This window comes from Gopherus flavomarginatus, chromosome 8 (assembly GCF_025201925.1).
Source record: "Gopherus flavomarginatus isolate rGopFla2 chromosome 8, rGopFla2.mat.asm, whole genome shotgun sequence".
In the NCBI taxonomy this organism is placed as follows: domain Eukaryota; kingdom Metazoa; phylum Chordata; order Testudines; family Testudinidae; genus Gopherus; species Gopherus flavomarginatus.
The window spans coordinates 5,554,488-5,626,576 of NC_066624.1; the positions used below are offsets into that span (position 1 = coordinate 5,554,488).

Below are 72,089 nucleotides of genomic sequence, written 5' to 3' on the forward strand. Positions count from 1 at the left end.
TTTTTTCTCTCTTAATGTGCATCCTCCCTACAATGTAACCCCAAATGAAAAGGACTGTTATTTTTTATTAGAGAGACAAGCTGAGTGAGGTAATAATCTTTTATTGAACCAACTTCTGTTGGTCAGAGAAACAAGATTTCAAACTCCACAGAGCTCTTCCAGGTCTGGAAAAGGTACTCAGAAGGCATGTCTACACAGGGATTAAAAACCCCACAGCTACCCCTCAGCTGACTCTGGCTCATGGGACTTGGGCTCCAGGGCTGAAAAAATTGTTGTGTAGACATTTGGGCTTGGGCTGATGCCTGAGCTGTGTGGGACCCTGCCAGGGTTGAAGGTCTCAGATCTTGGGCTCCAGCCTGAACCGGAATATCTATACAGCAATTTTTAGCTCCGCTGCCTGAGCCCAAGTCAGCTGACCTGGCCAGGCCCAGGTATCTCAGCTAGATTCAAGGTGGAACAAATTGTTTCGCATACGTAGTTAACACATATTTCAAGGGAACATTAAATATGAAGTGGCCTGTTAACACCTCTCAAGTCATAGGGGAGAAAGGGAAAAAAAGCTTGGGGGAGGGGTAAATTGGTTATAGATTGGTGTAATAAACCATAAATCTAGTATCTATTCAGTCCATGATTTTAAGTGTCTGGCTGAGTTATGAACAACAAGGAGTTCAGTGGCACCTTAAAGACTAACAGATTTATTTTGGCATAAGCTTTTGCGAGTAATGTAAGCTCCCCTGCTTGTCTTTTGAAGGTGTTGTGCAGATTTCCCTTGAGGATGAGGTGAGGACCAGCAGCTCAAACACTATATGGGGATGGCTGAGTTACTGCAGAGAATTCTTTCCTAGGGTCTGGCTGGCGTGTCTTGTCCCATGCTTAGGGTCTAACTGATTGCCATATTTGGGGTCAGGAAGGAATTTTTCCCCAAGTCAGATTGGCGGAGACTCTGTTGGGGAGGTTTCAACTTCCTCAGCAGCATAGGTCACTTGCAGGTTTAGTGTAAAAATAGTGGATTCTCAGTAACATGAAGTCTTTAAATCATGATTTGAGGACTTCAGTAACTCAGCCAGAGGTTAGGGGTCTATTACAGGAGTGGGTGGGTGAGGCTCTGTGGCCTGTGATGTAGATAATGATGATCCCAGCTGGTCTTAATGGCTATGTCATTTTGTAAAAAGTGTTCACTCACAAGTGACAGCATTTGTCTTATTTCTTCCTCAGTGAGTTCATTCAAGAATGTAGTGATTGTCTCCTTTCAGCCACATAGCTGTTATTAGGGCATTTAGTGTGCTGGATGAGATACAGTAGGATCGCAGAGTTACGAACACCAGAGGTATGAACTGACCATACACCTCTTTTGGAACTGGAGGTATGCAAGCAGGCAGCAGAAGAGACAAAAAAGACAAAAAACCCCAAAACCAAACATGGTACACTACTGTGTTAAACGTGAACTACTAAAAAAAAAAAGTGGAAAGGTTTTTTTTTTAAAAAAAGGTTTGATAAGATAAGGAAACTGTCTGTGCTTGTTTCATTTAAATTAAGACAGGTAAAAGCAGCATTTTTCTTCTGCATAGTGAAGTTTAAAAAGCTGTATTAAGTCAATGTTCAGTTGTAAACTTTTGAAAGAACCACATGTTGAGTTCAGTGTTACAAACCTCCATTTTTGAGGTCTTCATAGCTCTGAGGTTCTGCTGTACACCACATGCTTTGCTAGGCATGTGTAGCACCCATGGATCTTAAAAGGTGTGTTGTGGGGGCTGTTGATCATCGTAGCAGTGGAAGTACGTTGTTCTGAGGTTGCCTCATGGAATGGGCCACCCTTCCCTGTGGGAGTGTCCTTGTTTGGTGAAGGTTGTTCTGAGAGTGTAAAGATGTATAGCCCAATTGGACTAACTCTAAACAGGGGTGACTCCAGGTTTTGCAGCTATTGTTCTGGCAGGGTCTGGTGTTGCTTTGAGTTGGTGTGTCCTGGTTTGTGGGGAGCTTGCTTCTGATGATGAGCTTGGAGGGGTTGGGGAAGAGTGTTTGAAGGTCAGAAGTGGAGGTTCAGGAAAGAACTCTTTCAGGCTGTGGTCCCCATGGAATATGGGTTGTAGTTTGATGATCCTCTGCATCAGTTCCACTGTGGGATGTAGGTGACAACTGAGTTGTGGGTGGTCAGAGAGGGTTTTATTTCTGTACTGAAGCAAGTTCTCTCAGGGTACTTGTAGGTTGCCTCATGGAATGGGCCACCCTTCCCTGTGGGAGTGTCCTTGTTTGGTGAAGGTTGTTCTGAGAGTGTAAAGATGTATAGCCCAGACTATATATAATTACCATTTATTATTTGCATGCCAGTAATAGCCAGGGGCTCCTCTTAGGGATCAAGTGGGGCAGATGCAGTACAAAGAGTAAAATTACAAGCCCCGCTTCAAACAGCTTATAGTTAAAGGCCCAGATCTTGCAGTAAGCGGTTTCTGGGCAGACCCAGGGCCGACGCTTCCATTTAGGCAACCTAGACGGTCGCCTCGGGGCTAGGATTTGGGGGGGGGCAGCATTTTGCCGCCCTCGGGGGCAATTCGGCAGCTGGGGGTCCTTCCGCACTCCGGGTCTTCGGTGGCAATTCTGCGGCAGGTCCTTCACTCGCTCCGGGACCCGCCGCCAAAGTGCCCTGAAGACCGGGAGCTGCGCAAGGACTCTCCCACCGCAGAACTGCTGCCAACGACCAGGAGAGTGGAAGGACCCCCGCCTAGGGCGCCAAAAACCCTGGTGCCGCTCCTAGGCAGACCCCTGCATCTATGCACAGTCTCAGTGAATCAATGGGGATCTGTGCACCCACAGGAGACTGACCACTCAGAGCTTATTGCCGGATCAGGCTCTGCGTATAAGGGGAGTTAGGTACCCAACTCCTGTTGACTCCAGGAGTGCCCAACAGTTGACAGACAGGGATGGGAAGAGGCAGGGATGCCAATATATTTTTATTCCAACTACAAACTACAGCTCCCCTTATTTTCCATTACTACAGTTACCTTCTATGACATCAAAATGAACTTTTCTCTCTTCTATGAAACTCACAGAACTCCTGATTATTATGATGCAAACAACCTTGCTAAAAACTGGGTAAGTGGATTTCCCCCAACCCATTAAATTGTGGATAAGTATCAGGAGATAAGGGCATCTGAAAGAACAATATGAGCTCCCAGGGCAAAGCACAGAGAATTGTTCAGTTAACCAAAGGAACAACATTATGGAGTTTCATAATCATGTTATCCAACAGATTTTTCATGAAGAGACATGGTGGGAGAGATAATATCTTTAATTGGACTAACTCTATACAGGGGTGGCTCCAGGCACCAGCACACCAAGCGCGTGCCTGGGGCGACAAGCCATGGGGGGCGCTCTGCCAGTCGCCACGAGGGCAGCAGGCAGATTGCCTTCAGCGCCATGCCTGTGGAGGGTCCGCTGGTCCCGCGGCTTCGGCAGACCTCCTGCAGCCATGCCACCAAATCCGTGGGACCGGGGCCCTCCCGCAGGCAAGCCGCTGAAGGTAGGCTGCCTGCCATGCTTGGGGCGGCAAAATACCTAGAGCTGCCCCTGACTCTATAGAGCTCTTCTTCAGGTCTGGGAAACTGCTAGCATCAGTACTAAAGGGTAGGTAGAACAGATTGTTTAGCATAAGTAAATATTGTAAAAGACCATTCAAGGTAGAGGGGCCTGTCAACACTTCTGCTGTCATAGGACAAAAAGAGGGGGTTAGTGGATCACAGATTATTGTAATCAGACCAACTCAATATTTCTATTCGGTCCATGATTTGTAGTGGCTGGCAAAGTTATGAATTTAAGCTCCCAGGCTCATCTTTTGACAGTGTTGTGCACGTTTCCTTTGAGGATGAGGACGGACTGACCAAGCTATATCACACTTCTTTGTGAAGAGTGTTCAGAGATTAGAATTAGAGTTGGTCAAAAACTAGAATGAATTTTGACATTGAAAAATGGGTAAATTTTGCAACAAAAACATTGAAACTATGAATTTACAAGCACCTCTAGTTAAAATATTGACCTGAGTTAATGAGAAACTTGTTTCTTTTACAGTTGAATGCCAGATTTCCTGAAGGTGAATATGTTGTGACAAATTATTATGTAAAAACTGCAGGCAGGTAAGAACTTGACTATAGGGTGTTTATTTACTCCACAACCTAACCTAAGGGTTGGGAGAGTTCGTAATCAGGATCCTGACTGACATTTCACAAATGACCTCTCTGTATAATGGGACAAACCAAAACCCCAGATAAATGGAAGTTGGGCACCAAATACCTTTGAGGAGCTAGGTCTGAGTGCTGAAAGTCTGCCACAGGATTTACAGGCACAAAACTCTATTAAAAATAACAGTATTTCTGCATCAAACTCCCACACTGCTCTTTAGAGCCAAACCCATGTACGTTCATATTTAATCTGTAGGCAGGTGAGAGAAGTGGGGTTGTTTAGCATTTGCTAGATTGATGGAAATGTCACTTGTACAGGCTGAGACGTAGTTTTACCATTACGCACATTTTGACTTTCTGCTTTCTCCTCCCGCATCATCACTTGAATGATGGAGGTTGTGGATGGCAACAACAAAACAAAACATTGCACTGTTTACATGAAGCATGTTGTTGTGTATTTGGTTGTCATGGTTTTTGTTCCCATGGCAACTGAGTTAGATTATTAGAGGATAGCCCAGCCAGCTTCAGCTGGTTAGGTGAGCTCTGTGTCTGTAAATAAATGGTAGTTTTGTTAGCTGTCTGCTCTCTGGCCTCAAGCGATTTCTTCCTAAACCGGCTGCCCCCAAAGGATATAACAAGTGGCGACGATGGATGGGATTCTGGTGCTGCTCCAGTAACAGAAGGAAGTAGAAGTCAAGGTAAAGAACAAACAAACAAACAAAAACTGCTTGTTTGCACTGACTGTGAAAGTGAAACTAAAAATCATGGCTACTCTGACCAGGCCACTGGAACCTTTTGATGAGAATATAGAGCAGTGGCATGTGTATATGGAGCGTTTTGAGCTTTTTGTTATTGCAAATGACATTACAGAAGCGAAGAAGGTGCCAATATTCTTAAGTGTTGTAGGGGCTAAAAGTTACGCAGCTTACGACACCATTAAGCCTGAGACTAAATCTTATGGTGACATTGTGGAAATCCTGGGGTCCCATTTTTCCCCAAAACCACTGGTAGTTGCTGAAAGGTATCGGTTCCACAAAAGAGACCAAAAAGAAGATGAAACAGTTGTACGATTTGTAGCAATTTTAAAAAAAGCTAGCAGAACACTGTGAATTTAAAGAGATGTTAAATGATGCCCTGTGTGACAGGTTAGTGTGTGGCCTGTACAGTGAAGCTATACGGAAGCGCCTACTGGCACAGGCTCAGCTTACATTACAGAAGGCTGTTGATATTGCTGTATCCATGGAACTGGCTACAAGGGAGGTGCAATACATCGGTGCATCCCCTAGGGTGCAAAAAGTGTCACAAGAACCTACCCACAAAACTGTGCAGCGTCAGGAATGTTACCGCAGTGGTAAGCCGGGTCATCAGGCATCAGAATGCTGGTGTAAGGACCTGGTGTGTTAACACTGTGGCAAAAAGGGACACATTGAGTGTGCCTGTAAACAAAAGAAAGAGAGGCCTGTGGTCTGGCCAACAAAAAGAGGAACCTGCATACCCTAGAGCAGACCCAGGATGATCAAGGTGACACCTCATCGCAAGAGGAAGTGCCACTGCATGTTTTGTCTTTGGCAGTGGGCTCACACGAATACTGGGTAACCCCATTGTTGGATGGCAAACCTATACGCATGGAACTGGACACCAGTGCAGCCGTCTCGCTGGTCTCCGAGACTGTGTATAAAGAAAAGATACAGCATCTTCTGCTTAAGGCAACAAAAACTGTTCTGAAGATGTATACAGGAGAAGTTGTGCCCATGTTTACAAAGATTACAAAGGATGAATATAGGCAAATAACACAGGAATGCAGAGGCAAGATTAGAAAGGCAAAGGCACAAAATGAGCTCAAACTAGCTATGGGAATAAAGGGAAACAAGAAGACTTTTTATCAATACATTAGAAGCAAGAGGAAGACCAAGGACAGGGTAGGCCCACTGCTCAGTGAGGAGGGGGAAACAGTAACGGGAGACTTGGAAATGGCAGAGATGCTTAATGACTTCTTTGTTTCGGTCTTCACTGAGAAGTCTGAAGGAATGTCTAATATAGTGAATGCTTACGGGAAGAGGGTAGGTTTAGAAGATAAAATAAAAAAGAGCAAGTAAAAAATCACTTAGAAAAGTTAGATGCCTGCAAGTCACCAGGGCCTGATGAAATGCATCCTAGAATACTCAAGGAGTTAATAGAGGAGGTATCTGAGCCTCTAGCTATTATCTTTGGGAAATCATGGGAGACGAGGGAGATTCCAGAAGACTGGAAAAGGGCAAATATAGTGCCCATCTATAAAAAGGGAAATAAAAACAACCCAGGAAACTACAGACCAGTTAGTTTAACTTCTGTGCCAGGGAAGATAATGGAGCAAATAATTAAAGAAATCATCTGCAAACACTTGGAAGGTGGTAAGGTGATAGGGAATAACCAGCATGGATTTGTAAAGAACAAATCGTGTCAAACTAATCTGATAGCATTCTTTGATAGGATAACAAGCCTTGTGGATAAGGGAGAAGCGGTGGATGTGATATACCTAGACTTTAGTAAGGCATTTGATACGGTCTCGCATGATATTCTTATAGATAAACTGGGAAAGTACAATTTAGATGGGGCTACTATAAGGTGGGTGCATAACTGGCTGGATAACCGTACTCAGAGAGTAGTTATTAATGGCTCCCAATCGTGCTGGAAAGGTATAACAAGTGGGGTTCCGCAGAGGTCTGTTTTGGGACTGGCTCTGTTCAATATCTTCATCAACGATTTAGATGTTGGCATAGAAAGTACGCTTATTAAGTTTGCGGACGATACCAAACTGGGAGGGATTGCAACTGCTTTGGAGGACAGGGTCAAAATTCAAAATGATCTGGACAAATTGGAGAAATGGTCTGAGGTAAACCGGATGAAGTTCAGTAAAGATAAATGCAAAGTGCTCCACTTAGGAAGGAACAATCAGTTTCACACATACAGAATGGGAAAAGACTGTCTAGGAAGGAGTATGGCAGAAAGAGATCTAGGGGTCATAGTGGACCACAAGCTTAATATGAGTCAACAGTGTGATACTGTTGCAAAAAAAGCAAACATGATTCTGGGATGCATTAACAGGTGCGTTGTAAACAAGACACGAGAAGTCATTCTTCCGCTTTACTCTGTGCTGGTTAGGCCTCAACTGTAGTATTATGTCCAGTTCTGGGCACTGCGTTTCAAGAAAGATGTGGAGAAATTGGAGAGGGTCCAGAGAAGAGCAACAAGAATGATTAAAGGTCTTGAGAACACGACCTATGAAGGAAGGCTGAAACAATTGGGTTTGTTTAGTTTGGAAAAGAGAAGACTGAGAGGGGACATAATAGCAGTTTTCAGGTATCTAAAAGAGTGTCATCAGGAGGAGGGAGAAAACTTGTTCACCTTAGCCTCCAATGATAGAACAAGAAGCAATGGGCTTAAACTGCAGCAAGGGAGATTTAGGTTGGACATTAGGAAAAAGTTCCTAACTGTCAGGGTAGTTAAACACTGGAATAGATTGCCTAGGGAAGTTGTGGAATCTCCATCTCTGGAGATATTTAAGAGTAGGTTAGATAAATGTCTATCAGGGATGGTCTAGACAGTATTTGGTCCTGCCATGAGGGCAGGGGACTGGACTCGATGACCTCTTGAGGTCCCTTCCAGTCCTAGAGTCTATGAGTCTATGTTGGGCACTATTGATGTTAAGGTGGAGCTCAACGGACAGGCTGCTAAATTGCCACTGTTTGTGGTGAGAGGTAACTACCCAGCCTTAACGGGTAGGTCTTGGCTTGAGAAGATTCAGCTGAACTGGGCAGAAGTGCACCGGATGACTAAAGAAGAAACCAGTCTAACCCCTATACTAAGGAAACATGCTGCTGTTTTTGGAGATGATTTGGGAAATATGAAGGGAATCACTGTGACATTGAACATTAAACCTGACAGTCCACCAAAATATCTGAAAGCCCCAACTGTGCCATATGCCATCAGGCCAAAAGTTGAAGCAGACCTGGAGCGCCTGGTCACCAATGGAGTCCTAATACCAGTTACCCATAGCTCATGGGCCACTCCTATCATCCCAATAGTGAAGAAAGATGGCTCTCTCTGGATTTGCAGTGATTTTAAAGTCACTGTCAACCCAGTGTTGTGTGCAGAGCAATACCCGCTTCCCTGCATCGATGACCTCTTCACAGGCCTGGCTGGGGGACAAAAGTTCAGTAAGATTGATCTGAGTCAAGCATATTTACAGATGCACGTCGATGAAAAGTCCCAAGAGCTGTTGACTATTGTGACTCATAAGGGGCTTTATTGATACTGTCGCCTACCCTTCGGAATAATGTCTGCTCCTGCCCTGTTCCAGAGGGCTATGGACCAGATCTTGTGTGGCTTGTCAGGAGTTCAGTGCTATCTGGATGATATCCTGGTCACTGGAAGGAAAGAAGAGGATCACTTAAAGAATTTAGAGGCTACCCTACAAAGACTGGAAGAGTATGGCCTACGAGTTCGCAAAGACAAGTGTGAATTCTTCAAGCCCTCTGTTGAATATTTGAGACACATCATTGATTCTGCAGGTCTTCATAAGGCCCCTGCAAAGTTAAAGCTATTGTGGAGGCTCCCCCACCTCAAAATGTAAGCCAGCTGTGCTCGTTTCTAGGACTACTGAACTATTATGGAAAGTTCATCTCACAGTTAGCCACATTGCTAAAACCACTTCATGAGCTCCTTGGGCAGAACAAGGCCTGGAAGTGGACTGAAGCCTGTGATGTTGCATTTAACAAAGCTAAGGATACATTGCTAAATTCTGAAGTTCTAATGCACTTTGATCCATCCTTACCCCTACAATTGGCCTGCGATGCCTCCCCTTATGGAGTAGGAGCAGTCGTGTCACACATTATGCCTTCGGGAGAAGAGAGACCTATTGCTTTTGCTTCGCACACTCTAAGCAAAGCAGAAACTAACTACGCCCAAATCGAACGTGAGGCATTAGGAATTGTTTTTGGAATTCAGAAGTTTCATCAGTACCTGTTTGGGCGAAAGTTTACTTTTCTCACAGACCATCGACCTCTGACGTCAATTTTTGGACCCTACACAGGCATTCCCCCATTAGCTGCTAGTCGTATGCAACGTTGGGCATTGTTACTTTCAGCACACACATATGAAATCAAATATCGGAAATCCACTCTGCATGGCAATGCAGATGGCCTCTCAAGGTTGCCTTTTCCAGTCAAACATCAAGATAGTGCCCAAAAGGAAATCTTCTACTTTGAACAGGTAGAGAATACACCCATCACTGCTACTCAGATAAAGAAGGTAACTCGCGTTGACCCAGTATTGTCCCAAGTTATGGACCTGGTGATGCATGGAAAATCTCGACAAACCTCTCCGGTCTCACCCGACCTTGTTACCTACATGTTCAGGAGGATGGAGTTATCGGTCCAATCTGGTTGTTTGTTGTGGAGGAGACATGTCATTATTCCTCCACCACTGAGATCACAGATGTCAGAACAGCTACATTCCAGTCACTGTGGAATAGTGCGCATGAAGGAAATTGCACGAAGCTATTTTTGGTGGCCTGGATTGGACCGTGCTATTGAAGAGAAGGCAAAAGCTTGTATGTCATGTCAGGGTGTGAGGAATGCACCCCAGTGGGCACCCCTACATCCATGGGACTGGCCTGAAAATCCGTGGCAACGTATTCACATTGACTTCTCTGGCCCCCTTGAAGGAAGCGTGTTCTTGGTGGCAGTAGATGCCCATTCTGAATGGCCAGAAGTCTCTATAATGCAGTCCACTACTGCAGAGAGTACTAGCCAAAAACTACGGGGACTCTTTAGTCGTTTCAGTCTGCCAGAACAACTTGTGAGTGACAACGGACCGCAGTTCGTCTCTCAGGAGTTTCAAAATTTTATGAAGGCAAATGGGATACACCACATCACGTCAGCACCATATCATCCATCCACCAACAGATTAGCTGAAAGATTTGTGCAGACAATTAAACACGCTTTGAAATCAGCAAGGGGACAACACGCCATTCAAAAGCATCTGGATACCTTCTTACTTTCCTACAGAAACACACCTCATAAGACCCAGGCATCCCCGGCCTTTCTAATGATGGGACAACAGCTGCGCACTTGCTTTGATCTGCTGAAACCTTCTGAACCCTGACATATTGTGCAACATCAGCAGCAATATCAAGTCATCAGACGGGCACCCAGAGCAAAAGACTGAACCTTTCACCCGGGACAGCCAGTTTTGGCTCGGAATTATACTTCCAGAACTAAATGGGTCCCTGCCACGATCATCACTCAAACAGGACCTGTTTCCTACACAGTCCGGACTGCAGAGAATCTTACCTGGCGGCGACATGTAGATCAGCTGTTGCCAGGTCATGCCAGTCCTCAGGACACATCTGCAGTTGAGTGGTCTGACTTCACCTCTTCTGGTGAGACACCGAATCACAAATCACCTGTTTCTGACTGTTCTCCATTACTGCTGGCGGCTGAGATACCCCTTTGCCCAGCACGAGCTGATACCACCTCCTCACCTGTTCGTGCTGCGGACCCTGAGCCCATGGTACTTTTGGGTGCAACAACACCAGAAGTTCGCCGTAATCCACCTAGAGACAGAAGGCCTCCTCATCGGCTGGATCTTTACCTAGGGTGGAACCCATGGTTATGGGGCAAAATAATCCCCAGGGTTTAGCTGGGAATGGAGGCAGTCTACCCTCCTTCTCTAGTCTAGTGTGTGTTTTATTTAGGGGATGTTCTTATTTGGGGGGGGGGGAGAGGAATATGTTGTATATTTGGTTGTCATGGTTTTTGTTCCCATGGCAACTGAGTTAGATTATTAGAGGATAGCCCAGCCAGCTTCGGCTGGTTAGGTAAGCTCTGTGTCTGTAAATAAATGGTAGTTTTGTTAGCTATCTGCTCTCTGGCCTCAAGTGATTTCTTCCTAAACCGGCTGCCCCCAAGGATATAACGCATGTCAGATTCTGAAAATCTTAAGGGGAAAAGATAGAGACTGTGAAATAAAGACAGGGAAAGGTGGATTAAAAATGACAACTACTGGATCTGCAGAAAACATATGCAAGATGCATTAGTCAAATGGCTCTTAGGAATTAAGGGGTTAACATTTTTTAAGGTAGGAGCGGAGGGCTTCTAGACTATAGGATGAAAAACAGGGTACTGGCAGCTTTACTATACCCTTAGTAGTTTTTCCTCCTGAGCTAATTATCCCTAAAAAGCAAGACACGGACAGGAAAAAACAACATGGCTAGAATGAAATAGAATAAAACTGGTTTGGGACTTGGGAGGACACTGTTGTAAGGAACTGGCTCAAGTGTGCAACTGCTGAATCATGGGCTCTATGCTATGAATAGGTTCTTAACAACTCCGGTTGTAAGAGCAGGACCATGTGAAGTCTATTGCTGATGTAACCCTGAAGTCTGAGAGGCCTCTGGGGGCAGTGCAGTGACATCAGTGGTCGTTCTTGACTGACCACAGATTTGTTATAGTATGAAATATTCCTGAAGATATAATGGGGCTGATTCTATGCCAAGGAAGTCAATGGTGAAGTTCCCACTGAATTCAGGAGCCCAAGGGCAGGCTCATCAGCTATGGGATGATTTCTTTAGGATATACACACACACACACACAATTATTCTGCTCTTTTTTAGATACAGGAATAATTCTCCAGGAGAAAGCGTCCATGAGAGAGCTGATGTACGTATTATAAGACACAAACTCTACTTGCATTGAGTTGTTCTCGTTGGATAATCAAGAAATCATTTTTCCTCTTACCTTTAGCTTATACAGTATTTTAGCTGCATTCTGAAAGGTAGAAACAGAGACCGCATAGTAGAATGTAATGTGACTAGGCTGCCAAGGGATGGTAGAACCTCTAGAGATCAGCTCCAACCATTTTGCTCAGCCAGCTAGTCTGAGAGTTCATAGAGTAAGATTGATTTCTCACCACAAATTAACTCAGAAATGAATTTCAAAACACCTGCTAGCCGCCTGGGGAAAGCCCTGCAGACTGCGGTGTGATTTTACTCTCCTGGTATCGCTGCCTGATTTTCATATCAAGGCCAGGGGTTCAAGTGCCCATGGAGGGAGTTAGAAGTGAGACAAGTAAGCTGAGTTTAGAGTCAAATGTCCCTAAACAGTTCCAAACATGGTATGTGGTTGCATCTCACACATTGTTATTCTATTGTTAGTAACCACGACAACAGTATTTTGCCCCACCAGAGGCCTAGGCTGGCACAGCCCTGCCCTCCTGCATCTGGTTCAACATACTGTTTTTCTGCTGCGTTGATAGGACTCCTACCTACGCTTGTGTCCAGTCCTTCCACCTGTCTTTGCAGTAAGACATCCCAGAGTGCATTGGCCCATGAGTTGTGCTGCTACCCAGTTGTGCTGTCAGATAGCTGTTCAGATTTTCCCAGAATACATGCCAACAGGAGAAGGCAGAGTGGGAGGGCTGGACCTGAGGATATGGCTGAGGTGGAGTGTGCACACAAACAAAGCCATGTGACTTATGACCAGGACTCTAAACAGTTACAGTCCTAGTTGGAGCAGGCATGGAACTTTATTCACAGTGTGTTGTTTTTCAAAAGCCCTATTTCTGCCTCTCTCTTTCTGGCTGATTGCAAGGCATCAGTCCTACTCTGCCTTGGATCCATAGCTGAGACAGTCTTCTGTCCCTGTTTGCATCCTCACATCAGCAGCAACTAGCTGGCATACCTTGTTTTTATAGTCATCTTAATATAATGCACCAGTAAAACTACTGCAAAATGCAAACTTGTACTGGACATGAATAGTCAATTACTGACATTTAAAGCATTGAGTGTGTTAGTAGCCACTGTTCACTTTCCCTGAAAACCATTACAATTACATTAAAGCCAGTTGTATTATTCTAACCTTATTCTTGTCCTGTTCTGTATTTTGTGAACTGAAGATGGAAGAAAAGCAGAATTCACAAAGGTAGGATACGTGTTTACAAATTGTGTGCTTAAATCTAAATTCTACCCACACAATTAAATCAATTCCTTCCTTCACTTTTACACAGTATATTGGTGCTGATTCAATAATAGGATGATCAAGGTACTTACTAGTTCTAGGGGGTTAAAATTATGATAACTTTTATAACAAAGTAGAGCTAGGCATGATGAGGATACTTAGCATACTCTACAGTGGAACCTATAGAAGAAACCATCCTTAAGACACACCCCAAAGGATCCCCCGACATACTGAGAATAGTTCTGCTCCCTGTGTAGAAAACCACGGAGTGATTGCTCAAGAGAGGTTTCAGTGCTGTGCCATGCTTTGGACACTACAGGGCCTGCACAAGAAGAGACTGCAGGCAATACTCTCCTAGCTGAGACTGCCATAACCAAGTCTGGTCTGAGTGATGCTCTTATTCTTTGCCCAGCGTGTTTGGTGGCAATACTCCCTCATATGATATGACTATGCCCTCTGCTAAGGCGGTCACAGGAGGCTTGTCTCTAAGGCCTTTGTTACTCAGCCAAAGTTAAGTAGGTATTGCTGGGTAATGCCCACTCCATTTGAAGCACACACTCCTAAACCAGTCGAGGAAGAATTACACAGCTCTTGAACTTTTTGAAAAAACAAAAAAAAAACCCCCACCTTTAGTTTTTGGGGGTCATGGAGGATGGTTACTTTGGTGTTTCATTTTCCAAAAACATGAGCACCTGTGATGTTGCACCCCATCTGTACTTAATTCTGGAAAGCTTAGTTGAGGGCCTGAGGTACTTCACTCAAACCCCCAGCTTCAGAGAGATTTCTCCTTCTCTGTAGAGGATCTGGAGCAGAGATACTCTCAGGAGAGGTTAAGACTTTTTGCTGCCCCTTTAAGATTGGGCAGTGAGCAATACCCTTTGCCAGCCCCTGGGCCCAACCCCTGAGGGACACAGCACATTAGCAGGAGATTGAAAGGATAGTCTGCAGGAAAAGAGTAGCTGATTCTCGACCTCCTGTGGGACCACAGGCATTGGAAAGGAAGAGGAAAAGCATCTGAGTCACTTCACCCCATGGTCCCTGCTGCAAGGTCAGGGCTGAGTGGGGAATACGCACAGTCAGTGAGCCAGAGTCACTGCAGCTAAATAGCTCATTGACAGCAGGCAGTCACAAGAGCTAGCACCCTTCATAGCAGCTGAGGCCTTGCAAGTAAAAGAGCTTGTGAGAGAAAGTTGTTTTGCAGCTCTCTCAACCATCTTAGCATGGACTTTGCCTGTGGGCTGACTCAGAGTAGGAATTGCTTCTTCCAGGTTTCTATAAGATTTCCCACCCCTACCCCCCACATCTTTCCTGGAGACTCAGGGAGCTCCTGCAAAATTTTTCTGCTTGTTCTGCAAGCCATGGAGATAGGGGTGGTGGGCAGTCATTGGCTTGGTCTCGGTGAAGGGCCTGCTCAACTGTCTCAGCATAGACCCCACCCACTCACCAGGTTTCAGTATGGGCTGTTTGATTCTCTCAGTATGGACCTCTTCCCCACACTGACTGGGAGCTGGGTCCTGCAGCCACGCCATCTGCCCTTTCTGAGGGGTGAGGGAAGGAGAGGTGCTGGCCTGAAAATCGTCCTCAGAAAGCCACAAGAATTTTATTTATTTGAGTTTAGCTGTTTTGAGGAGAAAAACCTAGAAGCCAAGACTCTGAAGGGAGTGATGGAGCCAGCTGCATGTGCTGCTTGGAGGAGAGAATTCTGGGCAGTTCTTCGAGGGTTGGTCCTATGCCCAGCCGCAGAGCTAAGTTCTGGTCTGGCTCTAGGGAAATGGGGAATGCCCATGGGTGAAGCAGCATGCCCTGGCAGTAAACATCATATCCACAGTTTACAGTTTTGTTCAATGGTTTTTGGCACCCCCCACCCCCATAACAAATCCTTTCAACACCACTGGGAATGCCCCACTCTGAAGACTGACAATGTAAAGTGCTAAGGATTCTGCTTAGAGTAATTACATGGTTAGCTTAGTCCATATTCTGAACAATTGCTGAAAAAAGTGCATGGCTGTGACTTACTAAAGAAGAGTGTAAGATAATGTTAGAGACTCATGATCACAGTTTCACAGAAAACTGAAATTTGGGGCCAGATTCTCATGCCACAAGGAGTATCTCACTCCAGAATCAGGCCTTATTTTCAGTGAAAAGGTATTACTCAGCATCAAGTAAGCATCAGTATCTGGTCATTACTGCAGCATTGTAAACACAATAGGTGATGAAATTATGCAATTCAATACAACATTGAATGTTAATGATTAATTACAGGATAGCCTGATGTTACAAATGTTTCATTGTTTGTGTGCATTATATTTGTAGCTATGCCTCCAAAGCCATCATAAAAGCCACATCCACTCACCCACAAGAAGACTTGATCATCATGATAGAAAAAAAGTTGCAGAAGAAGTATGAAGAGGGGCCCTTCTCTATATCTGTGGAACCTGAAGATATGATTGTCAGTTCAATAGGTAATTGTATTTATTAAGTTCTAGTATCTGTTGCCAGACTCCAAAAATACATGAGTTTCATGAAGGTTGGCCCAAACTCAAAAGTTGGTACTGAGTCACAGATTCCAGGGGCAGAAGAGACCATTATGATCAAACATGACCTCAGGCATGGAACAGGCTGTAGAATTTTACCTAATAATTCTTGCATCAAGACCAATAACTTCTAGCTTAACTAGAGGATTTCTATCAAAGATACCCGGCTTGAGGTAAAGACTCCAGAGGATGGAAAATTTAATCGCTCACAGCCCTTAGTAATCGGTTCCAATGGTTACTGATAGAAGATGAGGTATACTGGCTTCAACATCACTTAAGTCACCTGCTAACCTTGTGTCTGAATTTGGCCTGTTCTATTTTACTGTGCACTCTACTTCCTGACAAGTGGAAACAGACCTAAACTAGAGTTCTGGGTCTGGACATTTCTGAAATGCAGGAAAAGTGCACATGTGGTATGACTCCAAGCATGGCAGCTCAGGTCCTTTGCTAGAAACAAGTCTCCTGATTGCTGGAGCTAGTGCTGATTCAAAAAATCAAGTCTCCAGCACCAAACCCAAAACACACCACAGAAGGCAAAAAACTTGCATCACTAAGAGAAGGTTCCCCCGCTCCCCAATTCCAGTTTGTGTCTCATGAAAATACACTGTGTAGAGGTGGAAAGAATTGGAGGTTATACCTCAACATGATTCAGTACTAAAAATTCCAGTTTGTGAATTTCATTTGAGTTCCCCATGATTTGCTTAATTCTTGCTATATAGTATCAGAGGGATAGCCCTGTTAGTCTGGATCTTTGCTGCTCTTGCTATATAGTGACTGAATGATCATAACTAATGTAGTGTATTTTTTTTAGAGAGAGGAACAGTACAGTCAGAGCACAGCACTGGGAACCAGGATCCCTGACCATTATTATCTGGGTCACCTTGAGCAAGACACTGATTCTCTGTGATAAAATGTACCTATACCTTTTTGCGGCTATTACACCTTGTATCTTAAGGAATCTTATAAAAAGAAATGAATTCACTCATTTGCAGCTATAACTGCCCTCTTTATACAATCGCCTCCTGCAGACATTTTGTTCTAGGTCACAGTTTTTATGATCATTGGCAACATATCTACAGATAAGTTTGGCTAAGTCTTTTGGAAAGTTTAAAGCAGTAAATATTTGATCCCCAGAGACCTGATCCAAAGCCACTGAAACCAGTGGCAGACACTCTATTGATGTCTGTGGGTACTCGAACAAGCCCACATTTGTTTTATTGACTCGGATATACTCCTTGTCAACCTTTAAAAAATACAGAAGTAGGCAAGAGATAAGCAGGGGACATAATATACTTGTATTTAAAAACCACACATTTGACACCATTCATAAACAAGACTAATAGGCAAGAGGAGTTACAGGTAAAGTTGTCCTTGTGGAAAAGGCACCGACTGGGTAATGAGCAGCCGCTTGCTTTGGTAAAAGATTATGAGTCAGGTAAGGGAAAAGTAATGAGCAAAGTAACCCTATTATTGATTCTTGTTGTAACTTCACCCTCCACATGGCAGAGGGCACACTGAAAAGGGAAGAAACAGCACCAGCACTGGTAGCTCTGTCTACTAAATAAAGGATTACAATTTCCAGTGCTGGCAACCAATACTGATATGATAAAAGTCTATAAAATCATGACTGATGTGGAGAAAGTAAATAAGGAATTTATTTACTCTCTCGCATAACACAAGAACTAGGGGTCACCAAATGAAATTATCAGAGGGGTAGCCGTGTTAGTCTGGATCTGTCAAAGCAGCAAAGAGTCCTGTGGCACCTTATAGACTAACAGACATTTTGGAGCATGAGCTTTTGTGGGTGAATACCCACTTCATCAGATGCATGAATGAAATGAAATGAAATGAAATAAATAATCAGCAGGTTCAAAAAAACAAAAAGGAAGTATTTCTTGACACAACACAACACATAGTCAACACACAGTCAACCTGTGGAACTCTTTGCCAGAGGATGTTGTGAAGGCAAAGACTAGCAAGGTTAAAAAAACAACCCCCCCCACACCACCCCAAAATAGATAAATTCATAGAGGATAGGTTCATTAATAGCTATTAGACAGGATGGGCAGGAACGGTGCCTTTGTTTGCCAGAAGTTGGGAACAGGCGACCAAGATCACCTTTTCTGTTCATTCCTTCAGAGGCACCTGACATGGGCCACTGTCAGAAGACAGGATACTGGGCTAGATGGACCTTCGGTCTGACCCAGCATGGCCGTTCTTATGTTTTTAACCCAGCACCTGCCCTGAAAAAAAAGAGTCTCAGGGGAAACAGAAGGCAAATGAGAATTTAAGCACAACTTTTTCTTATATCAAGACAACAGGAGAGGCAAACATTATAGCTTTGTTCCAGCGAGAGAATATCCAGATTAATAATGAGTCCTAGATAGGCTGGAGCTCATAAAAGCTTTATAACGAATAATTGTATGAGTCTTGTTCCTAGCTCCAGGCACTTGCCCAGAAGAATGGTCAACCTACAAAGGGAAATATCTGTGGACAGAGACTAATCCTGCTAGCACAACTGAATTAAGATGTGTGAAAAATTCTAAGCACTCTGCCACCAGGAGTTGGTAAGTGATGAGATCATCTGCCCTTTGGCATTGATTCAGCAGATGCTGGCATGGGGAGTAACAGGGTAAGCAGCAGGGAAACAAGGTTGTATGTGATAGGGTGTGCAGCTGGTGAGCTATTTTAGCATACAGCCGTGCACCTGCCTAATTGAATGGGATGCACACCAGGGCTAGAAGAGGCTTGATCTTTGGGGAAAGGGTCCACAATCTACATGTGCTTCCATCTACTGCAAGTGCAGGCTGGCACCATAGCTAGTATGCTGTTCTAGCATTAAGGAGTAGTAGATACTCTGTAGTGTATTCTGCCATCCCCACATATGGCTCTGTACCCTACAATGGCAGAATGTCTAGTTCTAGACACCTCCAATTGCATCGGAGTTTCAGCTGATGTCCACAATTTGAGAACGGGCACTGGGGGAAAATGTGACCCTTGAATTAATCTGTTTCCAAAAATAAATTATGTTTGTAGCCACTGTATCTGCAAGTGCAGTGAACATCACTGAATAGAATCTGTTTCTTTCTATTAAATAATGCATACTGCTTGTCTCTTTTAGCAGGATAAATATTAAGAGTGGGAAAGCTTATTGGGAAAGACCAAATATGACACAATGTAAATTGCTGGAAGAACTTCCAAATAATATTGTGGGTCTTAAAAACATCATCATAACAGAAGGTAAGATTCCAAAAAGTTTACTTTGACCCATCATATTATAACTGCAACTGATTTAATATTTTTTTTAAATGAGTGTATGTTTTGGGTATCTGAACAACAGGAGCAGTAACAATTATTATTCAGGTCATTCACTTGTTCATCTTAAAGTGTATTTCTTTTTTAAAAAACAGAAATAGTTTTGAGTCCTGCTTTGAACTTCTGTCATTTTGATGACTTAGTTTCTATCTCAAATCCACATTTTTATTACTAGAATAAATAATTCACAATGAACTCCATGAATTTTGCTTTTTTATCCTACATGTGGATTGTCTAGAAACAAACTTCCTGGAATTTGTGGGTAGTTTGGAATTATTCACACACTTTTTCAGTAAATAATTTTGCCTGAAGATCAAACTGAATAGTAAATCTGCATACACAATTTGATATTTGCATTTTATGCCAGGGTGACTATTAGGTAAATCATCTCAACAGAAATAATACCACATGGCTTATGTAACTAACTAGAGGCACTGATCTGACAAGCTGTTCCATGTGGAGGAATCTCTGTGCTTGCATAAAGCCCCACTGACTTCTGCAGAAACCAACACAGGTAGAAAAGCTTACATGGTGAAGGCCAGAATGTGAACTGTAAATAGCAGATTTTCCAAACACAGAATTTGCTTCTGATGCATGTTCAAACTAAACACTGACTTTAGGGGAGAGTATTTGTACTAGTAGAGCTAGAGGAATCAAATGTTCCCAGCATGCAAACACAAAAGCTTGTTAACATGGTTGAAATGAAATTAGTTTTGAATTGAAAAAAATATTGGATACTTTTTAGCACTATTTTCTGTATTGATTGTACTCCATCAATAAAACTGCATTTCTCTCTCCTGGAAATACAACCTGAGATTTGCAGACTATGTGCTAAAGGAGTGAGCTTGTTGACACCTGATTTATTTTTCTTTTTAAATGCATGAATTTCACACTAGGCTGGAAGCACTACGTGCACTATTGAGAGAACAAACCTCAGCTCTCTAGGTTCAGAGTCTCCATGGTACAGGCAGACTCATCCTGTATGTCATTCATACAGCGTGAACTCGACCTAGCTTCATATGGGCCTGGAAGGCCTCCAGCTCAGTAAACCATCACAGCTGGGCACCATATTGCCCTGGGGCAGGAAGAGAGGGGGACTAAGCAACTTTGAATGGAGCAGAGGAGGGCTCCATACCAGCTCCCCATCAATCAGCACAGGGGTGGGGGTTGGGAGCGAAGCCAGTGAGTTCGTGACTACACACACAATGGCCACAAACCAAGTGGTGGTGGCTCCTGTTCTAGTGAGGAAGCCTGTTCCTGTGACTGGAAGAACAGTTGTGGAGGAGATGCCTTGTGTCAAATCCATTGGCTAGGGTGGGGGGGGGGGGTTCTGTGCCCTTCAGCCCCTTGTGTACTTCCCCCATACACTGATATCTTTTTGTGGGGAGGCAGGTGAGATCTCTGTGTCTATAGTACTTGCCAGAGTAGCATTTTCCACAGTGGTTAAATAATGGGGGTTGGGGGGAGAAAAGAGAAGAGAGCACAAAACCCAGGGGATATAGTTTTCCACTGCACAGAGCTAGAAACTCAGGAGAAGTGTGTTTGATCTTTTACCTTCAGCATTAAATGAGTGGCACTGGATTATTTAAATGAAGACACTAATGAAAAAGGTGAAAGATGGCAGAAGTGAGTTTTAGCACTGGACTGGTCAACAGGATTTTCCAGTGTTAATCAACACAAGTACAGTTAGAAAGGATCATATGTAATAAGAAACAACGCACTGATGTCGTGAGGTTTATGTGCTGGCTAACATATGCCTACAGTTTAGTTTGCAAATGTATCTGGAGTTATAGCTGCTTGCACTCCAGCAACAATGGACTGAGAATGAAACTACTTTATTTGCACTAGGATTATTACATAAATTAACAGTTTCTGGAGCACATCTTGTGATTGCATCATCTTTTAACTATAATTGTGAAAAGTGTGTGTTATGGACCTGGGGCTGATCAGTGCACATTTACATTATCTATAACAGTCTTTTCATTTACTGAATCAGTTTAGCAAGCTAAGCATTTCTTTTAACACTACATAAGCATTTCAGCTCTATTACAAAACATTGTCACCTCTATGTTCTTTAATCTATTCCAGAAAATGCAGAGGATGTTGCAGAGCACCTTTTAAATCTGATGAAAAACTTTACTAAATTGGATGAGGTAGAAACTGAGGTTGTTGTAAACAAAGTCTCTGCTATTTCAAAGTGTGATGAGATAAGCAAGCCACTTGCTGTGACTACATTAAAAATACTGAACTCCCTTTTGCTGAAAGAAATAGATACACAGGGCTTGCAAACAGTCACCAATAGGTAAGTAAAGTATCTAGTAAATCACTTGTACAGAAGTTAAAGAAATCATTAAGGAATAACATTGTTAAAAAAGGCATCTTGAGACTTATTGCATCATCCTGCAACTTTCCCACATATAGGATCTATGGTAATGATGCTCCAGGCTGTTGGCGTATTCCCCAGGCCAGTGTATTTATGGGAAAGTATGGCTGACAAACTAAGGTCCAGACCCACAAAAAAAACTTAGATCTCTAAACCCCAGGCATGAGGGCACCACTGATCTACAACCCCCCTGCCCAGCTGCCACTTAATTTACTTAATGCCTAGATATTCGCTGTAAGAGTTCCCAAAATGCCTATGTTTCCGTCTCTGGGCATGTGCCCTGCATTCTTGGTGTCCAGACACATCTCTTGCCTAAGCCCCATTAAGAGCCATAAACTGGGGGAAGATAGAGGTGCATCTCTTTTTCCTGATGGGCCCAATTGAGTAGGTGTGCTCAGAGCCACCTACCATTCAAGATCTGGCCAGAGGAGGCAGTGGTATGGTTGCTGACCAACATATGTTTTTCGGCCCAGTGGTCAGGCCCGGCTACAGGCACCAGCCAAGGAAGCAGGTGCTTGCGGTGGCCAGTACAAAGGGGTGGCACTCTGTCCACTCTTGGGGTGGCATGTCCGGGTCTTCGGCGGGAATTCGGCAACGGGTCCCTCAGTCCCTCTCTTCCTCTTTGAGCTGCTGACGAAGTGGAAGAGAGGGAGTGAAGGACCCACCGCCGAACTGCCGCAGAATGAAGCAGCACGATTGAGCTGCCGATAGGCTCTCTTTTTTCTTTTTTGGTTCGCCGCCACTTGGGGCAGGAGAAAGCCTAGAGCTGGCCCTGCCAGTGGTTGGCACACTCCCCTGGGAGGTGGGACATCCAGGTTCAATTCCCACCTCTGCCTAAGGGGCTGGAGGGATTTGAACAGGCACCGCTCAGGAGGTTACTCTAACCCCTGAACTGTGGGATACTCAGATGTGGGTCTCCTTCAGTCTCTGCAGTGGAAGCTGTTCACTGTGTACAAATACTGATTGGGGCAGAAAAAGAGACTCTCCCACTTGGGGGCAAAGAGAACCACTCCTGCCATCTCTCTACATTATTAAGACAAAGATTTTCATAAACAAGTGCCTACAGTTAGGTTCCCAACTCTGTGTTTAGGCTGGATTTTCAGGAGTGCTGGGCAGGAAGCAGCTCCCACTGAAGTCCACATTGCTCAGTACTTTTGAAAAATCACTTTTCTTAACTGGGAACTGAAATGTGGAGCTGGGGGAACCTAACTTCAGACACTTATTTCTAAAGTGTTTGCCTGTGTCAATCCAGAGAGGGCCCCTTGCCAGGGCTGGTAAATCAGCACCAATCAGCAGCACTAGACACAGTTACTTAAAAAGTTCTCTCTCTGCAGCTCTGACTTTGCGGACTGCCAGAGTTTGCAAGTTTCTCAGTTTCAGATGATGTTTTGCTCTCATCAACGTTTTTGAAAGTTTCCAAGGAAAATGAAGCTTTCAGTTTAGTCAGTTCATGTGTGGGTCTCTTGGTGGAAGCATATAAAGTTGCCCAGCTCTTTGCAGTAGGCAAGTGTGTGTTGTCTTTATAAACAGGAAAAAATGCCAAAAATAGTTTAAATATGGCAGATGACACTGCTCAGTGTCATTCTGATCCTCTTGGCAATATTCTCTCACAAGAGAGTCTCTTGCTGCAGTGTGGGCGGTATGCCTGCTGCTAGTACAGAACCACTCCCGCATTTTAAAAATGTGTCTTATAATTAAAAAAAAAGAAAGAAACAAACCCTGGTGAAAACTTTGTATTAAACTCCTCAGTGAGCTCTTCAGAGCAGGGATTGTCATCTGTTATGGGTGTTCCCTGGGGCCCTGATCCTGACTGGGGGACTCTAGGTGCCACCACACTACCAAGCAGAGATAATAATTTAGATGTTATCTAGGGGAAGCCCCTCCCTCACCCCCCACATCTGTTATTTTAGAAATATTTGAGTTTTGAAGAATTTAAGAAGTTACAACCTTGTTATTTAAAGAACAGAGAGAGTCCATAGCAAGGACACATTGATCCATCTGGCTTTAAGGAGAGGATTATTGTGATGCATCCTTAGAAGCACCTGCTTCTAAGTGATTCCATAAGAATCCATATTATGTTAACAGATACAGATTATAAAGCCAGGTGCGACCATTGCGATAATCTAGTTCGACCTCCTATGTAACAGGCCACAGGAATTAATTCAGGGAACTCCTATTCAAAGTAGCTTTGAGCATTTCTTTTACAAAGACACTCTTAAATGTTAAAGTTTCCACTGATGGAGAATTTATCACAACCTTTGTTAAGATGTTCCCAAGGTTAATTACTCTATTTTTTTTTAAAGCCTTATATCTATGTGGAATATGTGTAGCTTCAGTTTCCAGGCATTGGCTCTTATTATGCCTTTGTCTGCTAGACTGAAGAGCTCATTAAAGTTTTGTTCCCCATGTAGGTACTTATACACTGACCAAATCACCCCTTAACCCAGGGATGGCCCTGGACTGAAATTTTGGCTCGAGATATTTTGGTGAAGTTCAAAGGGAACTCCAGGCTTCAGAGCTCTGGAAAGTCTATAATCTGGAGGAATCCTATTGTGGACCCTCATTCACGTGACCGGACAAAGTATACATCAGGCAGGTTCTCTCCCCATGACAACTGGGAAATCAGGACCAGCTCAAGCAGAAATATTAAGATTTTCATCCACAACCATTGCAGTCTTAACATACATTTTCCCACTCTACAGACTCCTTTTGGTTGACACATCTCTACCAAGCCAAGGAGGATAAATTGCATGTACTTTGGCCTCAAGTCTTCCAAATGAGAAATTGAGCTGGCTTTATTTTCTTTAATAACCATAAACATTGCCAATACAATGCTATAATAGGGTGATGCTGCTGATTGTAGGTCTGAGCCTGCAATCCTTACTCAGACAAAGCTACCACTCATTTCAATGGGCATTTTTCTTGAATGGAAACTGCATGTTTTGGTCTCTTCCATTGAATGTTCATGCCTGTCACACAGTCAGCAAGGGGCAGAGAGTTTAGTCAATACTTGTGATAATCAGAAATGTCATAGTAATAGAAAATTTCACGACGTCTCTTTTTCTTGTTATATTTTATAAAGAATCTTAAGGACAACTGAAGAGATAGGTTTCAAGATGCCTTATACTGAGAGAAATGAAACAGTAGTATTGGCTGTACTGGCTTTGGCTGTGATACGTCCAGATCCCAGTGGTTTCCAAGGAGCAGCCATTGGTGTTACCTCATATAAGAAAGGCACTGATCCCACGGTGAGATGAAAGCTTTAGCTTATAGATTATGGATGATGGAGTGAAGAGACATGAGCAAACCTACCTGCAATCAGACACCAATCCTCAACTATTGTAATTTGGCTTAATTATTGAAGTCAACACATATTGAGGATCTTGTCCATATTTCTGTGAATTGACCAGAGAAAGTACTGGTTTAGAGTTCTTGCCACAATCCCATTCTCTCCATCATCCCCCTGAAACCTCTTTTCCTTAATGTGATAAAACTTGACTAGAGAAATAGTTATTACATCTAGAGATGGGACTACACCTAAATATCAAATCTGATCCCTTTGCAGTTCAAATTTGAAGTCTGTCCTTTGGCTTCAGTCCTAGGGGGGATTCCATACTCGGAGAGTTCTGTTTAATGGTTCCAGTTGAGATAGGTCAGAAATACTACAAGAACAACATTTCCACAGTTCAAAGTTGTAGGAAACTTATTTAATCAGTTGATTATGACATTTTTGCCCTTTGAGGGACACAAAAAAACCTACCATAAAAACACCTTTCAAGATTTCAATACCAATGAATCCAAACACAAAACCAACCCTGGCTCTATATGCCTAAACTGAGTCCAGATTCACATCCAAACACTTCCCATTGTCCTGCCTAAATTCTTAATTTTTCTTCCTTTGGATTTTGTTTCCAGTCCATGAAAGTGATGGGCAAATTGGCCTGGGGAAAAATAATAAACAATGCCTAGATCTTATACTGTATAGCACTTTTCATCTTTAGTTCTCAAGCACTAATGGCCCCACCCTAAAACCTTGTGTAAATCAGACTCTTCACAGAATCATACTCAGAAAATTTGAGGTTCTGAAATGCCTGGAGAATTTGCTTCACTTGCAGTCAGAGACAGAACCAGAAATTGTGTTAGAAAAGGAGAGCAAAGAGGATAGTTCAGATAAGCCTTGTATGTACTCAAACTCTAAACCCTGTGAGATGTATTCTTAACTCTCCTGTAAGGAAGTATGTGATTAGGTAAAGGTGCTACCGCCTGTAAAGAGTTAAGAGGCTCCCAGCTAGTCACATTGCTGTTTGGAGCAGAGTACAAGAGGAAGGGGAACCAAGGAGAAGGGTGTATACGCACCATGGCTGGCTGGAGCAGGGAACACTTCTGATGATTAATGCGGAGTGATTTTCAGTTAGCTTGCTTTTGTTTTGTGGATAATAAAACGAGCCCCAATGAAGAGGTCTTATCAGGACTAATGCTTGGAGTTCCTCCCTGGCTGGTGAATCCCCCCCATCATTTCACAGGGTGACAGAGACTGGTTTTGATGCACGTGTTCCTGCATAGCACTGGTGACCTATTTTGCCTGGAACTGCTGTGTTTGTGCTCCCCACTCCTGCATAGTTAGGAGTATATGGCTGTAGAAGTGTTCACTCACCACTGGCATGTCCCCTCTTGGCACAGCAGAATCTCCATCTTTAGCACTTGTGGTGTTCCACCTCTTCTCACGACTCAGCCAGGTCATGTTCTCCTTCCACCCTTTTCAAGGTAACAGAATGTAAGTCCAACAAATAATTCCAGGACCTTGTGTCAAGTGGACCCACTGGTCCTTACAAACCTCTCCCTGGACTCTGAATTATCCTTATCCTCCTTCCATTAAGGAGGCTTCACACCATCTTCCCAGTAGCTGGCAGGGGAACACAGGCCCTCCCTCTACACTGGGTTCCAGTCCAGGGACCTTGGACAAATAACCAAAGTCTGTTTCATCAGACTTCCTGCTGTTGCCTCTTTGGACTCCTTCCCACCAATAGTCTTTCCTCAGACCTTTCTCCCAGTCTCTTCCTAGGCTCTTTGGAAGGTGTTGCTTGTTACAAGGTTGCTCCCAAGCGGTCTAGTTCCTGCCCTTGCAGGAACACCAGGAGCTTGACCCACTCCCACATCTTCCAGGAAATGCCATTTTCTAGTACCCATGGAATAACTACAGAGCTTTTCTCTATTGCCCCATATATTTCAGTCCAAACACCCTTTGACATCACTGTTTTCAGGAAAATTTATGTCTGCCCAAAAGTTTCACTACCCCTAGCCTTCCTTCTAGCTTTGGACCCTCCAGTTCTGGCTTCATGTATCTTTCAGCCTTTAGCCCACAAGAGGAAACACACAGCTCCCTGTCTCCTGGGTCTCCAGCTTACCTTTCCCCTACTACTCTATGCTCCTTCCTTTATCAAGACCCAGCTGGGTTTGATCAGTTAGGCCTCTCACCCCTCCAGGTACCAGCGAGCAGCCTAATTGGGCTCAGGCTTCTATTAATCCTGGATAACCAGTGAGAGGTTTACATACCCCTTCATGATGGCCCTGTGTTTGTAAAACATTCTCATTCTGTTTCTGCTATTGACCCAATCCCACTATTGGGTGGGGTAAAGGAAGGGAACAGCTGTTCACCTTTATCTTTGATTGCAAGGGCACATTTTTTTTCCAGACTGAATAAAATGCTCACAAAGAAAACAAATTGAAAGGAAAATTCCCCCCATCCCCAAAAACCTACTAACCAAAAAAAAAAAAAAAAAGCCAGTGTGTAGGGATATTACCGTGTATTAGGCCTGAGGCAGACATATCTCTGAGCATTTTATCTCTTTCATACAGATTGATATACGTGAAAAACCTTTTAAAAAGGCCTGTGCTGCTGTGTTTTTGCCAAGATCGCTGAGGAACTACTTGGGGAGCCAATCTTTAGATCCAGAACATCATTCAAAGATTCAGTTTAATTTTTTTGGAACAACTTCGTTCTTTGTGGTAAATATGGTCATTAGCTAACACAAGCCTAATAGCATTTAGATAAACTGCTTCTCCTAAACTGTGCAGGGAAAGGATCCTGGCAGTGTTATCTGTTAGCTAGAGGAAGCTGCATTGCAGAGCACAATTAAAACTAGAGTGGACCATGCACTAATCAGTGTAGGGTAAGGTGCAAAGTTGCATCTGTGGGGAGCATACTGGATGGCCTAACTGGTCTTCTGTGTTTCTAGGCTTCTCTGATCATTTTCCACAGAGATTTGAGTAATTTTCGTCTTGCCTATTTGGCATTATCCCAACTCTTTTATTTCACAAAATAATCAGAACACAACCTAACCTCTCTCCTTCAGTATAATTTACTGTTTCTTACAGAACATGCATAATACCTGTCAAATTATCATTAAAAATAATAGCAACAATACTATGCAGTCTTGCAGACTGTTCTGTTGCTTTTTGGAATTTTGTTGCAGTCCAGATACTATAAAGATGGGCACATTAGAAAAGCCTGGATAGATATTATTTTATTTATATTATGGTAGCATTCAGTGTACAAAGTGTTGCCTCTGCACATACAAGGCAGCATGGTCTCTGCCTTGAAGGGCTCACAGTCTGTTGGGCTTCATGCCTAACATTTTAAGTGATATGCCACTGACTGCCTTGTTGTAGGGGAATGATTGTGAAACTCTCCTGGTCCAGTCAAGGTGGTTGCAGATATATTTCATGTTCACTAATTAGGAGAGAGTTTGTCTCTGAATTTCCCATTAACCACATTTCCTAAATAAATAAATAGTGGGAATCTGAATTAAATCAGGCATTTCAAGGTCTTCCTCTTGTCAATTCTAATAAACAGTTTTCAGACAAACCAGACAGCAAACAGTTGGAATCTCAGTAGCCTGAATAACCCGAACTCTTATTTTCTGTACATTTCCATTACAGGATGCCAGTTGGAGTAATGAAAAGTTGAACACCTATGTTGTGAGTGCCAGCATTGAAAATGTATCAATTCACAACCTCAGTGAGCGAGTGAATATTATTCTACAGCATATAGAACCAAATACGGTACAGCAATTTTATTTAATCACAGGCCTCTTCAATTAAAATCAATTTCATCTCTTAAAATAGGATTACCTGTCTTGTTGTCCACTTGAAACGTTCTTCCTACTGAACTAATCTTTGCATGCTGCAGGTCAATGGCAAGACTAACTGTTCAAACAGATTTCAGGCTGTCTGTTTAATTCACACAAGTTACCTAAGCATGTATTCCCTTAGCAAATCTCTAGCTGGCAGTAAGGGGCACACACTCTTTTATCCTGATCTCAGGGAAACCAACACAAGTTGATTTCCTCCCCTCTCCAATGCCTATTAATTGAGATTAAGAAACTATAATTCAGCACTTAGATAGTGCAAAGGGACAGCAACACAAACACAAAAATGCTGCACCCAGTTTGGGTGCTGGTATGCAGAAATATGACTTGATCTACAGAAGTGCAAGAAGTGGCCCACAGTATATTGATTGCACTTTTCAGTTAGTAGGCCCTTGGCTAAAATTAAGTTGTGTCCTTTTGTTACAATGAGTACATGAAAACACACACAGTTTCAGAGAGGAACCTGCCTTTTATTGCAGATCGTAATTAATCAGAAACAACTTTTTGGAGTATTATAAGGGCAGAAAGGAAGAGGAAAGCACTTTGTTTCTTCTTACATCCTTCAGACACTACCTAGAAATACTGTATATTAACATTTAGGGTGAAATTCACCCCCTCCTCCTGCACAAAGCTTTGGTAATATTGTGTAATACTTATATTGCGCTTTCCATCCGTACGTCTCCATGGACTTCCCAAGGGTGGGTGGGTACTTGACATTTCCCATCACTTGACGGATGGGAAGCTGAGATACAGAATAGCTAGGTGACTTGCCTAAAAGATTTCACAGCAAGTGTGTGACCAAACTGGTCTACTGGTCCAGGTCCTGTTGTGCTACGATAAGGTCCCTAGTGTAGACATAGCCTAACTCTTATGGAATAAGATAAACATATGGAGGGTTGGGATGATCTAGGAAACTGGTAATGGGAAAACCACTGATCTCTAGGATGCCCTTTCTAATGTAGCCCAGGTAGGCAGTAAAAGTTGTTACCACCTGCGAGCTTTTGGATGGCACATGAGAAATTGCTGGTTCTCTTAAGTCCAGCTCTCAGTGGACAGGAGTGTGCACATCCCAAAAACCACCAGCACATTTGGTAACCTTGCTCGTGGTCTCAGCAGAGACTCAGGTGTGAATGAGAACAGACTGAACTCCACTTTTATTTCTAGATGGGCTACTTAGGTCAGACTTGAGACACATTGACAGGGCAACATGGAGGAAGCTTGCACTCCAACTGGCCATGTAGCTGTTGTTGAACCAAGCAGAATTCTTTGCCAAACCCAGTTTTTGCCCCTCAGAGTGGAAAACACATTAGGATTGATCACTTCTCATCTAGCCAGAGTTAAAGAACAGACATTAAAGGGCGTGTACAGCAATGTCATGGCACTCATTTTCCTCTCTTTCAGGACAATGCCCCAGTGCACTGTGTTTTTTGGGACTTTATGAAGAACAGTAAGTACTGTTTACAAGGGCGCCATATTTTAGCCATCATCATCCCGATGATGCCCTTTGCTACCTAATGCGGCGTCACAAACGCTGATGTCTGTAGTTCAAGTCAAATGCATCCAGGACAGGTGCTTTGTCCTGAAGTCTAGAGCAGCGTGCACATGCCATCCCAGGTCTCCCCCTCATGACCTGGGGTGGCCCACAGACACCTTACCTCAGTTTTTCTGAGTTCCCCAAGAATAATCCAGTCACAGCCAAGCTCTTTGGAACAATAGTTCCTCCTTTTCTAGGGTCTAACTTATTCAATATCATTTAGCATCCACAAACACTCATTTCTGCACACCTCTCAGGGGGAGGGTTGCACAGTCCACCTTCCTGGGACCATGGCTTTATGTTCTGGCCTCCCCAGTCCCTAACTCACCACTCAAATCTGGGATGTCACCATCCTCCTTCCTGGGACTGTGGCTTATAGACTTCTTTTCCCCAGCAGCTTCTCTCAGTAACTCCCTTCCCTACAGACTGTGACAGGCATCTGCCTTTTCTGGACTCTTTTTACCCAATCCTCTCCTTTATCAGAGGCCTAACTGAGTTATGTTACCCATTTTCTGCACCTGGGGAGACAGGTTATGCTTGTCACAGATGGGCTGGGTTCCATCTTCCCTCAAGGGGCCAGCCATTCTATGACAACCAATAGAGTCAGTGTTATAACTGAGGGATGGTCATCTAGCAGTACTTGTAATGAGGCATTAGCACAAATGGTGAAAAGTAAAACTAAGCTAAAGCAGGGTAAAAGTAAATCTGAAACTAAATTTACTTAAGAATAACATTGATTTGATTAATTTAGGTTTCAAATGTTTAATAAGTAGGTATGATGAGCCCATATGAATAATAAACCCCCTATGGGCAGGCGAGGCACAGGATTGGGAGTCATGATATAGATACTATAGTAATCAGCAAAGAGTCCTGTGGCACCTTATAGATTAACAGACATATTGGAGCATGAGCTTTCGTGGGTGAATGCCCACTTTGTCAGATGCATGTATTATAAATGCATAAGACCAACAGACCTGGGTTTTCTGTTCCTGATTCTGACACTCGTCCACTTGTAAAATGAGGATAACAATTACGTCCCTCACAGTAGTGGCGTGAGACCTAATTCATTAATGGTTGTTAAGGAGCAATATGATATTCAGCTAGAAAGTGCTTTAGACACACACGATATTATTATAATCATCTTCACCTGGGACATGCAACTGAACAGGCCTCATTCAGTGGAGTATGGTTAGCATAAGGAGGAGCTGTTCATATCTCTAGCTCATTAAACAGGAATGGGGTTGGACAAGTTATCCTTATTGAAAATGCTACCTGAAGGTTGCTGAGTATGCATGTTGGGGCTAATTCTGCACTCGTTTACACTGGTGCAAATCAGGAGTAACTGTTGACCGCAACGTAGCTACACAGGTATAATACTAGGGTCAGTGGAGAATCAGAGCTGGGGTAGGCTCAAACCACAAAATTTGGATTAGGATTCTGAATTTGCAGGAGTGTCTGGGTCCAAGGTTTTGGTTTGGCACATTATAAATAAAAGGGCCAATCATGGAATTGGATCAGGCTTCAAATCTGAAAATTCTCAGAATTCATGGGTGACAGGATCCAGGATTTGGGATTGGCCCATCTCATATGTGTTCTGCTTTTAATGTGGACCAGCAGTATAGCTAACACTTTCTGGTAAGATAAAACAGCTCCCCGTAACAAAAGTACTTCCCTTCCCAAACCCATGAAATGCTCATGGGAAGGGCTAGCTGATCTGGTTAGAAATAGCAGAAAATCACTGTCGATGCACTTAAATCTCTTGAGTGTGTCAGGATGGCTCTAATAAAATATCAGAGTTAGGCTATGTCTACGGTGACCAGATGTCACGTTTTTAAAGGGACAGTCCCTTTTTTGGGACTTTTCTTATAAAGGCGCGTATTACCCCCCACCCCCATCCTGTTTTTTTCACAGCTGCTATCTGGTCACGCTAGCTATGTCAACACTATGGACCTGTGCCGCCGTAAGGTCTGTTATGTAGCTGGCTATGCTGGCAGGAGAGTGCTCTCCTCCGAACAAGTGGCTATAGGTGCTCTCCTGCCGACACAGCATTGTCCACACCGGCCCTTTTGTCAGTCAAGGGGGAGGTTTTTTCACACCCCTGACCAACAAAAGTTGTACCAACAAAAGTGCTAGTGTAGACATAACCTTGTACTGCAAACAATACTAAAAGAGCTCCAAAATGCTTCAGAAGGGGGAGAGGTTGCTTCATGTCAGTCTCCAGTGAGCCCCTTCAGCCATTCAGCTCTATCTGGAAGGGTAGGCTGGTCCAAAATAGGGCCTTTGAAGGGGGGAAAATAAAGAAGAGATTGGGGTTCCGGGGAGATCACTTCTTTCCCCCTAACATACATGATTCAAGCTTTACATATCATGGTTTTGCAATGAAAGATCAACATTCTTCTTAGAGTTACTCCATTAAGTTAATGGTGTCATTCTAGTGTAGCTGAGCATGGAATGTGGCCCACACTTTCTGCAGATTCAGGAAGACAACAGAGTACTAATTTACAGTCAGCTCGCATTTGGGAGGTTTTCTATGCAACCATCAATGCTAGCAATTTCTTCTTCTTTTAACTGAGAGTTTAGATTCTGAATATATGATACCAGCCACGTATGTAGGTTATAAATAAGTAACACCGGGAGAGATCTGGTCTCCAAGGAGAATGTTTGACTCCTCTGACCTAAACTGTTCCTCCCCACCTTTCAAATACTTACCCTGTCCCCACCTCCTTAGATGTAATCTAGCCAAACTCTCTCTCTCTCACTATCTAGTACTAGAAATATCTAGTACTAGAAATATTTCTTCATTCCCAAGTTTCAGCCGTACAAGTTTAGAGATTCTAATCTCCAACAGCAATTCAAAACATGTTCTGTGAAATCTCATCCGTGTGTGCTGTTAGCTGACCCTGCGCTCTGTACTAACTTGAGCTCATAATCACACCTCCTGCATTTTTCAAAGCTATAAATTATTGGATATGACTAACTGGTTAAAAATCCCTTTCTGTATTGTACAGATGGACTGGGTGGTTGGAATACATCAGGGTGTGAAGTGAAACACAGAGATATGTATTACACAATCTGTTATTGTAACCATCTCACCCATTTTGGAGTGTTGCTGGTAAGTACTCCATGAAACATCTCCGGAAGACACTGACGGCACTAGACAAGTCATCACTGGACTTGTGAAAGACATCTTAGTTTCAAATTAGCTTTTAGAGAGCAAACTTTATTTTGCTGGAAGTAATACTAACAAAGAAAGCAAATAAAAGTAATTTTTAAATTAAAAAAGAAACTGAAGTCCAATTGCACACTCAGTACAAATTCATTTTACAGCAGTTATCATTGCATCTTTACAATTTTCCCTAATGAATATTACTGCATTAGCTGTTGTATTCGGTTGTATGGTAATGTTAGATAGCTGCCAACAGCAACTAATGGTGTTCAGTTTCCCTGAGAGTGGCACTAATTAAACTCTCTTAATCTAAAAATGTATCAGCATTATCATCTATTATTTACATACCACCAAAAGTGTGTTAAGTACTTTAACAAAGTTCCTGCCCCAAAAACCTTAATATCAAAGCAGACCGTGTACAAATGAAACACTGAAAATGGTTGCAACAAAAAGCAAAGCGATTGGGGAATTCTGAATAAATTAGGCAGCAGATACTAGCAGAATTTCCTCACCCTGACATAGAGAACCTGCATGGGGGAAAACACTTGGTCCATTTCCCTTCGGTCTGTGCAATGTAAACACAAATACACACCTGTGATTAAACTAACTGGCCCCTAGAGGTCATCATTTCTCTCCTCAAATATAGATGCAAGAGCCCTCTCTGGTAGTAAAAATGTTACTTTTACAAGAAGGAAATTTGAATGTTGTAGATTTCATGCAGCCTGTCGTATTTCTAAATCAGGGATCGGCAGCCTTTGGCACATGGCCTGCCAGGGTAAGCAGGGCCGGTTTGTTTGGCTGAACCTGTGGACGTGGCAGGCAATCGCAGCTCCCACTGGCCGCAGTTCGCTGCTCCAGGCCAATGGGGGCTGTGGAAAGCGGCGGCCAGCACATCCCTTGGCCCGCGCTGCTTCCCACCAAACTGAATCAAATCGTAAACTCACTGTTCTCCATTGCTATTCCAGTTACAGACACTGTAGGAACTGTTTTGACCGCATGATGTCTACAATTCTCAGTACAAAAGAAAACAAATTACTCTTGCTTGGTTCAAAAGTCACATATAAAGCATACAGCAGCAGGTTATGGCAGGCAACAAGATTCATGTCATGAACATAACTGGGAATTAATATAGGGGAGTGAGGCCCATTTTACTGAGTGTTTTTCACAGCCTGGCTCTTGAAAGTACTTTTGATGGGTGAATCCTCCCAGATGTCGAAGCATCTGTTATGTGTCCCATCCCCTACTTTCAGCAACCCCCCTTTTAACCAATGAGAGTTTCTTCTACAAATGCGTGTCTATTAAATATTTTTGCTGTATTGCTTTAAAAGCTGCATCGAAGTCTGAGGTGCAATGAAAATGATGTTTTTGCAACTTCTTGGCAATTAAATACTGGATATTTTCCTGTCCTTAGTATTTCCTTACGTTCTAAAATGAGTGGTTTGTAAAATTAATAAAAACATTTAGAAAAAAAATGAATAGAAACTGCTCCCTTTCCCCACTGTGAAAATGTAGGAAGCATTGGATTTTTTCTGCATGACACAGTCCAGTTATGAGTAATGACCAGAATTCTTTATCTTTTGACCTAGGACTTAGCCCGGAGAGAGATAGATGGTGTGAATCGTCGCATATTAACTCTGATAACCTATGCAGGATCTGGAGCCTCTGCCCTTTGCTTGGGGGTAGTGCTGGTGATGCACCTAACTCTTGAGCAAGTTGAATCCTTTCTTTTATTGCTTTTTCCCCCCACAGTCACTACAGGAGTTTTCAGTAACACTTATGCTAGATCAATCAGACACAAGAAGATGATGAAAGGATGATTTGAATATAATACAATGGAATAGTAGTGATATAAAAGTTCATGCGTCAGGACATAAGACAACTTCCAACTAATGGATATTAGGAAGCAATTTCCCCTCTGAACATGTTATTCCAAAACTGCCTACTGCAGTGTTTCTTTCACCTTGCTCTGGAACATCTGGTACTGGCCACTCTTGGAGATATGGTATGGGCTGTATTGAACCACTGGTTTGAACCAGTCTGGCAATTCTTATGTTCCTAATATGCTGTCATTGCTCTTGCATCTCGATATGGTATCATGGCAAGAGGCTAGAATATCTTGTAAGTTCAATGGTTTGGTCCCAATCTCTATATGCAGTGTTAAAGGAGGCAGAAAATAAAAGATGGTGCCTATTAAACATGGCCTTGAAATGTAGATCTCCTCTTGAAAGTGACAGGTAAAAATGGCAGCTGTTATTTGCAGTCATATCTTCTTACTTGAATAACAAACATAATTTTTTCCTATTTGTAACCCTTGTTTGCACTATAATTGCAACACAGGTAAAAGAGAGTAAGTGGGTTGTTCTGCACTTTGTGAAACATCCACAGAATTGTTTGCTAAATTCCAGTGAGTTGCTCAGATTTTACACATGGCATAATCTGAAGACACCAGAGTTGCATAGATTAACCAAGGATCTAATTTAGCCTGCTGGTTATGGTGCATGACATGGAAAAAATATCGCATTTTCCAGAACCCAGAAGAGTTTGCAGGGCTTGCAGCTAGAAAAGCCTCCTCATTATTTTTAAACTAAACATATCCAGTATTTGGAAATCATTGAGATACGATAGTCATGGAATCCTTCAATGATATTTTTAGAGACACTTCTCAGAGTAGAAGCTCACATTTACTCCAAAGTAAGATAGGAATCCACTTCTTTTTGAAAATTACAGGCCAGTAAGCACCTACAGCCTGGGACAGGCACTGACAAAGCTGAATAAAATAAATAATTTTCCTTGATCAGTACAGATTTCTAGATGTATGGGAAAAGTCTCTAATAATGTAGGGCCTTATGTTATCCCAAAAAAACGGTAAGCACAGATTATGAGAACGTAAGAATGGCTATACTGGGTCAGACAATGGTCCATCTAGCACTGTATCCGCTCTTCTGACAGTGGCCAGTGCCAGATGCTTCAAAAGGAATGAACAAAACAAGGCAATCATCAGTGATCCATCCTCTGTCATCCAGTCCCAGCATCTGGCAGTCAGAGGCCTAAGGAAATCCAGAGCATGGGGTTGCATCCCTGGCCATCTTGGCTAATAGGTTCATCAATGGCTATCCTCCATGAGGTGCCTGACAGATTTACTATGAGGCCTTATTCTCAAAAGGAAACAAAGGGCTCTTAGTGTAAATGTGTATTGGGTCTTCCAGGAAGGGGGATCTCTCTGCCATTGCTGTGTCTTAGCCCTGGTCTACACTGGGAGGAGGGAGAATCTATCTAAGTTACGCAACTTCAGCTATGTGAATAACGTAGCTGAAGTCGACGTACTTAGATCGACTTACCGTGGTGTCTTCACTGCAGTGAGTCGCCTGTTGCCGCTCCCCCGTCGACTCTGCCTGCACCTCTCGCGGCACTGGAGTACAGGAATCGGCAGGAGAGTGCTCGGGGGTCGATTTATTGTGTCTTGACTAGACACGACAAATTGATCCCTGCTGGATAGATCATTGCCCGCCCATCTGGTGGGTAGTGTAGACATATCCTTAGAGTGCTGAAAAGATATACTCATATAGAAATACTCATTACATGTTTTGTGTATTTTGATGAACTAATATACCAACTGAATGATGATGAAGCAACGTTATGGAGAACTATAGGAGGCTCTTTTGGAAAGAAGTGTTTGTCTACATGGGGACTCACAGGGAAGTTGCTGTGAATAGCTAGTGTGTAAATTTAAAGCATAATAGCTATTCCCCAAGAACTAGAGAGCTAGTGTAGAATAGATCTTCAGCAATTGTTATTCCAGGCTCTTTCCACATGTAGAAAACCACAAGAATTTAGACTGGAAAAAAAGCTCATAATTGTATAGTAGCACTGTAGATTTTAGACCTCCATTTCTTCTCGCTTTTTCATTATTTTTTTGTCTTTCTAATTTAAAAGTCTGTTTGTCTGCAATCCTTTCAGTTTCAAGAAGTTCCTTTCCATGTGTGGATTTTTCTCTTCACTGTGTTTTTGCTATTTTATGCTCCTCAATGTACATTTGTTTGTATATATGTAAACCTCTCAAACAAAAGGTGAGCCAACACTTCTGGAGTAGACACTATGGGCCAAATTACCAGAAAAGTGCACATGCAGTTGCAGTTACTACAACTACTTGCAAACTAGGTGTTTTTGTGCACAGAGGTACCCATTTAAGCATCTAAACAACTATCCTTTGCTTAGCATTTGCAAATATTCTTTTGGTGTGCATATTCACAATAATGGAGCACGCATTTTTGTGTGCCCTTTAATGTACATACACACCTGAAAATCTGGTCTTGTATTTCTTACCTGCTCACAGTTCTAAGAAATAAAGTGGCAATGCAGGATATACTTACTATTTGATGGATGGTAAGAGGTGGTAACTCCTCATAACCACCCAAACAAGTTCATTTTCTTTCCTCATAGAAAGATTAAAAAGTAAATCTCTTTAAATTTGCAAAGAGGAAGGATAGTGTTGTGTTGAAGACACTGGAATAGAACTCAGGAGACCTGGACGCAATAGGGAGTTCAGGGCAAGTCACTAAATCTCTCTGTGGCTTAGTTCCCCTATCTGTACAACAGAGATATTTATACAGTCAGGGCCGGCTCCAGGCACCAGCTGAGCAAGCTCCTGCTTGGGGTAGCAGATTCTATGGGGTGGCATTCAGCCCAAACCTAGGGCAGCACAGCAAGCGTTTTTATTTTGGTTTCCCGATCCGGCTGCCCTGTAGGGCGGAGGAGAGGAGTGCCCTGCAGCAAACTCGGCAGGGCAGCCCGCGTCCTTCCCTCCCAGCCAACTGGAGAGGCGCAGAGCCCTCCCAGCAGGCGGCGCGGTGGTCAGGGCCGCGGGGTGAGCGCCCTGCTGAAGCCCTGGCTGCCTCCCTTCTCTCTCTCCCCGCTCCCTCCTGCTCCACCCCATTAGACCGGACACGCACTCTGCAGCACAAGGAGTCCTCCTGCACCCTGGCTCCAGCCGCCCTGTAGGGTTTTTTTGTTTTGTTTTTTCCCCTGCTTTGCTGGCTGCGCCATCCCCGCCCCCGCTTTGCCACTCCAGCTGTGCTGTTTTTTGGGTCCCCCCCCCCGCTTTGCCGCTCCAGCCGTGCCGTGTTTGTTTCCCCCCTCCCTTTGCTGCTCTGGCAGCACGTGTTTTTTTTTTTTCTCTCCAGCCTTGCCACTCCGGCTGCGCCACCCCTCCTTTTTTTTTTTTTTTTGCTTGGGGCGGCAAAAAAGCCAGAGCCGGCCCTGTATACAGTCCTTCTCCTATCCTTTGTCTGTCTTGTGTTTAGGTTATAAATTCTTTGAGGCAAGGCGTGTCTTTTACTGTGTGTTTCTGTAGTACCAGCGCAATGTGGCTCTCATCTCAGGAGGGGTCTTTAGGTGCTATCGTAATACAAATAATAATATTGTATTGAGTAAAACATGGGCTATGGCGGTAAGACAATGAAGTTATTTTCCATTCACTACAGTCATGCCAATGCTAGAATTCTCCCTGGAACATGGATAATATATACTCCCAGGAGCGGTGCCAGGGTTTTTGGCGCCCTAGGCAGGGGTCCTTCTGTGCTCCCAGTTGGCGGCAATTCTGCGGCGTGGGGGGGTCCTTCCGCGCTCCCGGTCTTCGGGACACTTCAACGGCGGGTCCCGGAGTGAGTGAAGGACCTGCCGCAGAATTGCCGCCAAAGACCCAGAGCGCGGCAGGACCCCCCGCCACCGAATTGCTGCCGAAGGTGGCAAAATGCCGCCCCCCCATTCCTGGTGCCTTGGGCGATTGCCTAGATCGCCTAAATGGAAGTGCCGGCCCTGTATACTGCCAGCCTTTGCACCATGGAAACAGCAGGGAATTGAATTCTATCTGTTATTGAAAGAAATGAGTGTGTAGAGTATGCCCTGATGTTAGATACTAGGGGAGTGTTTTTAATTAAAAACAAGTTTTTATGAAGCTTAGTTATAAGTCACTAAGGCTATTGAATACACATTTTATTACCTCCTGCTAGAGAACAAAATGTGATAACATTTCATTAATTGGCAGCAAATGCAACTGCACAATGACAATATTAAAAAAAATTCATTTCTTTTCACTTTTATTTTAGCAAGCTTTGGAGAGATTATCCTTCAAAAATCCTGCTAAATCTCTGCACTGCACTGCTGATGCTAAACCTGATATTCCTGGTCAATTCCTGGCTGTCATCATTTAACAACCATGGCCTGTGTATCACAGTGGCTGTGTTCCTCCATTATTTTCTGCTTGCAGCCTTCACATGGATGGGCCTGGAATCTCTTCACATGTACTTTGCTCTCATCAAAGTCTTCCGTATATACATTCCAAACTATATACTGAAATGCTGCATTGCTGGGTGGGGTAAGTACGTAGCTAGTCTCTCTTGATATCTGTGCTTGGTATACTGCTCTAATGTAGGCTTTCCTCACGTGAAAATACACTGCACCCATATAGGAAAGATTCCTTAGCCCAGACAGGTCCTGCTGACAGCTACTACTGGACATGGGAGTGTAGCAGATAGTCCTTGTCGCTTCTCTTCTGCACAGGAATACGGGCATGTGGATCTGTACTGTGCCTGCTTTGCTGGAGCAAGACTGTTATTGGCCCCCTCCATGGATATGCAAAGAGAGAGGGGACTTAATGAGCTTCTTTCCCAACCCTGTGCAGGCGCATGAGAGGATACTCACAATGAGGGGTCCTAGTGATCCTGGGCATGCCAGCTGCCTGAATGAAGGCAGCATGGGGGCAGAACCATGGACCGTCTCCATCCTGTGGCCAGGTAGAGGGGATCACTCTCTCCATCTCCAAGGACAGTGTCCTATAGCTGCCACTCCAACATGCACTTCCGGGGAGCCCTGTGAGTGAATGCTGGGTCTCACTCAGAATATTTTTTGGAGTCTCCAGCAGCAGCATGACGTGATCCACTCTCCCTCCAAACAACAGGGCACCAAAGGTATCATGTAGCCAATAGTAGGGAAGACTGGTAGAAAGGGGTTAACAAGCAGGTCTGCATTAAAAAAGGGCAGAATTTGAAGAAATGATTGTAGTTCTGTTGAGCTGCCTGGATAGTTGCTAAACTCAGTGACTACTTTTAAATACCACATGTACATTACCACCTCTGTCATTAGATTTTGCACACAACTACGCCGATTCTTAGCCTTACAAGAACTCTTGTTTAGGCACAGCTCTTAGCAGTGGTGATGGCTGTAACAATCCTTTCGGCGAACAACAAAAACAGAAACTGAAAGGAACATGGTAAACAGGAAAGCAGTGGCACTGAAGATTTGTGAACAAGGACTGTTTGAAAAATGTCAGCCTCATTAGACTGTTACACAGGGTGCTACTACCAATTTGTCTTTTGCAAGTCTAAGATGTTTGTAATAATTAGTAGGGGTTGGGTTTGAGGTATTATTTTAGCAGAGTGGATCCCTTCTGGAGATGTTTGAGAACTCAAACATTTTGCAAACAAAGATACTTTATGCCTACTCATCTGCAGTTTACATAAATAAATAAAGGGACAATCCATGATTTCAGCAGAGCCTTCAGGTGTGTTATAGAGAAGAGACCTTGACCTACACATCTGTATCACTGCTGTAATTATTAATCATGGACTGTCACACCCAGAAGAGATTAGGAGATTGGATGTCTCCCTCTTCCAGATTTTCTTTTTTTTTGGCTTAAAATCTCTCTCTTATCTCCCGTGCTATTAGGAATACCAGCTGTTGTAGTTGCTACTCTCCTCATTATAAATACGGACTTTTATGGATCATTTTCTAAAAACCAGAACTCATTCACTTTTTTGTAAGTATATTTGAAGGAATTGGCCTAACATCTTGTCTCCTTTTATTTCTTCCAGTTCATGCTAGTTCTCTTTACTTTGCCACTTTGAGTGTCAATTCCTCTTTCTTTGTGGAGAATCTCTTTGCTTCTGGAACAAATTAACATAATCTTATAGACTCTTAAGGCCAGAAAAGACCATTGTGATCATGTAGTCTGACCTTCTGTGCATTGCAGGCTGAGGTCACAGAACCTCACCCACCCACTCCTGTAATAGAGGACCCATAACTTCTGGCTGAATTACCGAAGTCCTCAAATCATGATTTAAAGATTTCAAGTTACAGAGAATCCACCATTTACACTCGTTGAAACCTGGAAATGACCCTTGCCCTATGCTGCAGATGAAGGCAAAACAATCCCATGATCTCTGCCAACCTGACCCAGAGAAAAATTCCTTCCCGACTCAAAATATAGTGATCAGTTGGATTTGAGTAGGTCAGCACGACCCAACAGCCAGACAGTTGGGAAAGAATTCTCCGTAGTAACTCAGAGTTCTCCCCATCTAGTGTCCCATTACCTGCCATTGGGGATTTTTGCTACTGGCAGTTGCAGATTGCCTGCAATGGCATGTAGCCAGTCTCATCATACCATCCCCTCCATAAATTTGTCAAGATCAGTCTTGACGCCAATTAGGTTTTTTGTCCCCACTTGTCCTTTTGGAAGGCTGATTGGAGTAAATCACGACATCAAACCTATTCCATGTGTTTAGTGGAGTCTCTATAAAAATATTTTGGTCCAATGTTCCACACGCTTATGTTAATTCCCCAGGTTTTTGAACTTTTCTCATTCCTGTATCTCCTTTGTCATGATCAAACCTCTCGTAATTTTGAATTATTCAGTTAGATCACATCAACCTTTCTACTTTTCCAGTGAGAATAAGCTACTCTCTAGCCTTTCTTCTGAAATAGTGTTTACATCAGGAATACTCCCACTTGCTCTATCTAGGATGGTACCATCCAGTAATAACAGACTGTGTATTTACAATCTGACCAGATGGGGGCAGCACATAGCTATGGCAACTCATGAGCAGAACAGAGAGCGAATTATGTATCAGGGGCACTATTACTACCACTCAGCAGGAATCTGCTACTGACACATCATCTGAGGAAATTCTAACCCATGCCCATCCATGTGCTGTATTGATAACAGAACAGCTCCCTAATTAGTTATTGTCAACTTTCTATGTTCTTCCCTTTTCCTGTAGTTGCTGGATTCAAGATGATATTGTCTTTTACATCGCCGTTGTCGCCTATTTCTGCTTAATATTTCTGATTAACATAGTGATGTTCATCAGTGTTCTTCTTCAAATTCATATCATGAAATCAAAGCAGCAAATTAAATCCAAGAACTGGAAGCAGGGCTTTCTTCATGATCTGCGCAGCACGGTCATCCTGTCATTCTTACTCGGCTTAACCTGGGGTTTTGCCTTTTTTGCCTGGGGATCAGCAAGGATTTTTTTCTTGTATGCCTTCACCATTTGTAACACACTGCAAGGTAACTTCTGTAGGAGATGCTGATAGCAGTATGGTGTATTTTTATCAGTTTGTGGGTGTGATATATAAATACATTCAGATTGTCATTTTACCAACCCAAATTGGGGTGGTTAAGTAGTTTTGTTTGCATCATTTGGAAGTTTGGAGAGTTTAATAATAAAAATCCCTTTGAATAAGTGAGATGATATCCTGAACTTTATATATCACTGCCACAATTCAATAATAGTGTGTAAGGACTTGTGGTAATGCCTTTGAAATACAGGTCCCAATCTATGCCCTTTTCAGGGACACAGACACAATCCATTTAATCTGGGCATAGAAATGCATGCTTGGATTTTGCAGTGACTAGCAGATTGCCAAGAATGTCTGCCCTAATATCAAACCTGTAGAGGGCTCTTTCAGCCATCTATTAACTCAGGGGCATTAAGGAAGAGAATAGCCCTAAGTTCTGTGCTAATATAATATAGGCTGTGGATCTGCCTCTCTCAAAGACTCATAGACTTTAAGGCCAGAAAGGACCATCATGTTCATCTAGTCTGATTTCCTGCACATCGTAGGCCACAGAACCTCACACATCCATTTCTGCAGTAAGCCCATATCCTCTGGCTGAGTTACTAAGTCCTCAAATCTTGATTTAAAGACTTCAAGTTACAGAGAATCCACTATTTACTCTAGTTCAAACATGTAAGTGCCCCATGCTGCAGAGGGTCTCTGCCAGTCTAACTTGGGGGAAAATTCCTTCCCAACCCTAAATATAGAGATCAGTTAGACCTTGAACATGTGGGCAAGGCCCACTAGCCAAACTCTGTGCTGTATATGATATGTCTGTGATTGAAGAGAGCATGAAAGCTTCAGAAACGAGGTAGGAGGCTGGGGATTCAATATGAAAAATACTGATTTTGTCTTCCTTCTTCCTTTAGGGCTTTTTATCTTTGTATATCATTGCCTGATGAAAGAGACGGTGAGGAAGCAGTGCCGAGTGCAATTTTGCTGGGGGAGGTTTCGGCTCAATAATTATTCTGGTAAGACACTGAGGTTTATTGTTTTGCTTGACTCATTTTAAAGCTATTAATGGCATAAGAATTAAAATGGAAATGTTTGTGTGCCACAAAAGTACTGCTCCTATTCTGGCATTTAAGATTGAGTAAGCTACAGTGAAGAATCAATTGCAGTATATTTTTATCTAATAATTTTTCCTAAAATATCTGAATTGACTTGAATATGGAAGTGCTTAGTGTTGCTGTCTTTATATACTGAACTTCTGTGGCACTTGCCACCCCAGGTTTTCAAAATGCTTTACAAATACACCCCTTACAAGGCCTGCCACTGATGTCACATCCATTCTATACAGAAAGGTGGGGCGTCCCAATGTACACATTTCCCACAATTCCCCCACTACTGTGGAAAAGTGTTAGGTCTTAATGTTCCTCCATGAATTCTTCATAGACTGGACCTTGATTAATAGAGTCAATAGTTAATGTGGTGAGGGGGTGACAGCATATAGATACAGGACAGATTTTCAAAAAAGTTTCAGCCTCACCTCTAAAACTGCAGCTGCAATGGTTTATTGCATGTACAAATGGTATTTTTATACAGAATTCCAATAATTACAGCCAATGCAGTTTGCTTATACAAATCTGAAATTCTGAGCATGCAAAAATCTTCAGCATAATTTTAAAGGCTGTTTAATGGAGTCAGCACCCACCTCTCACAAGTGCCCCCCCCCCCCCCAGTCAAGTGCATGTGCTTGCAGTTGCTCAGTTTGTGATAATGGGGTGGTGGTACCCACCTCTCACAAACTCTCCCCTTGGTTGATGGCTTCTTTGGCAGGTCTTCAGTGTTTCAGCCTTCCAGAGAAGTCACACGCACTGTCTGTAAGTGGAACAGAACAAACCTCTTCCAGGGGTTTACCCTCTTTTGGCCCTACTATGGGGCTATACCCCCAGGGCTTCCTCCCTGGGGGCAGTGTTTTCTTGCAGCCCTCCTTGGGCTCCATCTCAGCAGCCAGCCAGGAGCTCCTTCTTAGTTCCCCTGGACCCTGCCCAGACTGAGCTGTCTGGGGCTGTCCCTATGGCTCTTTCAGCCAGCCAGGAACTCGCTCTTTCAGCTCCAGGCAGTAACTGACTGAATCTGTCTCCACTGCTCCTTTTTATATGACCCTCCTGGCCCCTGATTGGCCATTCCTGCAGCCCCTCTAATTGGCTGCTAAATGGCTCAGATATAGGTTAGGGGTTTGATATAGGAGTGAGTGGGTGAGATTCTGTGGCCTGCATTGTGCAGGAGGTTGGACTAGATGATCATAAAGATCCCTTCTGACCTTAAAGTCTATGATTCTTTGTGAGACCCGGAGGCCTCCAGCAGGGGGGTCTCTGGGCCTACTCTACCCCATGACAAGCTGTTAAAAAATTTGGTATAAAATTAATAGAGTGTGGAACCCCTGGTTTTACTTCAGTATATCTTCTGATTTGACAGCTCAAGAAAGAGAAATCCATGCACTGCCATATAAATATTAATGTGTGTGTATAATATATAATAAAATAATATTGTATGGAACACATAGACTGTGCATCAGATTGTGCTTTTAAGGTATAGGTCTGTGCTGGGCTGGTGCAGCTCTCCACCACTCCAAGGGATGACAGGGGAAGTGCACCACCTCTAAAATGTGTGTAGCATTTTGGCAAGGTGCTGCTGGAGAAACCCTTAATCAGCTCCTGCCATTCCAGCCCCAATCAGGGAGAATGGATTGGGGCTGGGTGAATCGCCCTATGTTTGCCTGGTAACTGATCAGATCTGCCAGCCTCATTAACAGGAGCTATAAGGCTGGAAGGAAGTGAGAGGAAAGGAGTGTGTGTGTGTGTATGAGAGAGTGGAGACTAAGGGCTTGGCTACACTTGCAGATGTAGAGCACTTTGAGTTAAACCAGCCTTTGGAGAACGCAGTAGGGAAAGCGCTACAGTCTGTCCACACTGACAGCTGCAAAGGCACTGGCATGGCCACATTTGCAGCATTTGCAGCGCTGTTGGGAGTGGTGCATTATGGGCAGCTATCCCAGCGTTCAAGTGGCTGCAACGTGCTTTTCAAATGGGGGTGGGGTGGAGTGTGACAAAGAGTGTGTTCTGTGTATGTGGGGGGAGAGAGTGTGTGTTTTGGGGTGCTGAGGGTGTGTCAGCATGCTGTCTTGTAAGTTCAGGTCCCCCTACCCCCTGCCTGCCTCTCTCTCTCACACTGACAGCAAGCAACGTTCCAAAGTAATGGCTGCTTTGTCTCAGAGCAGATAAGCATGCCAGATGTCAGAAACGGAGCTTTGAAAGGGCATAGCTGCATTCCTACAGCTGAGTACAAAACAATTACAAGAGTGGCCACTTGACTTAAGGGGATTATAGGACATTTCCGGAGGTCAATCAGAGTGCAGTAAAGCAACACCTTGTTCACACTGATGCCGGGGTGTCTCAGATGATATTCCTCTCACTGAGGTGGAGTACCAGGAGCGCTCTAGCCCCGGAGTCAGAGCCTTGCCAGTATGGACCGGGAGTAAGTTAGAGCGCACTGGGTAGCTTTAGTGTGCTCTAACTTGCAAGTGTAGCCAAGCCCTAAGAGCAGGAGATCAGGCTCAGATGGAATAGGAACCTCCTAGTCTGTTGCTGGCCAGGCGTGTAGTAGGCCAAGCAGTTGTAAAGCCTGTATATAGTTGGAAACTGGTGGTGGAAAACTGAGCATGAATAAAAAACATGCGTGTTGCACCAGATTGAAGTGTTCCTGATTCATGGAGGAGAGGGGCCAAGGGGCCGAATCCAGAGGGGCACTGTGGGTACTCCGTTTCAAGCATGTTCTCTCATGAACATCTGGCTATCCCCACTGGCTGGTTATAGAGAGTGGGAGGTCATGACCCCACCTCCTTTCCATCCATCCCATCATCTTTGGAATGGCTAGCTAGGAAAGACTAAAATTGTACTTAGTTCCTTTATGGGGAGGCAGAGGCTCTTTGTATCCATCACCTCTTGCACAGGCATGTAAGAGCTAATATAAGAATTGCCAGCATGGATTAGAACCAAGATCCATCTAGTCCAGTATCCTGTCACCAGCACCAGATGCTTCAGAAGAAGGTGCAAGCACTCCATAGCGGGCAGATGTGCTTTCCCTGCCATAAGTCTCATCCTGGTCTCTAATAGCTGGAGATTGGCATGAGCCCTGAAGCAAGGTTTAATATCTTTCCAAACTCTTTGTCATTAATTATGATAACTCTGGGTATGTGCCTTATAATGATAGACTCAAGGTGTTCAATCTATTTAGTTTAACAAATAGAAGGTTAAGGGGTGGCTTGATTAGTTTGTATGTACCAACATGGGGAAGAAGTATTTTAAAATGGGCTTTTCAATTTAGCAGAGTAAGGTATAACACGATCCAGTGGCTGGAAGCTGACATTAGACAAATTCAGATTTGATATAAAGCAGAGATTTTTAACAGTGAGAGTAATTACCAAATGTCATTGTGGATTCTTCATCACTGACAATTTTTAAATTAAGATTGGCTGTTTTTTCTAAAAGATCTGCTCCAGGAAGTATTTTGGGAAAGTTCATGGCCTGTGTTCTACAGGAGGTCAGACTAGATGATCACAATGGTTCCTTCTGATCTTTCAATCTATGAAATTTTATTTCTCATTTTATTGAAATCTCTCTTTCTAAAGATTAATGTCACTGTGTCTTTCTTTTTTTTTTTTTTTTTTTGGCTAGGCACAATGTAGCCTTGGGTGTGTGATTATATATTAACACTCAGAACATAGACAGATGCAATAGACATATTTGCAGATTGACAACAGGAAGGCTAACACCTCAAAAGGAATAAAGGCAGAAGAGGAAAGTGTGTTGCAAATGTTCTTACATGCATCACAGTATATTATAAACAGTGTTTAAAAAAGAACACAGAGAGGAAATTTTATTTTATAGTTATGCAAATAATTCACCAAAGAGACAGTCTATGAAGGAGCTTCTAATGAAATATACCTAGAAGAACACAAGAAAGCAATGGGACAATTACACCTTTTGGGTTGCTTACACTTCAAAATCAGGTTTATCAATGCAAGATCATTTCCATCTGCAATAAATGCCAACAAAACTCCAGCCCAGAGTGACCAAACTGTAATATATGTCTCCACCCACTCAGAAGAATTAGTATATATGTTATATAGTACTGGAAACATTTCCCCAATGTACAGAGATTGATTCCTGTGTAGTGTAGTTGTGAGTGTTACGCAGTACCTATTTCCAAACGCTGCTACCTCAGGAAACCGCTCCAAGTGCCATGGAGTAATCAGCTGCATCTCATGATACAGTGACCTAACTAACTGCACCCAAAATATTATCTCTTATATGTCCTTTTATTCCCAAACTCATCGCTCTATAATTTCAGATTGGAGCAGCGCAGGAACATCTGCTGGATATAAACCAAGAAATTTAGAGCATAAACTATCATCACATTCTTTGAAATCAACCAAGTCTCTGAAGTCTTATGCAACAAGCTCAACTTCCAATGGTTCAGGCTCCTTACCGGAGACATCTTTGGATATGGACTTGAGAGCAGGTAAAAGGAAAGTAATGTGCACTGATTTTTATAAAATCAGAATGTAAAAAGCCCAAGCTGTGGAAACAGAAAAATTTTGCTACCGTGTCTATGTCAGACTCAGACTTCAGGCTAGGGTTTCAGTTACAGCCAGCTTCTGCTAGGCACAGCAAAGTTGGAAGGCTACCAAGGAGCTGGCTCTGTCTTCCTGAGTCTCTATTCAGACTTATCGCTAAGTACAGATGGGGGCTATTCTAATTTATGCAATCTGACAAGAGTCCTCAAGAAATTGCAGAAGTGAATTCTACTCTGGGTTTGCCCCCTTCCATTCCTAACATGTTACATATACTGGGGGTTGCACAGGAGTGAGTGTTGCCAGCTCTATGCCAGTTAGGGGCATCTTCACCCCAAAAGAATCCCAGCAGGAGAGTTACACCTTAAAAGGGTCTGATTTTCAGAAAGTGCTAAGCACTCACATTCCGAAAAAGGAGTCTGAAATTTGGCATGCAAAATCATTCATCATTTTTGAAACAAGCCTACTTTCTTTCTCTCCCAAGGAAGTTAAAGCATAGTGATATTCTGTTCTCCCTCTTATTTGGAAAGATTTGTTGTAATGAGAGCGTTACATAGAAATCTGTATTTTTAAACATGTAAACAAGGGAATCAAACCATGGTTACTGAAAATGATCCTTTATTCATTTTGCCTAGCTGAGGTGCAATACAACCCGGGCTCTGTAACTCCATCTGCTTATCAGGTAAAACATCCTCGGGCAAGAAGAATATCACCTGTGGATCTACAACTGCACAGTACGCAGAAAACTAAGTTTTTGCAGTGATACCCAACCTGTTTTTTTCTGCTTAACTGAAGACTGTCCTATTTTGTGGCCTGTACAAATAAATGTTTATCCAAGTATTTATTTTTTTAATTATAAAATAAGCATTCTGAAGATTGTTATAGGGCTAAAGTCCTACTCATGCAACCCTTTTGGCTTTAATGGTGCATATGTGGGAAGAATTTGGCCCTCTCGTGTGTGTGGCGGTTGCAGTATCAAGCCCCTGATGTTAAGTCTTGATTTGATAATGGAATGCTGCTGATTGATGATGTATGTGATACAAAGATCCAGTAATGATTTTTCTAACTGTCTGATTCAATTGTTAATTAGCATCAGCAGATCAAACCATGTTCAGATCCAAAACCTACACTTAACTTACAATTAATAAAATGCAGAACTGGTAAAAAACATAGGTTTGGAGTTTCCCAGTAAGAACAACATGAAACAGTAACTCTGGATGTAAAAAATGTCTCCTTTTTAGAGAGTGGCAAACTTTATGGATTGTGAGGCCATGTCTACACTATACACTTTGGTCGATGCAAGTTACATCAGTGTAAAGCCACTGCAGTTAGTATATTGCTCACGCGCATGCTGAGACGTGAGTGGCAATTGCACTCTGGAAGCTTGCAATGCCCAATTGCTACCGGTTAGTGGAAAATCATTTTGGAGTTAGAAAATCCAGTGAAGGCTGTTGCCGTGCAAGTATAGGGCCATTAATCATCTCCTGTTAGGCAGGACTGTCTTGGCAATGTGTATGGATGGACTTGGAGCTATCGGGTTTCTGACCTGTGCTGGGGTGACAACCAGCCCGTACATCCCTATTTTGGCCCCAGTCCACCTTGCCACAGAGTCCATCAACAGAGAAGGCTATTTTGATATGGTTGGTGGATCATGGGAGACGCGTCACTGATATCATGTGGGCTGTTAAGGGAAGGTGTATGACACTCATATCTTTAAGAACACAGGACTGCGTAGACGCTTGCAAGTAGGGACATTCTTTCCTGGCCGATGGATTACTACTGGCAATGGTGAAATGTGAGTAGTGATCTTGGCTGGACTCAGCTTACTACTTGCTCATGAAACTGTACACCAGTAACCTTGACAGACTCAAGAAAAGATGGCTTTGCAGGTGCAGAATGACAGCTGGGATTCTGGCTGGATCTGAGAGAGAAAAATATCTCAATGGTTACTGCTGCCTGCTGTGTCCTACATAATATCTGTGAGACAAAGGTAGAAAAGTTTCTGCTGGGGTGAAGGTGGAGCAGCTGTTTGGTGAGTTTGAACAGCCAGACACAGTGGACATTATGTGGCTGAGGGTGGCCTAGAGAAGCACCTTAACCCCCAGCCACAGTAATGTGGTATGGTAGAGTGTGCTCTGCCCGGCCCTGCAGTTTTGAGGGTGGTTACGAACTGTGGAGTGCTTGGTGTACATGTAAGAATACTACACTATCTTTTTATGCACCTATGAATTCTGTGGTGCTTGCTGTACACTATAATTATTACATTGTGTTTTTCACTGAACCTATGAATTACATTGTGTTTTTCACTGAACCTATGAATTGGTCCTGTACAATTACAAGGAGTAGGTGCTTTGAGTAGCACTAGGCATTCTGCAGTATATGTTGTGAAGTAATAAAGATGAATTAATGTCCCCCAAATAGACATGTAATGTGTACCAAAAACAGTGTAAAAGAAGAATGTGCAATTAAAACACGTACTTCTAAAATAAATGAACAGAACAGTATTTTGAAATTGGAAAGGTAGAAAACTTTTCTGCCCATTTCAGTCCATTTTGGCCTCACATACACCTACAATGGCTCTCACAGTGTATGAGATACTGTCCTTACTGTCCTCCAGTGTGAAGAGGTAGGGGTTTAGGGATTTTCTCCAGTCTGCTCTTTCCTCCTCCAGGCTGTCTGCCATATTCACCCTCCAAGCCCCCTGTTCCAATGCAGCACTGGCTTGCGAGATCTCACTGAACATATCCTCCCTAGTTCCCTCTTTCTCATCATTAGGGTCAGGTGTTCTGTGGGTGTGGAGGGAGGATCTTTCAAGACCACAACGGCAACAGCCACAGGTAAAGCAGAAAAATGTATCATATTTACAGTCACAAAGAAAAGCAAAAGTTTCAGAATGCCCTTCCTTTATCCCTATAAAAGTTTAAAATAAGACATGTTTGTTGACACTTCTGCTTTGGATTGCCTGCACAGCACAGCTCTCCAATCCCAGCCATAGTGAGTATGGCCTACCAAGAGCAGGAGGCCAGGGAGAAGGAATGGGGGAATGAGGAGGGAATTGTTCAGTTACAACACAATAAAATTTCGGCTGGTTTCCATGAGTACAAGTACAGGGCAATGGCACTGAATTCTGCGGTGGTGATTTTAGCAGATATCTCACTCCTGAGGGTAACGAAGGCACAGAGAGGGCAGCTGCTGCTGGCATCCTGAAGCTACGCAGGCCCATATGCCACTAGCCTGTTTCCTGCAATGGTGCCTGCTGAAGTCATTGTGGAATGGTGTGAAAAAGTGCCCTATTGTGGAGAAAAGGGTTGGCATCCCTAGAAGCCTTTGGGAGAGGACTGCAGTGTATCTCCATTAAAGTTTCACTGAGATCTTTCAGAAGGATACAAGGGACATTCCTATATACATAAACAAACTGCTCTGCAAGCCCTGCCCTCCCCTCCCTTCTCCCCACCTAATCCTACAGGGAAATGAAAAGCAGATAACACCTCTCTCTCTGCTCGTTGCATCACTACCTCATCTCATACAAGTAAAACTATGAAAAATCAATACTTGTGTCCTGTACCTTGGGGCTGATGCAGGCACCACCTTTCCATTTAAAGTCTGTAACGAACAATACATGCATACACATCTTTCCCTTCACTGAGCTTGTCTATGCTCAGCTGGTGGGACTGGCTAGACTGCAGTGGAGTCTCAAAAAGATCCTGGCTCATGGTGTAGCTGGACCTCTCCGCCCACAAAATCACAGTAGAGGTCTGTGTCTCGGGCTCCTCGGAGGTATCTATGGTGGTCTGCAGGGTGTTGGTGCTGTAGCAGCGCATTGTAAAAGAGCAGGTCTCTGGTTTGGCACCATTTCGATCATTGGCTTCTCTGGTCTTGTGGTACACCTGCTGCAGTATCTTCACTTTCACACAGCACTTCTTCTGTTCCCTGTCATATCCTTTCACCTGCATCCCCTGTGCAATCTTTTTATAGATGTCAACATTTCTATCACTGGTCTGTAGCTATGCCTGCACAGCCTTTTCCCCCTACAAGCCCAGGAGATCCAATATCTCATGTCTACTCCAGGCAGGAGCGTGTCTAGTGTGTGGAGCTGGCCTGGCCAGCTGTGCAGTTGTACACAACAAAGGAGAGCTGCTAGGTGTGCTTGCTAAGCTGGGCAATAAGGAAAAGAAGTCACTTCAAAAATATGTAGGGTTTTTAAAAGACAGGTGGACTTTCGTTTCTGTGACATCTGAGCAGTGGAGTTGACAACTGTGACCAGAGAAGTCATTGTCAGGCATTGTGGGACAGCTGCTGGAGGAATGTTAGGGTTGACATAGGTTACACAGTGCCTACACTCACACGGTCAACTTCAGTAGGTCATCCACCGCACAACAGTTTGAGGAGGTGGTATTACTGCATCACCATAATGAGGCACTTATGTTAGTCAGAGACAAATCTGAATGTAGACACGTGCAAATAGGTCAACTCAAGGCAACTTACATTGGACTAATTTTTTAACATAGACCAAGCTTCAAGTTTTGTGGGCTCAGCAAACTATTTTGCTTCAGAGTGTATGCAATATACTACATAGCACCTATCTCCATAAATTTAAACCCTTCTTTACAAAGTTTCTCTATTTAAAGGGAAGCTTATGCTAACTTCTAGGGACTGCAGAACATCCCTAAAAGCAAGGCTGAGACTAGAAAGTGGGCTCTATGTAGCATATCATATGTATTTTTCCTTGGAAATGTTCTCTTCACCACCCTTACTCCCAATCCTCTCTTTTTGTGTTCTATTTTGCCTGCTCTCTGTTCCATTTTTCACCCAATGAGTTTGACAGAAACTTCTTTTTCCCTATTCTTTCCTACAAGGAACACGTACACAACAATGTCCAGTTTGCAGCCAAACTTTTGAGCCACTTGGTCAATGTCTTTAAAGATGGGTGTCTAATGTTAAGCATGTAAGTCAGTATTTATGCTCCTAAATCAGCATGCTTCCTGATTTTCAAAGATGCTGAGAGCTTTGAGTGTTCCTGGCTTCTGGAAATCAGGAGGCTTTGATTTAGGAATTTAAATACAGATTGAGAGGATCCACTCAAGACATCCATGTTTGAAAATGTTCTCCAACACCTTCATGTGAAATTTGAAATCATGCAATGCTAAGTTTGCCCATCCCTAGTAGTCATTCTACTGTATAATAAACATCCAAGTACATGGCATGGGCTTGAGTGATAAACGAGTTTTGTTTTATACTGTAAAAAATAAACTATTTTAATTTCTACTATTTCTAGAGCTGCCAAATCTTCTCTCTGGAGAAACATTTTGCTCTGAATTCACTAGGAGCTGAATGTCATCTTTTATTTAATAAGTTCATTAAATGTCAGCACGGATGGCTGGAATAATATTGCTTGGCAAGTACTCCCTGATACATCAGTCAGTTGATGTGTGAACTGAACTCTTGTGTTGTTCAGGGCCTAATTCAGCTCCCCTAGAAGCAAACAGGAGTCTTTCCAGTGGGGGCTGGCTCAGGCCCATAGTCACCAGGCTGTTTCTGTGAGGGACGGATTTTAATGTTATGGTAAGAAATATTACCCCAAATAACGAAACCATCCAGAGGAATGGTAGATAGAGCCTTCCTCTTTTACTCAAGGTTTTTTCAGCATGATATGGTTAAATCAGTGACGTGCCAAACTGGATCATAGCTGCACTTTTGAATGCCATCCTCCATATCATTCCAGCTCATTATCAAACTTCAGATTTTTGATAATTGCTCTTAAACAGTAAAAGACTAACCTTTACCAGAGATGAAGGAGTGAAATAATGTTTCAGAGTCTGTATATGAAATAGGAACTATAAAAGGTTCTTTTATTCAGTGAATAACTCCCACACAGCAATTAGAGGGGAAGATGAATATTTCAATGAACAATAGCAACAGCAAGCCTTCTTGAAATTAGATAGATAACCTTCAGGTGCATAGTTTTATGGGGGAAAAGGTTAGCATATGAAAGCAAGCAAACAAACAAAAAAGCCCCACCTAGTAATTACCCTTTCTGTAACTTGAAATGCTGTTAATGGGGAAGGAACCTAATATGAGAAGCAATATAACTGTCAGAGATATGCTTGCATTGACTTCCACTGCATGAGTAAGCCCAAGGCTACCTATTTTATTTTCAGTAGTGCTGTGAATATTATTTCTATGTTTCACATCTACTGCTAAGTATCCTTTTAATATTGCTTATGGTGAAGTATTTAAGCATACCTGCTTTCTGAGACTGAATACCACAGCAAAATGAAGCGCAGCATCGCCCAGTCCTGGGCTATGCTGCAGGCTGGAAAGGACACAGAAAGTCCTGGGGTCCTACATAAGTTATGACAGCCTCCCTGGGTTGCCTCCCTGGGTTACAGGGATGCCTGGAATCTCCACAGGGTTGCACTGCATGCTGTAGCCTCCACCCCCACATGCCCCCCCCCCCCACCAGTCCACCTTATGGGTCCTCAGGAGGCAGCCTCATGGCTGTCTTTACAATGTCTGCACTGGGGGAATACACTAACAGCAAGAACCAGAGCTTTTAGGGTCCTGTTTACACCACTCCAGCCCTTTTACAGAGCACAAGGGGCACAGAGCAGGGGTACTCGACTTTCCTCCTTAGCTTCTCTGGTTTCAGCCCTTATTGTCCCCTTATTTTTCTGTTGCTGAATTTCTTTGTATATACATGTTCACTGAATCACAGCATTAAAAATGAATTACAGTGAAGTAAAATAAGTCAAGGAGTCATAATGGCCCCAATTCTCCAGCACAGTGGGGCTCCTTTCTATCACTTTACTGGCACATGCAGCCATAGACAGTGCACCCTGACATTTCAGATCAGAGAAATTTTGTGTGGCACAGAATGACTATAGCAGCCCCCCAGCCCATGCAAAGGAAAGAGGGGATCTGACTGCGTTATCTAATTAGGGCTTGTTTACACTGGCAATTAACAATGCTGCAACTTTCTCGCTCGGGGGGGGTGAAAAAACTCCCCCGAGTGCAGCCAGTTGCAGTGCTGTAAAGTGCCAGTGTAAACAGTGCCCCAACGCCAGGAGCTGCACTCTCAGTGCTGGGAGCTAGGCCCCTCCTTGGGGTGGTTTATTTAGATGGCTGGGAAAATTCTCTCCCAGTGCTGTGCTGCGACCACACAAGGCATGTTAAAGCGCTGCCACGGCAACACTAGCCCAAAGCATCTAGCTGATTTCAGCTGCTCTAATGATCCTAGTGGCTGTTGGCAGCTTGCACGAGATAGGGTAGCCAAAGGGATATTCTAACGTGTGCTGGGGATTTGGCTGGCACATGGATGCTCCAGCACTGGGGCAATGCAAAAGTTACTTAAAGCTAACTCTGCCCCTTTCCTCAGCTGGTCCTGAGAATCTGGTCCAATATGTTGTTTACACTCCGTTTTCTAAATCTCTTCTGGCCCCATTAAGCTCTTTGCTGAATTGTGCGTGTATTCAGTTAGTGCCTAGAATGGTTTGTAATCTGGTCATGAAGAAACAAAGACGGTATAGACTTTTTTGAGGACTAGTGGTTCAAAAAATAATTTATTTTGATAAAGGTGAGATTAGTGAAAGAGAAAGTGAATCCAAATTTTAATATATGCAGCTATATGTATTGTACTTTTCACTTCTCCAGTGGCTGGAGGAGCAGTACTAGGATGATCCTAACTGGATAAGTATATCTTGATAAAGAAGCCAGGCTATTTGAGCCTAAAGGAAAACTCACTCTCTTTCCAACCTGCTACATTACTTACAATGAGTTAATAAAAAAGTGACCCAGTGGCACATAATTGATTTTCTAAAAACTTTTGATAAGGAGTCTTACAAGCAAATGACCACAAGGAGAGGGACAAACGAGCTAGATTAGAAACTGGGCAAGCAATAAGAAGCTATGATGCTGGAGTGTTGACTGCTACTCGCAAGGCGAGAAAGAGCTGGGAGTCCTGCCTGAGTAAGGAGGGCAGGATCCATCTATCTTTCTCATGTTAGAGGTATAACAGCGGGAAGGTCAACAAACATACTGCAGGAGATGTGGATGTTTTAGTCCTCAGTAGTCTGATTTTCATTCTGAAGAGCAAAATCTGGATGTAAACTTAAAAATACATCAACTTGCTTATGCAAAAAGCACAGCACCATTTGTTCTAGGAAGGTGGTTAGCTTCATTTTACATCATGTGTCTAATGGCTTTTCCAGCTAAACAGTATATCATTTACGTCTCAAATGCAGCATTGTTTAGGTTGTCAGCAAGAGTGAAGATGTGTAATTTTCTTTGGGCTTGAATAATATCTTCTGCACAGGCCCCATTACATTTGCTTTCCTTTAGCATATCTCCACTGACATTCTGTCATAGAATTGTGCAGTGATATTATTCACAGGAATACGAGATGCACAAAGACAAATCTAATTAAAAATTGTTATGCTCTCATGATTCACACCCTAATAATTTTTAGTGACTGGAATAGCTTCTGATGCTGCAGTTCCAGTTTAGCATCTAAAATGAAGGCTCGAGTTTTCTTACAAAACCAAATTATGTTCCACATTGGGTTTTTAGTTGCATCTGCTGAATGTGTTCACTCTGGGGATATGTTCATCTGAAGCTCTTTTGATTTCTGAATTGTTCTTAGTTACCCTTAAATTGCTTGTTTACAGCTGGTACATACACCAAAAAAACATGTTCTGCTTTAAACTGACTCACACAGGGAATTTTTAAAAATCCATTAAGATTTTATGTCAAATCCCAGCTGGTTATTAACACTGGGCTAGATTATGCCTTTACTGAACAAGGGAGTGATGCGTAAGCTGCACTACCCCAGCAGTAGTACTGGGAGGCATAGTGTCTCAGAGATACATCTGGGAAACAAAGTTCCCTCTCTGCACTCTTGCTTTGGGCAAGTTAGATGTAGTTATTTGCTGCTCATAGAGTTTAGGGCCAGAAGGGACCATCATGATCAGCATCCTGGAGGCCACAGAATCTTACCCACTCACTCCTATAATAGACCTCTAACCTCTGACAGAGGTAATGAAGTCCTCAAATCATGGTTTAAAGACTTCAAGTTGTAGAGAATCCACCATTTACACTAGTTCAAACCTGCAAGTGACCCATGACCCACGTTGCAGGGGAAGGCAAAAAACCCTCACGGTCTCTACCAATCTGACTTCGGGAAAAATAGGGTGATCAGTTGGACTCTGAGCATTTCAGCAGGACCCAACAGGCAGACACCAGAGAAAATTTCTCTGTAGTAACTCACTAGCCGTAACTAGTGTCTCGTCATTAGCCATTGGGGATATTTGCTACTAGTAGTCACAGATTGCCTATAATGGCATGTATCCAGTTTCATCATACCATCCCCTCCATAAACTTATCAAGCTCAGTCTTGAAGCCAGTTAGGTTTTTTGCCCCCACTGCTCCCCTCGGAAGACTGTTCCAGGACTTCACTTCTCTGATGATTAGAAATCATCATCTAATTTCAAGCCTAAACCTGTTGATGGCCAGTTTATATCCATTTCTTCCTATGTTAACACTGGTGCTTAACTTAAATAACTCCTCTCCCTCCCTGGTATTTATTCCTCTGATGTATTTATAGAGAGCAATCATATCTTCCCTCAGCCTTCATTTGGTTAGGCTAAACAAGCCAAACTCTTTGAATCTCCTCCTGTAAGATAGGTTTTCCATTCCTTTGATCATCCTAGTAGACCTTTTCTGCACCGGCTCCAGTTTGAATTCATCTTTCTTAAAATGGGAGACCAGAATTGCATAAATTATGCCAGATGAGGTCTCACCAGTACCTTGTATAATGGTACTAACACTTCTCTATCTCCACTGGAAATACCTTGCCTGATGCCTTCCCAGGATCGCAGTAACTTTTTTCACAACCATATCACATTGGCAGCTCGTAGTCATCCTGTGATCAACCAAGTCTTTCTCCTCCTCTGTTGTTTTCAACTAAGTCCCCAGCTTATAGCAAAACTTCTTGTTAGTCCCTAAGTGCATGATCATGCACTTTGCACTATTAAATTTCATCCTATTTCTATTACTTCAGTTTTCAAGGTTATCCGGACCCTCTTTTATGATATTCCAGTCCTCCTAAGTATGGGCAATACCTCTCAACTTTGTGTCATTCGCACAAATCTGGATCAGCACAAAATTACCACACCCTCCCCATGCCAGCTTAAGTACACAGAGCAGTGCACTAGGAGAAATGGAGACACGACTCCGCCAATTCCTCACCCGTTCCCACCCACCTTCCTCAAGGGAGACTGAATGGGCGTCCAGCATCTGCTGACTCCTCAGCATTCAGGCCCAAGTTCCATGTCACTCACACTGGAGTACATGGGTAGTTCTCACTTTTCTGCATGGGCATGCACTACAAGTCACATTCTAGCCCAATGTATTTAGGGTACATTAACAACCTGTGCAATAGATATGTATGTTACTGCATGATTGTTGAATCATTACAAATTGTGTAAATTATTTTTTGATATCCACTCAAGATTCAATAATGTTTACAGTTAGATATCTGGGCTATTCCTAGATGTTCAGTCTCTCTTTAGATATTAGAAGACTGTTATTTGATAAATGAAAGGCAAATCATTAAGGCAAACCAACTTGCAGGTTACAAATCAAAATACTGTATAGAATAGTTATCTGTTGCATAATATAGTTCAATCTTAATACACAATACTGAATGCTTTTAAGCATCAGAGAGTATTTAGCATATAATAAAAATCTCCAGGATCCAAATTAATGCATAGTTAAAGTTTTAAAGATACCCACAACAATTACTCCAGATGGATTATTTCATTTTCTGAGCATTCATCTGCTAACAGAAATTAAGAGATTTTTTATGCTCATTTTCCTCTCCGCAGAGAAGTGACACCAAAGAAATCCCTTTAACAAACCAATATGAAAATAGATTCTGAACATTCATCTATTAAAACTAGTGAGGGATTCTCAGAAGTTGTCAAGGAGGTTGGGATGATGTGATGTCACAGTGGTGAGAACAGTAGGAGTTTCAAGCTAATGACTGGTAAATGCCTTTCACCACCTGTCAAACATCACAAAGAAAATTAAATTCCACCAGCTCCTCTACTGGACACTCTGAGTTTACATCTTCTAGCAAGTTTGCTTTCTCTCAGGCTTTAACCAGCAAGCTATCATTCTCGGTGCTGCATCGCTAAGCAATGATTCTGAGAGCTCATCAGAGTTGGCCTTCCAACCTACTCTTGCAACACAGAAGCAGTGGGATGGTGTTATTTCTGCCTCTAGAGATGCTGATAAATCTTTTACTATTTGAAAATAAAATTGAATAACTTGTGTTTACTTCCAAATCATTTCTGATCAGATGTTACCGTGAGGTCTTCTATCTCAGTCTTGAAAAGTCTGCTCAGGCCCATGTGCCCTTTTTACAACACACATGATTTAGAATGGAGCTCAAAGCACTGGATAGTGTAACGTATTCAATACTAATTCAATGTATCTCTGTCATAAAAAGGCTGCCTTCAATAATTACTACTGACCAGATGCTGCTCAGAATCATGCAGTGCCAAGATAATGATTGCTAGGGCTTCCTCAACACTGGCCACCCATTTCGATGGCTCAGAATATGTTTTGTGCCCTACTGATGGAGACTATGAACACCCCAGAGAGATTGGCCAATGGTAAACTGGAAATGATTAAAATGAAAGGTGTGAAGACAGTTTTGTAACCTTTTATTTTTCAGTGGTGAATAGCATCAGATTGACAGTCCTAGAAACACAACTCTCTTGTTATCCCTTTAAAAGGAACAACATAGGCAGTACAAAGTGACTCACCTGACCAGCAAAGACAATCAGGAAGATTAAGAGCAGTTAAGTGATTCTGCCAAGGTCACACAGAAAGACAGAGATGGAGCTGAGAACAGAACCCAGAACTCTGGACTGCCAGTCCTGTGCTCTAAGCAATAATTATGCTCTGTCTCTGACAGAAGCATTTATTCTCCATGTACGTTCAATCTCTGGCCTCTCCAATTATGTTGCCTAAACAGATGCCAGTTTGTGGTAATTGTAAGGAGTTTTTCCGTGATATATTTAGCCTCTTGCCCGCTAGAAAATGGACCGGAAATAATCACATAAATTACATAGGCCACTCAACAGCAATCAGATAATAATCTCATTATTACTAATGAGCTGAGCTGTATTTAACTCAGTGACTTTGTGTTACCATAATTTAACATACTATTAACTTCCATTTAAACAGGAGTTACTGAAGCTGTAGCTCCAGTGCTGGATGTACATTACACCCCAATGCACTACACAGCTCTGTGCTTGGCAGACCACTGGTTAGACAGGTTCCACAGCACTTCCCACTAGCCCAACATGAAGGTGAAACGTTCAAGACCAACTAAGCAGGACCAAAGGTGGGGAAGGTGTCACCAATGATCCTCAATCAGAGCTTACAGAATTATCCTAGGAAAAGTACAACTAAAAATAGTGCATAGTCATAAAGAGACCTGAGAAATGAAAACAAAGTTTTGGTTTGTTCTCAGTGTCAAAGACAGAGACAGGAGAAACCAAAAGACAACAAAAAGTAGCAGTGAGAAGAGAATTGTCAACAATGTCCATGATCCTTTATTTTGTATGCCTCTAGCAGAGCCAGTTTAGATAATACTTGCAAATATGTAGTTCCAGGGCTCTCAGGTCATGAGGATTGTAAAAGATCACACTGGCATTTTGAGGTTAATCAAAACTTGCAGGCCTATTACTCAGACCTTGGCTCCTTTAAGACCAAGGAGTCTGAGAGCTGGAGTACTCAGAAGGGTTGTGTATCTGGAAGTGGGGCCTTCTGGGAGAAAGGGATTGGGTTATAAATGAGACATCCTTTTGGCCAATAAGAGGAGGCTAGGGATTGAGATCTGGAGTGAGCCTTTCCACATGGACTCAGAGGAGAGGTTTGGAGCAGAATCTGCAAAGGGATTTGTGGCTAGAAGCTGTAAAAGAGAAGAGAGGGGCCTTGGACAATACATTTCTGGTGGCAGCTAAAGGCTGGGAAACTGTTAAGAGATCCCAGGATGGGGCTTCTGCAGAGGGTAGGAGGAAGTCACCATTCACCTCTGTTTCAAAATGGCTAACCCTGGGTGAAAGGCTATCTGATTTAGCTGGACTCTTATTTTGCCCTAGAAGGGGAGGACTCTTACTGGTTTAGCTGGAGTGCTAAACTCCAACTCAATTCTATCACTAGAAGGAAATGCCAATGGAAAACTGAAATACAGATGCAGTGTGTGCTGGAATGGGGATATAGATACCCTGTCACAAGGCCTTACTACATCAGGAACAGTCTCTCCTGCTAATGTGAAGCTTACTAATCCTGCACAAGTGCTGTGGCAAACGGAGCATCACTTGCTCAGACTGACTGAGAACTCTTCAGCAATAACTTGAGTCAACTGTGATTTGGGGATGTACACCATATATCATGACATTTGCACATTCTCCCTCCTCTTGTTTGAGAAGAAACTGCAATCCATGAATCCTCTAACTCCCTCCAAAGGTATGTGCGCCACCTCAGGGCATAAAACATATACCTTTGGCATGCAGAAACTTTGCCCTTGACCCACACTTAAGTCCTACCTTTTGGATGGCTCTATCGTCAGCACATACCAATGGTCCAGGACGGTGCATACACATGCATCTTCAGGAACACTGACCTGTATGGAAAGCTCCAAGCAGGGACTTTCTTTCCAGAACCGATGATTCCAGTGCAGGGGATGTTGAAATGCCCATAGTGATCCTGGGAGACCCAGCGTACCTCTTATTCCCAATGGCTCACGTAGCCTTACATGGGAAACCTGGACAGCAGCAAGGAGCACTTTAACAATAAGATGAGCAGGTGAAGAATGACCGTAGAATGTGCCTTTGGCAGATTAAAAGTGCACTGGCGCTGCCTTTATGGTAGGTTAGACCTAAATGAGAAAAATATTCCTATGGTCATAGCAGCCTGCTGCACGCTCCATAATATTTACGAAGTTAAGGGTGAAAAGTTTCCCCCGGGTGGAGCGCAGAGGCAGATTGCCTGGCGACTTATTTTGAGAAGCCAGAAACCAGGGCTCTTAAAAGGGCATAACAGGGGACTATTTGAATCAGGAAGGCTTTGAGGCAACATTTTGACAATGAGCACCAGTAACGTGTCTTTCGATACAGCACTCTGCCATGCTTTGTTAACTTGCCACCTTGTATGAAAATTGTGATGATTCCTGACTGGGATTTGTAGTCAGGAAATGATCCAATTGCCACTATGTATTACTACCAGCAGTAACCACCATGTACAGGAGACAAAGATTGGTTCTCTCTTAGAGAGCTTGTTTTTATTAAATACCAATTAACAGCACACACAAAAGGCTTGGTGGGAAGGATAATAAGAATATAGGGCAGCGTAGGCTCTTCCAACTATCATTTTGGAAGCTGTGTGAAGGGGTGGAGCGAATAGGGTACTCGGACATTTTAGGAAGTTGCAAGGAATGTGTGGGAGGAATTTGGGGAGGGCCTGGAAAGCAGTTCTGTATCAACTGCAGGGGGAACGAGCATGCATGGGTTCTGCCTGGAGCATGATTAGGGACTTCCAAGCTCTCTGTTTGCTCCTCCATCCCTTTTATCATCCACTCCTGGCCCTGCTCCTCACTCTCATTTCTGTTCTATTTCAGATTTTTCCTTCAGTGTCTCTCTCCGCTCCCTGCATTCGCTTTTTTCAGCTTTTGAGGATTGCTGCACCTCTCAGAACATGTCCTCCTTGCTCACTTCCTTGTCTGGTGGAGGCGTTCTGCTGGTGTGTAGGGGGTTCCCCTGAAGGCCACATCTGTAGAAGCACAACAATTAACAAACAGAAGCATGACTGTTAGTTCACACACAGCACTGAATCATTATACCAAATACACCACTTTTTTTTTTCATATGAATCACTTTCTCACTGTCCCTTGGCAAGCACACATCTGAGCAAACATGGTCAAGATGGTGCAAAGGGTCTAGGTGGTTTCTTAAGGGGAATCACTGCAGGCGTCTAGCAACAATATTATAAATTCTGCCACCATTTTCCACAGGTGGGGGTCATTGAAGCCAATATCTCAATCCTGAGGGTAAGCAAGGATGCAAGGGTGCATCTCCCTGCATTCATGCGGCTTCTGACCTGGTCTCTATGCTGCTCACCTGTTCCCTGCAAAAGTGATTGCCGATTGGCATGGGAAAGTTTCCTACCATGGAGGAAAAAACAAAGCAGCTCTGTCAAGGAACCTTCGGCAGGGGATGGTGAATACCTCCAGGAAAGCTTCCTAGAGACCTCTCTGGAGGATTCCCTTGAAATCTCGATGTGCATTAACACACTCTTCCACTGCACTACTTAGCTGCACAAGGGAACGTGGAGCACATGCAAATACAGGTAGTCTTGTACACTTCTTCCTTCACCCACTTCTAGAATATAAAGAGCAAAGGACAGCTCATATAACAGAGCAGCATCAACTCTAAAAGATCACTTACCAGTGCTCTCCTCTCCTGCATGCCAGATGGACTGCTGGGACTGGCTAGACCTCTCCGGAATTGAAAAGAGGTCCTGATTCACCGCAACACCAGACAAACCTGCTATGTGCTCCACATCATCTTCAAACTTGACCCACTAGTCCACAACTTCGTCCTTGGGGTTGAGTCCACTGTCCCCAACCCAATCAAAATATCCATGAGGCTCTTGGCGGTGGAGATGGGGTTGCTACCAAGGATGGTGTCCAGCTCCTTATAAAAGTGGCAGGTCTTTGGCACAGTACCAGAGCGAAGATTTTGCTCCCTTGCCTTCTGGTACACCTGCCTCAGCTCCTTTATCTTCACATGTCACTGATGCATGACCTGTTTGTAGCCCTTTTCCAACAAGCCACAAGAAGTCTGACGTAGATCTCAAAGTTTCAATAGCTGGAGTGGAACTGGGACTGCGCAGCCTCCTCTCCCCACAGAGCCAGCAGATCCAACATCTCAGGCGTGCTCCAAGCCATAGAGAGTTTGCTGTATGGAGCTGCCGGTCAGCTGGGAAGATGCGATGTGAGCATTCCACACAGAGCAAACAAGAAGTGGAATTTCAAAAATTCCTGGGTCTTTAAAGGGGGAAGGGTGAATGTCTGTGTACATAGGTGCAGAACAGCAGAGTTCGAACTGCTGACTACAGCAGTCAGGATGCACATTGTGGGACATTTACAGTGACATAACCAAGCGCGGGGTCTACTAACACTTTGTCGATATAAATTTGGCACAAAAAGCTCTACGCATCTTGTCAAAGTGGTTTTATTTTGTCGGCACAAGGAGCATTGCAATGTGTAAATCTTTTGTCGAGGAACCCTGAGTTTTGTCTACAAAATTGTGTAGTGTAGACAAGGCCTAAGAGACAGCTAAATATTTCTAGGCACAGACAATACAATTACTACCTAGCAAGCTGAGTTAAAATAATCCTTAAGAGCACAGGCTGGTTACGCCAAATGGCATTTTCCTGTCTAAAAATTCTCTATACCTGCCAGTTTAGTTGTGAATCTTTTTCATGTATTTCAGATGAATAACAATCAACCCTGCTTGTCTAATAAAATGATAAAAATATAATACAAATACACTACACAGAATAATTGCACGTTAGACAAGTTAGTCCTTTAATAGAAGTATGACCTTGGTTGTTCTCTTCATGCTTGGTTTGTTACAGTACAAATGGCTTTGGAAGGTATTTTTTCTAATTACTGCACAGTTCATAGAAATTACTTAACAGACATCATGCATTCTGCATTAAAACAGAACATTTTCATTCAGAGAAACAGCTAAATGAAGCACTCTGAAGTGGTTTATTTCTATTATCTTTCAGCAGGTGAGTTTAAAAGGAACATTCATTTTCTATAAAACACTATTCTTCAAGAATGAGAATCAGAATTACTCAAAGTGATTTACTTTAACACCTCAGGATACAGTTTAAAAATACCCTACTCTTGCTGCTTACTGTTTAGAGTAATGATGTCATTCTCCTCTTCCTTTTTCCATTTGGATTTTCACAATGGAAATCTGTCAGAATCTCCTTTAATTTTTTAAAAATTTGTTTTGCCTAAATTCAGACTGGAAAACAAACTATTCTCTTTGAAGCTGAATACCTACCATATGAGATCTGATTGGTAGAGACCCATAATCATGAACAGTATGCACATTTTGTGGGTTTAGTGACGTTTCACATATTTTGTTGGATTCCCTAAAATCCAGGGGAGTTTTGTTTTTCCAAAGTGAAATTTCCATCTACTAGAACTTTGGCTGCGAAAATATTCTCTGCTCTGTAAATCAGTGCCAGGATGGCTTGTAAATCTGCAGCCAGGACCCTCTCAGATTCCAAAAATACCTCCATCAGAAATGCAAACAGCTTCCAGTCCTCCCTGGGAAGAATCAGTGAGAGGCAGGCAAGCCTCTCCTTGACAGCTCTCACTGAGGAGGTACAAAGCTGGTAAATATCCAAACTCTGTGTAGAAAGAGTAGACCTAAGCAGGAAAACTACTGCTCGAATGTGGCATGCTCATGTAAACTGGGCTGGAAAGCTGTACTGTGCAACTACCATACTTAGAGATAAATAAGAGCAGGCTAAATGTGTCCCCATATTCCCAAGTAACATTGGCTTTTAAATTGTAAATATTATGGAAATGCCCTGATCCAAAACTCTGCATCAGAACCACCCTCACCCCCTGCACCAAATTGTGACAGCCGGATTCAGTTCCAGAGTCCAGATCCTTGGCTTTGGCGGAGGAGCACACAGTACAATCTGGGAGTGTGTGAAAAGGGGGCTCTATATCCTCCTTGTGCTCCCTCTTCCTGCATTGCTTTAATTTGTGACAGCTGTCAGCAGCCCCAAGGGGCCAATATGGCCACTGAGGACTGCCAGAATGCAGGGAAGCCCATCATGTATGTCCTTTTCATTGAACATGCGCTGTGCTAGCTGCTGGAAGAGGTGGTAGTTCAGGAGTCTCCAAGCCACGAGAAGATCCCTTACACTGAAGTGATCTTCCCAGGGTCAGCTACATATGCTTAGGTCCAGCATTCTCCAATAATGTCATGTGCAGTGGTCAAACTGCAGAGGAAAATCTGGGCCTCAGACTTTATTTTGCCTGCTCCAATCTCTCTAGTGGGTCTGAATATCATGAGACTTTGGGGAAGTTCATATCTGGATTTATACCCTAACAGTGCAGCATGGGCCAATCTTGAATATAATCCCAATGTGATTTACAAGTTTATCTCAGCTAAATCCCAGTTTTAGGTACACACATCTGGTGTTTCATTCTCTGTGCTATTCTAGTAGATGTTCAACAGTTTGTGAATTGTATTTGTCCCTCAGTGAATAAAAATAATGAAAGCAATTAGTTCCTAATGTTTGGAAATACATACTCCTCCTTTATGGGGAATCTAAACATTTTACATAACTATGTGACACTACGCTGTCACAATGTGCTACAGTTGCAGCACTCCATATTAAGCATAATGTACACAACTATGTCGGTGTGGATGGACAATATAATCAGGCCATCCTCAAAGGTACCTAAATTTGTGAGCAGCCTACACGCCATACCCATACAATCGGACTTAAGAGGGATGATCGTGATAAGAACCTGTCTACTAAAAAGAACCCAATAAAGGGTCCTAATTTTAATTTTTGACTTACATATTTTTTATGTATCCATGACCTGTTTTTCTACACAGACTCAACTTGTGTGTATCCTGCATGCCCCTCTGATTTTTAAATGTTAAATATGGCACAGTGGTGAGTGCAGATATTTTGGCTGCCATACAGAAAAATCAGGAGATTCCTGTATGGTTTTAGGATCTGATTTTTTTATCACTTTACATGGAACAAGTTTAATTTATGCTGATTGGATTTTGTGCTGAGATCCAGCAAATCCCCTCTATCAAAAATTCATATTTTATTTAGATTGGTGGAGAGAAATAGACAGCGATTCAAAATATGGATGCTGTAAGGCTATGAAAGAAGGAAAATGTCCTATTGTCTAACAGCTAAATAAGGGAATGCAGAGAAAAAAAAATACTCCAGACACAGATCTTTGCCCTTAATCATCCCCCCCTTTCCCAAGCTGAGGAAAAAGAGAGTGTTGCCTGCTTATACTAAGGGTATATTTGACCCAGAGGGTCCAATTCCCAATATCTTGGGGATGCAAGTCAATGGGGTCATCTCAGAGCAGAATTTGGTCCATAAATAAAATTTGACTCTTAATTGCCTAATCTGGGATACTAAGAACCATAGCACTAAATAACTTTGAAGTAGTGTAACATAAAGAAAGCTAATAAGTTACTGTTCTGTCAAATGATCTGCGTTATCACTTCTACCATCTACATCCGGCCTGCACAACTCAAAGCGGCGAGGGCCATATTACTCCAAAGAAATCAATTGAGGGCCGAACCCCCCCCAATCCCACTGACCACCCCTCCAGTGCCGCCAAGCCCCCTCGAAACACAACACTCCCTCAGCACAGCACAGTCCCCCTGAAATACTCCCCCCGCAGCGCTGCCCGCCTCACGGAAACAAACCCTCCTTCCCCAGCGCTGCCCCACGAAAACAGCGGTATTGAACCTTGGTAATATGTTATAGCGGGCCCCTAAGGCAGTATAATTAAGGTAAAAGAAAAATGTCTTTTTGCTAGAAGTAGAATAAGATCTTCCCCCCACTTTGTAATCAATTGCCCTGTTGAATGAATGAGGTGTGACTGAGGAAGGCGTGGAAGGCAGCACCTCCAGACAGCTGCAACCCTTGGAGAGGGGATGGGAACCAGACCAGATCAGTAGAACAGGTCAGCCACTGATTCCTCGCTCGCCCCTCACCACCCCAGCTCGCCTACTCAGCTCTTGCCATTGCCCGCCTGCCCGCCTCCTCAGCGCCCCTCCCCTGCCGCCAGCTCACTTGCCCCCCCCACTGCCCACCCGCTCACCTCCCCACCCCGCGCCACTGCACACCCGCCTCTTCAGCCCCCCTCCCTCACCCGCTGCTTGACTACTCACCCCCCATGGGCCGCACAGTGAGCTCACGCAGACTGCATGTGGCCCCCAGGCCGCATGTTGTGCAGGCCTGATCTACATGCTCAATAGTTTGTGGTTTGTACTTATTAACCAGTGAATTAAAAATAATTGAAGAAATGAGTTACTAATATCTGGAGTTACAATCTCCTCCTGTATAGGGAATCTAAACATTTCCTATAACTAACTGCCAAAAGATCTGTGTTACACTGCTCTACAGCCAAAATGCTTCTGAAATAAATGTAGTCCAACTTTACTAATTCTGGGTCACTGAGAACGAAAATGATGCTTAAAATTGTTGATTGGCCCTAGTTTTCAAGATATGCTATTGGGTCAGTATATACGACCCTTGACTTGGGAATGGCGGAGGATAAGTGAGTTATAAAGGGAAGGGATCTCAATTTAAACCAGAAATGACTAAAATACATCTTTGACTGGATCTATGAATAAATCTATGACTGGGTTTGGACAGTACTTGCTTTTGAGGCAAAACAAGGAATGATGCAATCTGAAGCTGGTATTGCGTCATACATGATATGAATTGCATCATGTTATTCCTAGAAGTCATGGATGATGCAATCATAACGAAGTTCACATCACTCTGCTGAACAAATTGCCCTATATCAGCTCTAGAAATCATACAGTGTCTGCTCTCTTATTTGTCAGTGTTTGATTTTGCAAAGGGACACATTTCTGTTTAGCCAAAGTGAGCAGAGATTCATAGACTCATAGACTCATAGACTCTAGGACTGGAAGGGACCTCGAGAGGTCATCGAGTCCAGTCCCCTGCCCTCATGGCAGGACCAAATACTGTCTAGACCATCCCTGATAGACATTTATCTAACCTACTCTTAAATATCTCCAGAGATGGAGATTCCACAACTTCCCTAGGCAATCTATTCCAGTGTTTAACTACCCTGACAGTTAGGAACTTTTTCCTAATGTCCAACCTAAATCTCCCTTGCTGCAGTTTAAGCCCATTGCTTCTTGTTCTATCATTGGAGGCTAAGGTGAACAAGTTTTCTCCCTCCTCCTGATGACACCCTTTTAGATACCTGAAAACTGCTATCATGTCCCCTCTCAGTCTTCTCTTTTCCAAACTAAACAAACCCAATTCCTTCAGCCTTCCTTCATAGGTCATGTTCTCAAGACCTTTAATCATTCTTGTTGCTCTTCTCTGGACCCTCTCCAATTTCTCCACATCTTTCTTGAAATGCGGTGCCCAGAACTGGACACAATACTCCAGTTGGGGCCTAACCAGCGCAGAGTAAAGCGGAAGAATGACTTCTCGTGTCTTGTTTACAACACACCTGTTAATGCATCCCAGAATCACGTTTGCTTTTTTTGCAACAGTATCACACTGTTGACTCATATTAAGCTTGTGGTCCACTATGACCCCTAGATCTCTTTCTCCCATACTCCTTCCTAGACAGTCTCCTCCCATTCTGTATGTGTGAAACTGATTGTTCCTTCCTAAGTGGAGCACTTTGCATTTATCTTTATTGAACTTCATCCTGTTTACCTCAGACCATTTCTCCAACTTGTCCAGATCATTTTGAATTTTGACCCTGTCCTCCAAAGCAGTTGCAATCCCTCCCAGTTTGGTATCATCTGCAAACTTAATAAGCGTACTTTCTATGCCAACATCTAAATCGTTGATGAAGATATTGAACAGAACCGGTCCCAAAACAGAACCCTGTGGAACCCCACTTGTTATACCTTTCCAGCAGGATTGGGAGCCATTAACAACTACTCTCTGAGTACGGTTATCCAGCCAGTTATGCACCCACCTTATAGTAGCCCCATCTAAATTGTACTTTCCTAGCTTATCTATAAGAATATCATGCGAGACTGTATCAAATGCCTTACTGAAGTCTAGATATATCACATCCACCGCTTCTCCCTTATCCACAAGGCTCGTTATCCTATCAAAGAATGTTATCAGATTAGTTTGACATGATTTGTTCTTTACAAATCCATGCTGGCTATTCCCTATCACCTTACCACCTTCCAAGTGTTTGCAGATGATTTCTTTGATTACCTGCTCCATTATCTTCCCTGGCACAGAAGTTAAACTAACTGGTCTGTAGTTTCCTGGATTGTTTTTATTTCCCTTTTTATAGATGGGCACTATATTTGCCCCCTTCCAGTCTTCTGGAATCTCCCCCGTCTCCCATGATTTCCCAAAGATAATAGCTAGAGGCTCAGATACCTCTTCTATTAACTCCTTCAGTATTCTAGATGCCTCGTACTTGTGTGAACAGTGCAGATAACTTCTGCTATGTTTGTGGTGAAGTGACTTTTGCATCACAAAAGCGCAGTATAACCACTATGGTTAAGAAAGCCTATCACCTTTATTTTGGCTACAAAATTGGAGATCAGGACAAGAGGTTGGCCCCACACATATGCAGCAACACTTGTGCAGCAAATCTTGGCCAGTGGTGGAACAGGAAAAGGAAATCTATGCCTTTTGCAGTGCCAATGATTTGGAGAGAGCCAACAGATCATACCAGCAATTGTTACTTCTGCATGGTTCCTCCAGTTGGGAAAGGTGTGTCAAAGAAGAAAAAGTGGACTGTGCATTATCCAAACATTCCATCAGCTATACGCCAGTACCCCACGGAGAAGGACTGCCGGTTCCTGATGCACCAGAATCATTCTCACTTGAGTCAGATGAGGAAGAGGAAGAGGATGAAACTTCTGGTCCTGAACCATCAGTGTCACAGGACCCACATTTTCTCCCATCCTCCTCCTCTGAACCACACCTCATAACACAAGGTGAACTGAATGACCTTGTCAGGGATTTGGAACTACCCAAGAGTAAGGCAGAGCTGTTGGGCTCCAGACTACAGCAGTGGAATCTCCTGGCAGGCTATCAGGGCAAATGGAGCCCATCAATGCTTGCAGACTGTTGCTGGACAGTGACAAGAGATGCTCCATTTAATGAATACAAGAGACAAGCCAAGAAGCGCTGAGTAGACACTGAATAGGACTAAATTATGTTCATAATAGTTTTTTGCCTTTTGTTTCATAATGAATTTTATTTATAGAACCCTTTTGCTGATTTTTAAAGTGTTACATAAACAAGACAGGTGAAATATCATGTAAAGCAACCATAAACACATGAAAAGACCTAGGTTTACAATTTATGATTAAAACTCTACTATCTACACAATATACATAGACATAAAATGTAAAAACTTAAATATCTTAGAAACAGTAGCCAACCAGTTGTTTTAATTGTCATATTTGAATTCAGCACATCAAAATACATAATAAATATCACATTTTATCTCTGAAGCAGACGACTTCTCAAAAATTGTAGACCAGTGTTATCAGTCCTACCAGTCATATCTGACAGGTATATGGGTGATCACAAGATAACAGGCCTCAATTCTGCAACCCCTGATATATCTCCTTAACTTTAACCACGAGTCATTCTAATGAAGTCAATGGGATTGCTCAGGTCAGTAAAATTAAACATGTATGTAAGCATTAGCAGCAATGGAGCCATAGTTTGCTACCTTAAATTGTCTTTTGGCAGCCCACTGGATTACTGTGTCCACATTTCTGTAGGGCACTGATCTATACAATAGTAAAAATCAACACAGCTTCATGACTTGATATCTTTTCCTATAGATATTCATTATCTGTGTTTCAATATGTTTTTATCCACTATTAATGCATGCTGCGGAGGACTATGTTAATTAGTAGACTTTACACTTATCTATAATCTTCTGATAACCTGAAAGGTTTCCTATATAAGTAGTACAGGGTATATTTCTTTTGTAAAATATGTAACAAAGTCTTAAGAAA

General features: G+C 43.0%; 2 protein-coding genes across 2 annotated transcripts in view; both read left to right on the plus strand.

Moving 5' to 3' along the window:
- Nucleotides 1-17,852: 17,852 nt before the first annotated feature.
- On the plus strand, nt 17,853-49,113 carry ADGRG4 (adhesion G protein-coupled receptor G4). The gene is made up of 16 exons (XM_050965214.1): nt 17,853-17,862; nt 18,143-18,269; nt 18,824-18,942; nt 21,106-21,319; nt 24,483-24,648; nt 27,257-27,406; nt 28,340-28,462; nt 29,950-29,995; nt 33,091-33,194; nt 34,835-34,960; nt 39,357-39,621; nt 40,971-41,061; nt 42,302-42,591; nt 43,511-43,612; nt 47,997-48,167; nt 48,855-49,113. Exons 1-16 carry the CDS (start codon nt 17,853-17,855, stop codon nt 48,980-48,982), a joined length of 2,232 nt encoding a protein of 743 aa, XP_050821171.1. The 3' UTR covers nt 48,983-49,113.
- A 22,231-nt stretch (nt 49,114-71,344) lies between these two features.
- The window catches only part of BRS3 (bombesin receptor subtype 3), a 6,655-nt gene continuing 5,910 nt past the window's right edge, over nt 71,345-72,089 (plus strand). Inside the window, exon 1 of the mRNA XM_050964860.1 lies at nt 71,345-72,089. This exon is cut by the window's right edge and continues 801 nt beyond it. The gene's annotated coding sequence lies outside the window, so the exon portion shown is untranslated.

Bases quoted from the DNA above. Each gene is read 5' to 3' on its own strand.
- ADGRG4 (XM_050965214.1), top strand. The intron at 24,649-27,256 runs GTGAGATGAAAG...TCTTTCATACAG, and splicing joins AGAAAGGCACTGATCCCACG to ATTGATATACGTGAAAAACC. The intron at 48,168-48,854 runs GTAAAAGGAAAG...CATTTTGCCTAG, and splicing joins GGATATGGACTTGAGAGCAG to CTGAGGTGCAATACAACCCG.